The 72089-nt window shown below is 40.0% G+C and overlaps 1 protein-coding gene across 5 annotated transcripts; it reads right to left on the bottom strand.

Annotated features, from left to right (window-relative positions):
- Nucleotides 1-38094: 38094 nt before the first annotated feature.
- On the bottom strand, nucleotides 38095-71842 carry Ildr1 (immunoglobulin like domain containing receptor 1). Of its 5 annotated transcripts, none has more exons than XM_047564398.1 (8): nucleotides 71592-71842; nucleotides 57108-57278; nucleotides 55682-55831; nucleotides 51469-51588; nucleotides 51040-51186; nucleotides 44597-44728; nucleotides 43578-44383; nucleotides 38095-38887 (listed from the first exon to the last, which is right to left on the bottom strand). In XM_047564398.1, the coding sequence occupies exons 1-8, from the start codon at nucleotides 71644-71646 to the stop codon at nucleotides 38846-38848; spliced, it is 1623 nt and encodes a 540-aa protein (XP_047420354.1). In that variant the 5' UTR covers nucleotides 71647-71842; the 3' UTR covers nucleotides 38095-38845. The 5 variants fall into 5 exon arrangements, with proteins under 5 accessions (XP_047420354.1, XP_047420355.1, XP_047420356.1 ...); XM_047564399.1 differs by having other exon boundaries at nucleotides 43619-44383; XM_047564400.1 differs by lacking the exon at nucleotides 44597-44728.
- Nucleotides 71843-72089: the final 247 nt, after the last annotated feature.

Here is a 72089-nt window from a genome sequence, read left to right as displayed (position 1 = left end):
TGCAATCGCTTTTTGAGTCTTTCTTATCCATATGCAGAAACCATTAACTCACAATTCTCTGACCTCTTTTTTAATTTCAGTGACCTCCATTTTACCTAGGGTATCACCAGACCATGCTTTTTCTGAAACCAAAATATGTCTTGAAAGATGCTGCCTTCCAAATCTCTAATTTTGAGCTGGTTACAGTGGCACATGCCTATAATCCCAGCCACTTCAGGAGGCTGAGGCAGGAGGATCGCAAGTTCAAAGCCAGCCTCATCAACTTAGTGAAGCTCAGTCTCAAAATAAAAAATAAAAAAGGGCTGTAGATGTGGTTCAGTGATTAAGCACCCCTGGATTCAAACTCTGGTACAAACAAAAAAAAAATCTCTATTTTTGAAAACTTTAATTTCAATCTGTACTTTTACAACTTTCCTCCACTTATTTATTTATTTATTTATTTTTTGTTTAAAGGAAAAGACGTTTTATTTAACTCATAATTCTGGTGGTTAGAAAGTCCAAACAGCATGGAGCCCCTCCAGTAAGAATCCCCTAGCTACATCACAACATGACACAGAAGCAGAAAGGGAACCTGCCATGTGCATAAAGGGTCATTGCAGGGTATGTTCTCACTTTGTGACAACCTGTTCTTATGGGAACTAATCCACTCACAGGAGACCTGATCTGCTGCCTCAAGACAGTACTAATCTATTCGTGAGAGTGGAGCCCCCATGACCTAATTTCCTTCCACTAAGCTGCACATCTTAAAGGTTCTATCACCTCCACATAACCAACCTTCCAGCACATGAACCCTTGGGGGACAAACCACAGTACAATTTAGGAATTTTTTCTTTCTCACACTTCTTGAAATGTAAAATAGAAACGCTTCTCTGGCACGGTGAACTTAATTTTAAAAAGGTCACATGAGTTCAGATTTGGTCATTAAAAATGCTTGATTGCAATTTGCTCTTGTAGTATTTATAATAAAAGTTTTGTGAAACAAACCAACAGTGTGATTAATGGCAACTCCAAAATTCATATAAGTAATGATAGCTGGGCCACAGTCTCTTTGGAGGAAAAGTTAACATGTTTAGAAACTGTTTGTGCACAGGAAGCATCCTATACTTGCAATTAAAGTATATATTTTTTAAATTAATAAGACAACATTTATGGAATGCAGATATTTCCTCTAATTTAGACTTGTTCTCCCTCATAGTCTAACTCATATTGCTATTTTACTGCATTTACTTTTATATTTTTATTATGTACTTAAATATCATCTACTCAACTTCATATTTTTTTATTGAAAACAAATGGGATACATGTTGTTTATGTGTTTGTACATGGAGTAAAGGCATACCATTTGTGTAATCATAAATTTATATAGGGTAATGTTGTTTGATTCATTCTGTTATTTTTTCCCTTCCCCCCCACCCCTCCTACCCATCTTTTCCCTCTATACAGTCCTTCTTTCCTCTATTCTTGCCACCCTCCCACCCGCCATTATGTGTCATCATTCGCTTATCAGCGAGATCATTCGTCTGTTGTTTTTTTGAGATTGGCTTATCTCACTTAGCATTCCTCCACTTTTCATTCAACTCTTTCATTTTCATTATAGCCTTCCATTGAACCATCCTGCATCTCTCAAATTACATTCTAATCTGTTTGCATTTGCCTTGAAACTACCCTGTGACTCATGCTCAATTATTTTAGTTGTGTGTTAGCATTTGTAGAATTTTTGGCCTTCTTGACCTTCTATACATTACTTCTATTTCTGCTTCTGGGCTACTTGGAACTGCAGAAGAAAATCACAACATTATGATCATATGGCTCAAAATTCAACACCATTTTCAAACATTTGCAAAATTCAACTCGTTTTACAAATTGGGGACACAAGCATTATCTGACTCTACCCTTTGCTGGCTGCACATATTCAATCCATCAACAAGCCATTTAGATTCTATTTACTAAGCAGGTTTCAATCTTTCCACTTCTCTCCTGTGCCATTGTCACTAAAACAATAAAAGTCAACATCATGTCTTTAGATTATTACAGTCGCCTTTTATGCTTAATCCATGTTTTATACATCTGGCAGTATGATCTATTTTAAAATGCAAATTGTGTTGCTTTTCTGCTTTAAAACCGTCACTGCTCCCTCTTTGCTTTAAGGATAAACATCCAACTCCTTAACAAGGTCAACATGCCCTATCTGACCTTGCTCCTAACAACTTATCTAATTAGGGCCATAGGCCCTTGTCAACTTACACACCTACACCTACCCGTGATTATACGCAGATCTGTCGAGATCTCAGCCAAGATTGCGTTGCTTCTATGGCTGGATTAGAGAAGATTTGGCACTTTTTTCAATATTGAGTCTTCCAAATCTTGAATGCCAGTTTTTATTTTCTTCCTTCTATTCCTTTTGGGTTTAATACACTTTTTTTCTTCCTGATTTCTTGAGATGAATATTTAGATCACTGATTTTTCAGCCTTCATCCTTTTAAAACATAGGTATTTAAGCTATAAAATATAAAGTTCTTATGAATTTTCCTGTAATCATAACTTATACTGCAACATATTAGACTTTTTTTTTTCTTATCTCTATCCCACAGGTCCACATTTCCATCACATTTTTTTTTCTTCAAAATCCTGTCTAGACATCACAACTTTCTTGAGGCCTTTCCTGATCCACCCTTAACCTTCTGAATTTGACTTATTTTGCTTAACATGATGATCTCTCATTCCATCCATTTTCCTGAAGATGCCATAATTTCATCCTCTTTATGACTGAATAAAACTCCATTGTTTATATATACTACATTTTCTTTATCTATTAATCAATTGATGGACACCAAGGTTGGTTCCATAGTTTGGCTATTGTGAATTGTGCTGTTTTAAACATGGGTAAACATGTATCCCTATAGTAAGATGACTTTAATTCTTCAGGATAAATACCGAGGAGTGGTATTTTTATTTCTCAATTAGTGATTACCCTTGGGACTATTACATGCATCTGGATTTACAGTATATATACATAATAATCAACACTTGGCTATTAGAACATTATCATTTCATTTACCTTATGTGTCATTGTTTTCATGCATTTTAATTCCATGTATATTTTATACCACACAAGATAATACATTATTGTTGCATACCCTCAATATTCATTTGACTTATCCATGTAATTTCTCTTTAATTCTTTCTTGCATTTCCAGGCTTTTGTCTGCAATCAATTTCCTTCTGCTTGAATAACTTTCTTTAGCAGTTCCTCTGTAAATCTTGTGCAGTATTGCTTGGGGTGTATCCTCAGTTTCTGTTAGTCTGACAAAAATTTTTTGCTGTGTGTATTTTGTAAGTCAATGGTGCCATATTAGCAATTATTTTCTTTAACTACTTATATTCTGGTTTCCATCACTCTATTCAAAAGTCAGCACCAGTTCAGTTAAAAACTGAAGGCTATATTACCCACCACTGAATGCTATAAAAAAGTATGTTTCCTTTTTTATATTGTTAATGTAAAGTACTCAGCTTGCTTGAGTTTCACAAATCAGAGGTTGATGTCTTTCATCAGCTTTAGGAAAATCGTAGTCATTATTTCTTCAAAAACTATCCCTTTCCTATCTTTGCTGCTGTTCTTCTACTCCAAATGCATGTGTGTTTATAGCATTCGTTATGTTCATTTGATTTTTTTTTTTCATTCTTTTCCCTCTATGTGTCAGCACTGTAGCAAGGTAGTCTTGAGGACTTGCTGTTGCTGGAAGGAATTGACTTAATAACATCTGTCTGGGAAAATTCTATTAGAACTGTCATCAGAAGCAATTAAGTCAAGATCAGCATTGAGTCTGTGATATAGGACTACAATATAGGCTGAAGCCATAAGAGAACAGCAAAAATTTTAGAGTGACCTGAGGAACAAGAAAGTTATAGGAAGCACTGATAAACTCCATCAAAGCTTTGGATAGTTTACAGCAAGCTTTTTTAAAAAAAATTTTTTTATTTTGATTCATTGTATACAAATGGGGTATAATTGTTGTTTCTTTGGTTGTGCAGGAAGTAGAATCACACCATTTGTGTAATCGTAAATGTACATAGGGTAATGATGTTTGTCTCATTCTGTTACTTTTTCTTCCCCCCAACCCCTCCCCATATAGCAACTTTTTATATATTTTATGAAGAATTAGAAGAGAGGAGTTTGAAGGCTTTGAACACAAAGAAATTATAAGGAGAGGGTAGAGTGGCACATGCCTACAATTCCCGCAACTCCAGAGACTGAGGCAGAAGGATCACATGTTCAGGGCCATTTTGGGCAACTTAGTGAGAATCTGTCTCAAAATAAAAAATAAAAAGAGGTGGGGGATGTAACATAATGGTAAAGCAGTCCTAACAAAAAAACAAAAACTAAAAGAAGAGGAGGAGGAGGGAGAAGAGGGGGAAGAGGAAGAAAAAAGCAAGAAGTAGAAAAGAAACAAAAATGCTCATTTACCTTGATTTGATCACTACACATTGTATAAAATGTGTACTGAACCATCACATTGTATCCATAAATATGTATAATTATCACATGTCTGTTAAAAAGATTTTACACTTTATTTATTTATTTTTACTGTGTTGGGGATCGAACTCCAGGCCTTGGACAAACTAGGCAAGTGCTCTACCACTGAGTTATGTCCCCAGTTCACAAAAAGGAGCATCACGTGTGCTCTGGTACACATTAGATTTCTTCTGTTCTGGTTGGTAATCGGTCATTACCTAATGACTCAAATGTTCTGTCACTACACTGGCATCCTAGTGCCCTCTCTTGCTAGGCACCCCCTGAACTTCTCCACAAAATAACAACTTAATTGGCCAAGGGAGCGCCTCTGGAATCTTGCTCCAGCACCAAGGCTGGTGTTTGTTAAGCTCCATCACTGCCCAGACTTCCTAATGTTGAATATTTAGCATTCTACCCTTGTCCAACTCTTACAGCAACTTCCCTGGGAAGGTAGACTCCAGTGATCTAAAATGCCTTGACCTTGCAGCCAGTTCACAGTTCCCTTGATTTGAGAGACAACCTCCTCTTTAAATAAGTAGAGGTCTTTCATCTAAGGTTTGATCGGTTGGCATCAATTTCCTGATTTTTAAGGGCACTACAATATCCTATTAGAATTTTAAAAATCAACAAATTTATGTGTTCTGTAAGGCACAAATCACTCTGCCTGTGTGCGTGTGTGTAATGTAACAATATGTAGAAGAGACACTTAAAAAACCACACAAGAGGTGTATTCAAAAGCACTACAGATAGCCAAAGCAGAATGCTAAAAAATGCTCAAATAACCCACAGGAAGACAGAAAAGAAAATCAGGGAGGCACACAGAAAAGAAAAAATAAAATAGCAGATAGAGTCCCTAACATGAGAGAACAATATTAAAAACCAATGAACTAAATACATCATATCAATAAGCTAAAGAAGGAAAATTACACGATCATTTCAATTGATACAGAAAAAATCTTGACAAAATTCAACACCCATTCATGATTTAGAATGTCATTTATACTCTATCAAAGAAAAGAAATATTTAAGTGCATATTCAATAAACACAGAACTTGAATCTGAAAACTACAAAACTGATGAGAAAAATCAAAGAGGATCTAAATAAATGTAGATACACACATGAATTGGAAGACTTAGCATAGCAAATATATCATTTGTCCCCCAAATTGATATGTGGGTTTATTAAAAATTTTTTTTTCAAAATATCAGCAGATTTGTAGGCAGATAAGATTATTCTAAAATTATATGTAAAGACAAAGGAAATATAATAGAGAAAATAACTTTGAAAAAGCTCAAGTGGGAGAAATCAATCCATCTGATTTAAGACTTACTATGTCATCATGATAATCAATACTGTGTGGTTTTAACAGAAGGATGGAGACATAGATCAATGGAAGAGAAAAGATGACTCAGGAATAGATCCATATAAATACACCAAGCTGATTTTTTTTTGGTAACAGACTATTATTTTCAGAGCAGTTTTAGTTTTGTAGAAAAAAGCACAAAATGCAGAGATCACATAAGTCCCTTATCCCCTCTCTGAACCACAGATTCTCCTATAATTAACATCTTGCATTAGGTTGTGCACTTGATACAATTAATGAAGCAATATTGATACTTTATAACTAGGATCCATAGTTTACAGCAAGGTTCACTCTCTGGGTTGCACAGTTGTATGGGTTTTGACAAATGTGCAATTCCATGTATCCACTATTGCACAATTATAACAAAGAGTTGCCCTGAAAATGCCCCATGCTTCTAATTTGTGGCAACCACTGATATTTGATAGAGCTTTGCTTTTCCTAGAATGCCACACAGTTGAAATTATACACTAGGTAGCTTTTCTGGACTGACATTTTCACTTAGCAATATGCATTTATGGTTCCTCCATGACTTTTCATAGCTTGACATTCCATTTCTTTCATCACTGAAAAATATTCCATCACATTGAGGTACCAGTTTGGTTAGTCATCCACCTATTGAAGAATACCTTAGTTGTTTCCAAATTTTGGCAGTTATTAATAAAAATGTTGTAAAGGTCCTTATGCAGGTTTTTGTTAGATGCAAATATTCAATTCATTTTGGTAAATACTACCTAGGAACGGAATTTCTGGATCACATAGTAAACCTATTTCTAGTTTCTTAAGAAAGTGCCACAGTGTTTTTCAAAATGCATGCAGTTTTGCAGTACATAAGGATTCCAGTTGCTCCACATTCTGACCAGCAGTTGGAGTTCTCAGTGTTTTTGATTTTAAGGCCTTCTCTTGGGTGTGTGGTAGTATCTCATTTTTTTAATTTGTAATTCCTTAGTGACATAGGATATTAAGTATGTTTTCAGAGGCTTGTCTATCTTGTATCTTATTTTTCAACTGTATATCTTTAGTGGATTTGCTATCTACACATGTCAGGGACGGGCTCTGAGGGTCCCAGAGCCGCACCCTGGCCTGATCTCTAAGATAGCGCCTGGCAGTTTGCCAGAATAAGCCATACTCATAAATAAGTTTCAGGAAGTAACTCTGATTGGCTTCTGTATATGAGGCGATCTTTGTAACTGCCTAGTGACTGACCCTTGATAGGCTAATATCTCAGACTGACTCTGATTGGCTTATGCTTGCTATATAACCCAGACACTTCCTCTAATAAAGGTCTTTGGTTCCCGTGAAAAAGAAGCATACGCGTTGTCATTGTCCCCACGGGCGGTGGGCGATGATATACACAAACCTTGTGTCCATTTTTAAATAAGGTTATCTGTTTTCTTCTTAATTGTGTTTCAAAAGTTCTTTATGTATTTTGGATACATATCATTTCTCAGATATGTGTTTTGCAAATATTTCCTTCCAGTCTTCAGCTTCTCTTCTCTTTCTCTTAAGAGTAACTTTTAAAATTAAACTGAATTTGGTCCAAAGATGACTTTGCACTTTGAGTCCTCACATAAAGAACCACAACTTAATTTAGAATGTAAACTAACTGAAAACCTGACTTAGGAATATACTCTTGCAAGAGATAGCTGAATCTCAGCTGATGATGGCAGCCAAACTTCAATCCCAAGTGACCAACTGATCCAACCACATTCGAATAGGCAGATACCCCCAGCTGGAACCAACCCAGCTGTTTCTGTACCTCACTCCCTTTTTTCTGACCATCAATGCTGCCTGTCCACATTGTGGGGCAGAGCTTTCTGTCCTTCTTTGGGTTCTGAGGGCCGAATGATTCGTGACTCTCTTTGCTCAGGTAAAATCAAACTCAACTGGTCTAAAAGTTTTCTTGAGGGGATCCAAGATGGCAGACTAGAGGGAGGTTGCATTCCTTGTCGCTCCGTAACGCCAGTTTCAAGCAGAGGATATCTATTTCTCGGTGAGGCAGTTTTTGCTGCTTATCGATCCCCTGGTGTTTACCCCATTTGTCTGCTGTGATCACCTGAAGTCTGCCAGCATATCGACGCCTTTTTTGAGAGCAGATTGCTCACTGTCAGGCGTCTATCATCCACCATTTGCCTGCCTCTCGCCTGTCCATTGCCTGCCTTACTCCTATCCATCACCCAACACTCGAGGTTCACCTCCCGATCGTCCAACAACAGTCAGCAAACTGATCGCCAACCGCCAGTGGAGCACCAGCTGCGTGCTACTGCCTGGAAGTTCACTGTTACAGTACCTGCAGGTTTGATTACACGTGGCTGCCGCCATTTTGAGACAACAGCCAGGCCCCGTAGGACCCCTGGCCGGACTGACTGAGCCCCGTCTCCAGGATCCCTCAGCCCGACCGATCACTCCCTGCCTCTGGGGCCCTCACATCGACTGACTGCTCCCTGCCGCCAGGACCCCCAGACCAACTGACTGCACCCTATCACCGGGACCCCAGACCGACTGATTACACCCGGCCTCCAGGATCCCACAACCACACCAAACACACCGGAACTCCAGGACCCCTGCCGGACCAACTTCACCCAGTCTCCAGGACCTCCAGCTGACCATGTCCACCCCTGAGCTGCAGCTCCTCATTTGCCAACACATTTCGAAGCCAGAGCGGTCATCTTGGATAATCCTGGAAGCCTTAGCTCTGATCTTTGGGTGGAGCAAATCCCATCCTGCGACTCCTGCTGGAGGTTTGAAGCTCATTGTCAGGTACCTCTCATGCATCAGGCTACTGAACACTGGAGGTCTCTTTAGTATATTACTGTTATACAGTAGATTTTCTTTTTTCTCCTTTTTAAAAAAATTTAAGTTTTTATTTCTTTACTTTTCTTGCTTTATTTTCCTTTTGTTTACCTGTTCCCTCAGAGTCTCTTTCTCCCTTTTTTGCATGCTAACATCCAATTTCTTTTGATTACACTCTCACCCTTTCTATTTTCTAGAACTTCTGTATATTCTTTTCTTATTCCATTAACAGCCACATTCTACATCCCTCTGCATCCTCTTTGTCCTCCATTAGAAACTGCAGACCTTATTGCAAACCTGTTTGTTATACCGAAGACAATATTTGAACACATTTTGTTTATTATGACAATTTTGTTATTGTCCTCATAGGGGCTATTTGGTCTAGGATTGCATAGTGTCTGATTTGGGCACTGCTAATATTGATCTCCCCTTAAAGAAAGGGTTTTGGAAACCTATAGGGCCACTATAAGCCTGTAGGGGGAAATCTGCAATACCCCAGATCTGCATTGCTAGAGGGGAAGATACATAAACAACATGAAAAAACGAGGGAAGAAAATGATCCAAACAAATCTAGATTCTATATTCATAGAATCCAACGATAGTATGTTAGAAGAAATGTCAGAAAAGGACTTCAGATTATACATGATTAAGATGATTCGTGAAGCAAAGGATGAGATAAGAGAGCAAATGCAGGCAATGAAAGATAATACCAATAAGCTGAAAGAGCACCTGCAGGAAGCAAAAGATCATTTCAACAAAGAGATAGAGATTCTAAAAAAAAACCCAAACAGAAATCCTTGAAATGAAGGAGACAATAAACAAAATAAAAAACTCAATGGAACGCATCACCAACAGACTAGACCACTTGGAAGACAGAACCTTAGACAATGAAGACAAAATATTTAATCTTGAAAATAAAGTCGCCCAAACAGAGAAGATGGTAAGAAATCATGAACAGAATCTCCAAGAACTATGGGACATCATGAAAAAACCAAATTTAAGAATTATTGGGATTGAGGAAGGCACAGAGATACAAACCAAAGGAATGAACAACCTGTTCAATGAAATAATATCAGAAAATTTCCCAAACCTGAAGAATGAAATGGAAAAATCAAATACAAGAGGATTACAGAACACCAAATGCCCAGAATCACAACAGATCCACACCAAGGCACATTATAATGAAAATGCCTAACATTCAAAATAAAGATAGGATTTTGAAGACCGCAAGAGAAAAGCATCAGATTACATATAGGGGGAGACCAATACGGATAGCAGCCGACTTCTCAACCCAGACTCTAAAAGCTGGAAGGGCCTAGAACAACATATGTCAAGCTCCGAAAGAACATGGTTGCCAACCAAGAATCCTACACCCAGCAAAACTAACCTTCAGATTTGAAGATGAAATAAAATCCTTCCATGATAAACAAAAGTTAAAAGAATTTACAAATAGAAAGCCTGCACTACAGAATGTTCTCAATAAAATATTCCATGAGGAGGAAATGAAAAACAACAATGTAGGTCAGCAAAGGGAGGAACTACCTTAGAGAAAAATCACTCAAAGGAGAAACCAAGCCAACTTAAAAACCAAAAATAAGCCAAATGACTGGGAATACAAATCATTTCTCAATAATAACCCTGAACGTTAATGGCCTAAACTCATCAATCAAAAGACATAGACTGGCAGAATGGATTAAAAAGAAAGACCCAACAATATGCTGCCTGCAAGAGACTCATCTCATAGAAAAAGACATCCACAGACTAAAGGTGAAAGGATGGGAAAAAACCTACCACACACATGGACTCAGTAAAAAAACGGGGGTTTCCATCCTTATATCAGATAAAGTGGACTTCAAGCCAAAGTTAGTCAGAAGGGATAAAGAAGGACATTTCATACTGCTTAAGGGAACCATAAATCAGGAAGACATAACGATAGTAAATATTTATGCCCCAAACAATGGTGCATCCCTGTACATCAAACAAATTCTTCTTAATTTCAGGAATCAAATAGACCACAACACAATAATTCTGGGTGACTTTGACACACTGCTGTCACCACTAGATAGATCTTCCAAACAAAATCCAACCAAAGAAACCATAGAACTCAATAACACAATCAATAACCTAGACTTAATAGACATATATAGAATATTGCATCCATCAACGAGTGGATTCACTTTCTCCTCAGCAGCACATGGAAGCTTCTTGAAAACAGACCATGTGTTATGCCACAAAGCAGTCCTTAGGAAATGCAAAAAAATAGAGATACTGCCTTGTGTTCTATCAGATCATAATGGACTGAGAGTAGAAATTCATGACAAAATAAAAAAGGGAAATTACTCCAACACTTGGAGACTAAATAATATGCTATTGAATGAAACAAGGATAACAAAAAACATCAGGGAGGAGATTAAAAAATTCTTAGAGGTCAATGAGAACAATGGTACAACATATCAAAATCTCTGAGACACTATGAAAGCGGTACTAAGAGGAAAATTCATTGCATGGAGCACGTTCAAGAAAAGAATGAAAAGTCAACAACTAAATGACCTAACATTACAACTCAAAGCCCTAGAAAAAGAAGAACAGAGTAACAGCAAAAGTAGTAGAAGACAGGAAATAATTAAAATCAGAGCTGAAATCAATGAAATTGAAACAAAAGAAACAATTAAAAAAATTGACAAAACAAAGAGTTGGTTCTTTGAGAAAGTCAACAAAATAGACAAACCCTTAGCCACACTAACAAAGAGAAGGAGAGAGAAGACTCAAATTACTAAAATACATGATGCAAAAGGAAATATCATGACAGACACCACTGAGATACATAACATAATGAGGAGCTACTTTGAAAATCTGTATTCCAACAAAATAGAAACTACCGAAGACATTGACAAATTTCTAGAGACATATGCTCCTCCCAAACTGAACCAGGAGGACATACACGATTTAAACAGATCAATATCAAGCAATGAAATAGAAGAAGCCATTAAAAATCTACCATCCAAGAAAAGCCCAGGACCAGAGGGATGCTCAGTCGAGTTCTACAAGACCTTCAAAGAAGAACTCATTCCAATACTTCTCAAAGTATTCCAGGAAATAGAAAAGGAGGGTACCCTACTGAACTCATTCTATGAAGCTAATATCGCCCTCATACCCAAACCAGGAAAAGACACATCAAGGAAAGAAAATTTTAGACCAATATCCTTGATGAATATAGATGCAAAGATCCTTCACAAAATATTGGCAAACCATATGCAAAAACATATTAAGAAAATTGTGCACCACGATCAAGTGGGGTTCATTCCTGGAATGCAAAGATGGTTCAACATTTGTAAATCAATAAACGTAATCCATCATGTCAATAGACTTAAGGATAAGAATCATATGGTTATTTCAATTGACGCAGAAAAAGCGTTTGACAAAATACAACACCCCTTCATGCTCAAAACACTAGAAAAAGTAGGGATAGTAGGAACATACCTGAACATTATAAAGGTTATTTATGCTAAGCCCATGGCCAACATCATTCTTAATGGAGAAAAACTGAAACCATTCCCTTTAAAAACGGGAACAAAACAGGGATGTCCTCTTTCACCACTTCTATTCAACATTGTCCTCGAAACTCTAGACAGAGCAATTAGGCAGACTAAAGAAATTAAAGGGATTCGAATAGGAAAAGAGGAACTTAAGCTGTCACTATTTGGGGATGACATGATTCTATATTTAGAGGATCCAAAACCTCCTCCAGAAAACTTCTAGACCTCATCAATGAATTCAGCAAAATAGCAGGCTATAAAATCAACATGCATAAATCTAAAGCATTTTTATATGCAAGCAACGAAACAGCTGAAAGGGAAATGAGGAAAACAACTCCATTTGCAATAGCCTCAAAAAAAAAAAAAATAAAATACTTGGGCACCAATCTAACCAAAGAGATAAAAGATCTCTACAATGAAAACTACAAAACATTGAAGAAAGAAATTAAGGAAGACCTTAGAAGAAGGAAAGATCTCCCATGTTCTTGGATAGGCAGAATTAATATTGTCAAAATGACCAAAGTGCTATACAGATTCAATGCAATTCCATTTAAAATCCCAATGATGTATCTTACAGAAATAGAGCAAGCAATCATGAAATTCATCTGGAAGAATAAGAAACCCAGAATAGCTAAAGCAATCCTTAGCAGGAAGAATGAAACAGGGGGTATCGCAATACCAGAACTTCAACTATACTACAAAGCAATAGTAACAATAACAGCATGGTATTGGCACCAAAATAGACAGTTAGATCAATGGTACAGAATAGAGGACATGGACACAAACCCAAATAAATACAATTTTCTCATACTAGACAAAGGTGCCAAAAATATGCAATGGAGAAAAGATAGCCTCTTCAACAAGTGGTGCTGGGAAAACGGGAAATCCATATGCAACAGAGTGAAACTGAACCCCTATCTCTCACCCTGCACAAAACTCAACTCACAATGGATCAAGGACCTAGAAATCAGACCAGAGATCCTGCATCTTATAGAAGAAAAATTAGGTCCAAATCTTCACCTTATTGGCTTAGGATCAGACTTCCTTAACAGGATTCCCATAGCACAAGAAATAAAAGCAAGAATCAATAACTGGGATAGATTCAAACTAAATAGCTTTCTCTCAGCAAAGGAAACTATCAGCAATGCGAAGAGAGAGCCTTCAGAGTGGGAGAATATCTTCGCCACTTATACTTCAGATAGAGAACTAATTTCCAGAATCTATAAAGAACACAAAAAACTCTACACCAAGAATACAAATAACCCAATCAACAAATGGGCTAAGGATAAGAATAGACACTTCACAGAAGAAGATCTACAATCAACAAACATATGAAAAAATGTTCACCATCTTTAGTAATAAGAGAAATGCAAATCAAAACTACACCAAGATTCCATCTCACCCCAATTAGAATGGCGATTATCAAGAACACAAGCAACAATAGGTGTTGGAGAGGATGTGGGGAAAAAGGTACACTCATACATTGCTGGTGGGGCTGCAAATTAGTGCAGCCACTCTGGAAAGCAGTGTGGAGATTCCTTAGAAAACTTGGAATGGACCTACCATTTGACCCAGCTATCCCACTCCTTGGCCTATACCCAAAGGACTTAAAATCAGCATACTACAGAGATACAGCCACATCAATGTTCATAGCTGCTCAATTCACAATAGCCAGACTATGGAACCAACCTAGATGTCCTTCAATTGATGAATGGATAAAGAAACTGTGGTATATATATATATATATATATATACAATGGAATATTACTCAGTTATAAAGAATAATAAAATTATGGCATTTGCAGGCAAATGGATGAAATTGGAGAATATCATGCTAAGTGAGATAAGCCAATCTCAAAAATCCAAAAGGCGAATGATCTCACTGATAAGCGGATGATGACACGTAATGGGTGGTGGGAGAGGGGCAAGAATGGAGGAAGGAGGGCCTGTATAGAGGGAAAAGAGGGGTGGGAGGGGTGGGGGGGAGGAAAAAATAACGGAATGAATCAAACATCATTACTCTATGTAAATGTGTGAATATGCAAATGGTATGTTGTTACTCCATGTACAAACAGAAACAACATGTATCCCATTTGTTTACAATAAAAATAAATTTAAAAAAATAAAAGTTTTCATTTGAGTTTGCTTTTAAACAAACAAGTTTAATAACATGAATAGCCTCAGTGAGCATGGGAGGTACCCAGAAAACAAGTCCATCTCTACCAGGTGGCTTATGTAGCATCTTCAACAAAGAACACAAGTTTTTAGAGAAGCGATAAGACAAAGGAAAAGGGATGGCAGGTAGTAGGAAGGCAAAAAAACAGCAGATGAAGGCTCCTAAGTAAAGCTTGTTACCTAGATAACGCTGGTGCTGAAGCTAAGGAGGCTGACACTGGCTTCAGTGATCAACTTCTGCCCTTGGTGGATGGAGAGGGGAGGACGGGATACCTTGGTAAGTTTATTTCGGGCCCTTTGGCAAATGGGGGAGAACAGAAAGTTCTCCTTATATCTGCTTCCTTCTCAATTTCTTGCAACATGAAATAATCCTCATACCAATGTGGCATAAGCTGGGTTGGTATATTCTGGTCTCTCATGGTCCCCTTTTTGAATTTTTATTTTTAGAAAGTTTCATGTATTAACAGCTGAGCTGGTAGATTGCCCTGTGTCTTGATGAACCTGAGGATAGGCCACTTGAATTGAACAGTCGGGGTCATTTCAGGAGCCAGTGTTGCAGGTGGGGTCCCATCTGAGTTATGCCTTTATAAGGTTTTAGCAAACAGGTGTTAAACAACAGGCATTTCTATGGAAACATGCCACTACCAACAAAAAAGGGTAAGTGGTTGAAGCAAATTATAAACCAGTTTCTGCAATCAAGAATGTGAAGAAAGAGCCTTCAGAATGGGAGAAAATCTTTGCCCCCTACCCCTCAGAGAGAGCATTAATCTCCAGGATATGTAAAGAACTCAAAAAACTTCAGAGTGCACGCACGTGCACACACACACACACACACCCCAATCAACAAATAGGCAAAGGAAATGAACAGTCACTTCACAGAAGAATATATGAAACAAATATATGAAAAAATGTTCAACTTCTCTAGCAATCAGAGAAATGCATATTAAAACTACACTGAGATTCCATCTCACTCTAGTCAGAATGGCAGTTATGGAGAATACAAGTAATGATGAATGTTTTGCAAGGATATGGGGAAAATGTTACCCTCATACATTGCTGGTGAGACTGAAAATTGATGAAATCACTCTGGAAAACAGTATGGAGATTCCTCAGAAAACTTGGAATGTAGCTACCATTTGACCTAGTTATACCACTCCTCATATATACCCAAAGGTCTTAAAATCAGCATACTACAGTGACGCAGCCACATTAATTAGCAGCTCAATTTACAATAGCTACATTATGGAACCAACTTAGGTGCCTTTCAACAGATGAATGGATAAAGAAAATGTGGTGTATATACACAATGAAATACTACTCAGTCATAAAGAAGAATGAAATTATGGCACTTGCTGGTAAATGGATGGAACTGGAGACTATCATGCTAAGTGAATAAGCTAATCCCCCCAAACCAAAGGCTGAATATTCTCTCTGATATGCAGATGTTCACACACGGTGAAAGAAGAATAGAAGTTCATTGAATTAGACAATGAAGGGAAGGGAAGAGGAATGGAAAGAGGAAAGATAGTAGAATGAATCGGACATCACTTTCCTATGTTCATATATGAATACACGACCAGTGAAACTCCACATTATGTACAACCACATGGATGGGATCCTAATTAGAATAAATTTTACTTCATGTATATATAATATGTCAAAATACACTCTATACACTCTACTGTCATGTATATGACAGAACAATAACAACAAAAATAAAAACCCCAACAAACAAACAAACAAACAAACAAAACCAGTTTCTGAGTTCAGAGGGCAGCCAGTTGAGATTTCTAGATTTGATCTTGAAGCATCTTTATATAATGGAACTAGAATGGCAGTTTCCATCTAATAAATTTTCCTGGTTTGTAGTTTGATTATCTCTGGAAATATCAAAGGCGTTTCAGTGAACTTTCTGAGTGGCTTCCACATCAGCAGGCACGGAACTTTTCCACCCATAAGTTTTTGTGATGATTTCTCTGAAGTTTTTATCAAGTTATCTAGCCTCAGTTTTCAGAACTTCAAGGAATGGATAATTTTAGTTTTTGATGGCTTCAAGTCAGAAGAGTGGGAGAAAATTGAAATGTTAGTTTGGAAGGTTGTAGTCAGATATTGAAGGAAACTAGGAGAATTCAAGATCCAGTTCACTGTAAGAAAACCTAAAAAAAAAGAAGAAAGAAAGGACAGGTAATGAGTGCACTATAGTTTTTTATTGAAACATTATTTTCTCCCTACGGTCACTCCCATTTCTACCAAAGATAATCACAGTAAAATTAATTTGTTTGCAAAGACTAGTCTCATGACGGCCTAGTTATTTATGTACATACAGTAAGAATAGCAATTGGCCATTTAGGATTATTTTAAGTCTGCTTCACTGGAACGTTTAATAAGGAATATCAAATTAGACTTTTAAAATCTCTCTAGGAGAAGAAGTTTTTAATTTAAAAATTTTTTAAAAATTTATTCTAATTAGTTATAGATGACAGTAGGATGCATTTATGCGTTTTGATAAATTATACATAAATGAAGTAAAATTTCTAATTTTTCTGATTGTACATATTGTAGGATCACTTTGGTCATGTGGTCATATATGTACATGAGGTAATAATGTCTGTTGGAAGTCCTTAATTTTTAAGAACGTTTAGCTTATCAGTTACTTTTTCATGGATTATGCCTTTTGTATTATATCTAAAGAGTTCTTCTAAACTCAAGGTCATCTAGATTCTATCCTGTTTTCTTCCAGGAGTCTCATAGTTTCACATTTTACTTTTAGGTTCATCACTGATCTGGGGTTCATTTCTGTCAAGGGTGTAAAACTGATGTGTGGATTAATTTTTTTGCATGTGATTTCCAGTTGTTGCAGTACCACATACTGAGAAGACACTCTTTACTCCATTGTACTACCTTTGTTCCTTTGTCAAAGAACAGTTAACTATATTTGTATGGTTTTATTTCTGGGATCTCTGTTCTATTCTGTTGGGTTTATTTGTGTATTCTTTTCTGATACTGCAGTTGATTACTGTAGTTTATGGTGATTTTTGCAATTAGGTAGTATCTGTCTTCCAACTTGGTTCTTCTTCAGTATTGTATTGGTTCCCATACCAGTTTTTTAAAGTGGTGCAAAAATAATTTATGGAAGAAGGATTTCCTTTTCCATAAAAAGTGCTGAAGCAATTTTTTTGGCACAAAAAAACCCTAAACAACAAACACACCCCCACACCAAAACAAAAATCCAACTAAACAACAACACCAATAACTTTTATTTAAACCTCATGCCTCATACAAAAACCAACTCAAAATGCATAAACTTGATGGAGAACATAAAACTACAAAACATGTATGAGAAAACAGGAGAAACTTTGAGATCTAGATTTAGGCAGAGTTCTAGAATTAGCACTGAACATGATCCACAAAAGGGAAATTAATTAAGTTAAATATCATAAAAACTTCTTTGTGAAAGCCCTTGGGAAGAAGGTAAAAAGACAAATTATGAACTGTTATGAAATTTTTGCAAATTTCATTTATAATTTTAAAAAACCCTGTTTTTATAGTATATTAAAAAACTCTCAAAACTCAACACTAATAAAAATAAACTCATTCCAACTGGTGCCATGGTGGCACTAGTCACTGGAATTAGTCCCAGTGATTGTGGAAGCTAAGGCAGGAGGATTATAATTTCCAGGTCAGCTTCAGCAATTTAACAAGACCCTGTCCAAAGGGAAAAAAAAGTACATTTCATGAACTACATTTCATCAATCTCCAGCACGAAAATAAGCAAACAAGTAAGTAAATAAATGCATAAATATATAAAATAAACAAATTGTTCCATTAGGAAACAGGCAAACATGAAGAGACATTTTAAAAGGTAGGCCATATGGATAACAAGTAAGCACATGAAAAGAGGATTGACATCATTTAGCTACAGTGAAATGCATAAGATATCAACTACATCTGAATTAGAATAGCTAAAATAATAAATGGCAACACTAGATACTAATAAGAATGAAGAGAAACTGTATCACACACTTCTATGGTTTGGATTTGAGATGATCCTCAAAAGCTTATGTGTGAAACAATGAAAGAACATTCAGAGGTGAAATGATTGAATTACGAGAGCCTTAATCTAATCAGTGAATTACCCGCCCCCGTGATGGGATTAGCTGAGTGGAAACTGAAGGTGGGTAGGGTGTGGCTGGAGGAGGTGGGCATTGGGTTGTGCCTTTGGGGTATATACTCTGAATCTGGCAAGCGGAGTCCCTCTCTCTCTCTCTGTGCTTTCTGATCACTATGTAAGCTCTTTCCTCCACCATACTCTTCCACCATGATGTCCTGCCTCATCTTGAGCCCCAAAGAATGGAGGCTGTTAATGGATTGAGACCTCTGAAACTGTGAGCCCCTAAATAAGCTTTTCCTCCTCTACAGTTGTTCTTGACAGGTCTTTTAGTCACAGCAGCAAAAAAGCTGACTAAAATACTCATGTATTGCTGGTGGAAATGTAAAATGATATTGACACACCTTAAAACAGTTTAACAGTTTCTTCTAGAACTAAATGTCAAACCATAAGATCAAGCAGTTGTGTTCCTGGGCATTCATTAGAACAAGAAAAACCTGTATATGAAAGTTTCATCATGTTTGTAGTAACCAAACACTGCGAATGACTCTGATGTCCTTCAGGAAGTAAGTGGTTAAATGACCTATGTTTCATTCATATTAGGCAATGAAATATAATTAGCTATTGAGATACACAGCCTGAATGCATCTCAAGAGAATTATTCTGTGTGATAAACACCAATCCCCAAAGGATACATAACATGTGATTCCATTTACACAACATTTTCAAACAACAAAAATAGAAATGGAGAACAAATTAGTGGTTGTTAGGGATTAAGGAATGGGTGGGCAGAAGGAGGTGGACATTATAAAAAGGCATTATGAGAGATCCTGTGGTGGTGGAAATGGTTTGCCTCTTGATTATACCAATATCAAGATCCTACTTCTAATATTGTTTATGTTATAGATTTGTAAGATGTCGAAATTGGGATAAAGGGTACAAAGGATTTCTCTGTATTATCTCTTACAACTACGCATGAATATATACTATCTTAAAATTTAAAGTTAATTTAAAAAGAAACGAATAGCAAAAAAAATACCTTACTACCATCAACTTCACTGCCAAGTCTTTTGCTTTTTAAAAATGGTTTTATAATGTATATTTGTATATAAAACAATGTGTTATTTCATCTGGAATGTTTTCGTGTCTAATTTAAATGGGATCATACTGAATGTATTCCTCTGTGATTTACTTTTTTTTCCCCCCTCTTAAAACTCAAGTATATAAACAATTCAACTTAAAAATGGTCAAAATAGCTAAACAGACACCAGAGAAGATAATGTGGATGAAGCACATGAAGAAATTTGTTATGAGGGAAATGCAAATTACACTCACAGTTAGCTACCACTACACATCTATTACAATGTGAAGAAAAAACAAAACAAGAAAACAAAAAATTAACAAAAAGCAATCCCAAATGCTGGGAGGATGAGAACACCCAGCATTCTCATTGGTTCCTTATAGAAATATAAAGTGGTAAAGACACTTTTGAAGCCAGTCCGATAGTTTAACTTTGTAAGTAAGTTTACTACATATGGTAACTGGAGATGGACCATCTGACCCAGTGACAATAGCAATGCAAGTGGATCAGGGAGTGTGACTATCCAGGCAAGGCTTTAATTGGGACTTCTGCTCTGAAGGGCGCCACAGCTCTGACAAGCATGTCAAACTGTCTCAAAAGAGGACAAAAGTGCACAAACTTTCATGGCATCTGTAGGGTAGGCTGAGACCTAGTATCAATGTTGTCATAGTCGTTGAGGTGGGGTTTTAGTTGTGCCTGAGCTCTTCTTCATCACGCTTCTTGGTGTGAATGTCTCATTATGGTCTGCACCATGGGGTGTATTTTTTACTGTGCTAATAAAGTAAGGGAACTGCAGGTTACATCTGTGACTATGGTCTACATGCACTTGCCTTTGTCCACCTGGAATGTGCCCCTTATCATCTAATCATTATTTTACAGGGCAGGCTATTGTGCTGTCTCATTGGGTTTGATTTTAGTGACCTCATCTTGTATGGCTCTAACTTCTTGATATTTCTGTTGACTACATAGTCTCAGAAGGCTGAGTTGACTTCCCATCTTCCTGTTTCCTGGTGTGTTGTCTTACTTTCATGACCTTGAAGATGAGTCCTTATTTTAAGCCCAGGGACACTTTACTACTGAGCTACATCCCTAGCCCTTTTTAATTTTATTTTTTAAATTTTGAGACAGGGTCTTGCTAAGTTGTTTAGGGCCTTGCTAAATTTCTGAGACTGGCCTTGAATTCTTGATCCTCCTGTTTCAGCCTCCCAAGCCACTGAGATTACAGGTAGGCACCAATGCACCTGGCTCGGTTCACTTTTTTAACTCCTAATTTTCTGGTGTGTCTCTTAACCCCATAAGACTACTAGCTAGCAGGCTGTCTCACATACCTGTAATACAGCTTTACTACATGACCCAGAAATCTCACTGCTAGGTATTTTTATCCAAGTGAATTGAAAACTTATGTTCACACCAAAATCTGTTTGCAAATGTTTATAGCAAATTTTCTCTTACTTGCCAAAACTAGAAGGAGCCATGATGTTCTTCAACAGTTAAATTGATCAACTGTGGAACATTCGTACAGTTGAACAAATAAAAAGGAATGAGCTATTGAATTTTATAAAAACATAGATGAATCATAAATGCATTTCACTCAGAGAACTACACCATACCTGCAAAGCTGCATATTGTGTGGTACCACTAATATGACATTCTGGAAAAGGCAAAAAAATATAGGATGGAAAACAGGTCAGTGGTTGCCAGGATTTGGAGAGAAGGGAGCTGTTTACTACAGTGGAGAAGGAAACTTTTAGTGATGGAGTGTTGTGTGTAATAGTAGATCATTGAATATGCCGATTGTTCCCGAATGAGAATAATTTTGCAGTGTCTGGAGACTTTTTGGTGATCACAACTAGGGGTGTTACTGGAATCTTATAAATAGAGGCCTGGGATGCTTCTGTTCATCCTGCAATGACAGGACAATCCCTTCCCCTGCAGCAAAGAGCTATCTGATCCAATAGTGCAACAGTTGTGAAGCCATGATCTATGCATTTGTCAAAACCTCATAGAACTGTATATCATAAAGGGAGAAAAATGACATAAAAACATTAAAAAAATCAACCAAAATGTCAAAAAGTACATGAATTAGATATGAATATAGATAAAATATAGACTAATTTGGGGAAAAAGTGAACATCTTTATGATAATGAGTATCTCCATCAATAAACACAGCATATTTCTGACTGGGCTTGATGGCCCGCATGCCTGTAATCCCGCGGCTCAGGAGACTGAAACAGGAGACTTGAGAGTTCAAAGTTAGCCTCAGTCAAAGTGAGGTACTAAGCAACTCAGAGAGACCCTGTCTCTAAATAATATACAGAATAGGGTGGGGGTGTTGCTTAGTGGCTGAGTGCCCCTGAGTTCAATTCCCTGTACTCCCATCCCCAGAGGGGGAAAAAAAACCATGACATATTTCTGTATGCATTTAGATCTTTTTAATATCTCACAATAAAGTTTCATAATATTTTCCATAAAGACCTTTCACACATTTTCTTAAAGTTCATTCCTGGTTTTCAAAAATGTTTTTGAACTATTTTAAATGATATATCTGTACTAGGGTTTATTTCGAAATGGTTTAAACAGTCACACTTCTATTCCAGAGGCATTAATTGACACAAATATGACAGATCCCAGAGTATACCTTCAAAAGTAAATAGAGACTTCAGCTTCTGGCCAGGATGAAGGAATGGTGACTGAATTTACATTCCTGCATGAAACTAAGAAATCAACAAACAAAAACAGACAAAATGCATGAAACCAATTTTAAAGACACTGAATGCCAGACAATTGTCCCTAAGATGGGAAAGAAATGAAATGAGCCATTATGAATGCCTAAACGTACTCCTTAAGAGAGATATTAGTCATGAAGAAGGAAGGAAAGCTTAATTATCCTAGTAGACTCCCTGAGATAAAAAGTCCAGGAAAATCAAGGTGACAAGAATTCATAGGACAAACTACCAAAGTGAAGAGAGCTGCACACTAAGAGCATCCTAGAGACCAGTACCCCCCAACCCCAAATATTCAGAAGAATACTACATACATGCATGTGAGGAAACCACCCAAAACTGTGCAAAGAATTATTTGAAAGGAAATGAGGGAAAGGTATCTGTCACACAGGACAGAGAATAGTGTATTGTCCTACAAACCAGACTGGAAAATTAACAGTTCATGGGATATCGGGTAGAGTACTGAGAATATTTGTAGTGGGGATTAATTAGCCCTAGAGTGAACGCTGCCCTAGATCTGCCTGACAAATCATATGGGTAAGATGCAAAGGATCACACTGTTTCAAGTAACTTCACTGCATCCCAGGACAAAGCCAAAGAAGGTCAATAGGAATACAAATGGAAGACTTTTTTTTTGGCTGGTTCCCAGTTGCAGGTTCCCCTGGCACCCTATCTGGGATATGTGGGAGATAAAAGGAAAGCCAAATTTACTACCACTTAGTTCCTCAAATCTCAAGGTATCTAGGGTCCATCTTCTTTTGTCCATCTTCAGGTCTTCTTATGTCCTGCATTTTTTTAGCTACCAGGAGAGTTAGGAAGGAATGGGACATTCGACCATGACCAGATCCAGAATTTCTAACATATTTGAAAAGGTACATTGTAAATAAAAACCTAGTTTTTGAATGGTTTTTCTTGGTCATTCTCCTACTGCAATAGACTTTTTAAAATAATAAATTTACTTTCTGTGATATAATGATATATATTTTTTGTTTTTGTTCATGTTTCTTGGCTTATAACTCCCTTTCATAAGGCAGGCCATTGAAACTAGAATTTTTCTTCTCCAAGGTGGGCCTACCTTGTCTGGTAGTAGAAGACAAGACTACCATTTCAGAAAGTTCTGTCCCATGCCTTGGAGGAAGAAATGCTGCATAGAGAGAAAAGGAGGAATCTGAACAGAGAAGCCTGGCTGGGTTTCTCCACTCAGTCTACAAGCATCTGATACTCAACAAAGTTTCCATAAAACCCAAAAGTACAGAGTTCCTCCATATTGATAGTGTTACAGCAGAACTGGATTATAGGATAGTCAGCTGGTGTTTGCTGCAGCAGAATTTATTGCTTGCTTGCTGGGGGAGGGGGTGATGGTGGGGAATCTCTATACCTTTTGAGGACCCAGAAGTCTTCTGTGCAGAATAAAAAGTTTTTCCAGTATAATTATGAAAAACTCAAACACACATGATTTTTATTTTGTGTTGTTGATCTTTTCTGCCTCCCTGACAGACTAGAGTGGTAACCTCCTCAAAGGTGAGATTAATACTTGGTATGGCAGCAAGGGAGAGTTAATGAGATCTTTTGTGGTTCCTGAGAAATTATGAGGCCCGTACAGTGGGGCATAGGCTGTGTTACCATGTGCAGCCTGAAGTGTGGCATAGGCTGGGCCATAACCAACAAACCCAGCCAACCCAATCTACCTCTAACAGATTTCTACATTGCTCTGGTGTCTTCTGGGACTCTGTGCCCTCTAAAGAGGTGGATTTAGCTCCTACTTGAAGTAAACCTCTTATTACTGTGGTTATGGAGGCAGCTTTGTCTCCTTACTAGAAACAGCATGGAGGCTAGAGTAGCAACTTCAGTTTGAGTCTCTATTCTGCTGTGTACTATTATAGGTCCTTTTGAAAACCTTCTTAATTCCTCTGAGCCTTGAGTCAAATGGTGATAATAACCTTTCTATTAATAGAGTTTCTGAGAGAATAAAATAGCATATGCCAAGCATTGAAGATACAGCAGATACTCCACAAATATTATAATCTACGGTGTTAAGTTTAATAGGTGAAGAAGAAAGTTCAGATCTTCAGTAAGCCAAGATCACATTGTTATTAACCTACCCCAGGCTAACTTTATCTACAATCACCAGTGTTTAGTTATGGAAACTCAAAAGGAGCCAGAATTCTAATAAGGAGCCACAGCAGACTCTGAGCTCAGGGTGTTAAATTCTCTGAAGACAAAGACCATATCTTATATTTCTTTTTCACAGATCCTCCCTACCTAAGCACTTCTCTTAGAGAAACTCTCCAGTCACAACCCCAAAAGAGGTGAATTTCTAGGTATTAAGTGACCCTGCCTTTCTTTTAGATTCAGCCAACAGTTGACAATGATCCAAATAGGACTTGTCACTTTCTCAATAATTTAGAATTAGGACACAGGTACAGAGAGTAAATCAGTTGTTGGGGAGGATAGGTGTTGGCACCATGGTAAATTTCAGAAAGGCAAAAATTATGTAGGAGTGAAATTAGAACCAGGCAAAACCATGGCCAGCAGAGAGCACAGATGAACAAATACAGAAAGAAAAAGGAAAAGAGGATCCATGAGGAAACACAGCTTGAAAGAAAGAAAAAGAACCACAGAGACAAAAACAAGTGAGGGGACTGACTTGGGTAGAGGAGATGACCAGACAGGATATCAATTAGGAAAGTATAGGACCCAGGAACTGGAATGATTACTCCAAAAGAATTCAGATGGCTCCAATATCTATTAACGGTAAACCCTAATGGGTTTCTATTACCAGCAGAAGCAGTCCCTTTAACCCCTGCCTGATAGACTTTGCCTTGCTTAAAGACCTAAAGGCCCCACTTGGGTGAATAATTTTCCGGTGAGTGCCAATTCTCCTGCCCTACTCCACTCTCCATCATTGCTTCCACATCTACAGCTAGAAGCCAATCCTACAAAACCCATGGAGCCAAAGTCAAACTTGGGAGCAAGAGGCCTACCTGGTGCAGGAGTTATAGGATCACACTAATTTCTATCATCCAAGTATAGAATTACAAGGGTACCACGCCAGGGATGGATGTAAACAAAGATAAGCTTAAATTATTATATAGGCATGTTTTTCAGAGATTCTGCATCCAATAGGCTAATACATACAGCTGTTTTCTTTTTTGTTTATCCAAACATGGATGGTCATTAAGCCTAAGCAACAAACAACCAAAGTACACATTGAAAAATGAGTCCAGCAAATTTTGATAGAGAGCTCTCAATTCTATCCTGAATTTCAAGACAAGATATTTTCAAGCATTCAGGCAGACAAAGTAAATATTTAATTGGTTATCAAATTTCAGTGTGCATGAGAAGCACTGGGTGAGTTTGTCAAAACAAAGTACTGAACTCTGTACTCTGAATTTCTAATTCAATAAAGGGTCTGAGAAATTGCATTATAACAAATTCCCAGATTATATTGATAAAGCTTATCCAGGTACCAGACTCTAAGAAATATTGATCTATTGAGAAAATGAAATAGAAATAAAAACTAGCCCCACAGACTGTCCTTAATTTTTTTCACAGCAACATTTAATATCAAAGAAAGTATAATTAAGCAATTGCTATAATATTCTAAAGAAAAAATTATTCCAAGATGTGGTTGATGTTTTAAGGCTACTGACAACTTCCATAAGCAAGAACAAGTCCAAGGAACTTTGTCTTTAGGAGCTTTTTTTTTTTTTTTTTTTTTTTTTTTTTTTTTTTTTTGCGGTGCTGGGGATTGAACCCAGGGCCTTGTGCATGCAAGACAAGCACTCTACCAACTGAGCTATATCCCCAGCCCTTTATGAGCATTTTTTGCAAAAGTTTTTTGATGATAAAAATCCAGATGAGAAAAGATGAATAAAAATAAAAAACTGGAAATGGAGAAGCTGAGTTAATATAAAACCAATCCAAATAATTATGAGAATTATGATTGCTAAACAGATAACAAACATTATAAACTTTGATAAAATAATACTTCCATATGTAAATGGATTCATAGTTCTCATTTGTAAGAAATAAAATATGTAAACCAATTTAAGCTTCCAAGAAGAGTATCAACATAAAAGGAAACTGAACAAAATCAAAATCAGCTACTAAAAGTACTTTTTAAAAATTCAGATGCTGTCTTACAAATCATGTTTTTTGTCTGATAACAGGATCAAGGAAGCACAGTGTATTTGACTTGACTGTTTAAATAAAGATTGTATTTACAAACTAATTCAGGCATAATAAACTTTCCAGTAATACAAAACTTGACTATGTTCTGTCTTTATCCATTATTTCTCTACTTGTTTTCCTTTCATTCAAGGTAAAGAAATTAAGATTCCCATGCTGTTAAACTATCTAATGACTTATCTGAAATGTAAACAAGAATTGCACAATATTTGAGCTAATTTCAAAAGTCCAAAGGTTTGGCTAGTTCATATTTTGATGTACTTGAACTTGTAATGAAGTCTGTGAAACCTGTTCTTCATGAAATTCCTCCCAAGAAAAGTGTAGCTTTGTTTCTACAGATTTGTAAAAGACCAAAATAGCTTTTGATTTTTAAGATGACCTGAAGAATTCTTTCTTTCTTTTCTGCAGATGTTATAAAATAACCTTGAATAAAAATGATATTTTTAAGGTTTTCTAAAATAAACTAGGAGTTTTGTTTAATTTAACAATAAAACTAAGTTGGAGTTGAGGGGTTGTAATATTAAAGGAAGTATGAGTGTTAGCATTTATGATTTTATACCAGGAAGTCCATTTGAAACCCGAGGTATTAAAAGCACAGTGTTTGTGATTGCTCAAACTTTTCCTTTGTCTTTATTTCATAATCTGGGAGGGCTCCTTTAAGAAGTAATATATCTCAAAATGAAAGATTTGAAGTTTAACAATTCCTCCAGTTTCACTTCAAATTTCCTTTTTGTTTGTTAAAGTCAAGCCAGGTTTTTTAAAATCTAAAAATAACATTCATATAAGTACATTTTAAAAGGATAGCTATTGTTCTCATTCTATATGTGCAGAGGAAAAAATACTTTTGGAATAATGTTCATCTAACTATACTTAAAGTCATTATTGAGGTATAGTATACAGGATATTCATCCATTGTGAGCGTATGATTAATAACTTCTTTGTAAATTTATAAACTTGTTCATCATTGCCACAATCCAACTGTAGAACATTCACATCATCCTAGTAAGCATACTTGCATCCAGTCACAATTTCTTGCTCAACCCCATCCCAGGCAATCCCTAATCTACTTTCTGTCTCTTTAGGTTTGCCTTTTCTGGATATTTCATTTACATCAAATCATGTAATATGTCTTCATTGCATCTGGCTTCTTTTCTTTTGGCATAATGTTTTTGAGACTCATCCATTTTGTAGCATGTGTTGGTAAAGTGTTCCTTTCTATTGTAGATAGAATTCTATGTATAGATAACCACATTATGGCTGACTGGTGCCCCTCCCCATTCATATGTTGAATCCCTAACCACCAGTACGATAGAATGTGACTATATTAGGAGTTAAGGCCTTTAAAGAGGTAATTAAGTTAAAATTAGGCTCTTTATGGGGTGTCCTAATCCAATCCCATTGGTGTCCTTATATAAAGAGATTAGAACATACAGAAAAGGCAGCCATCTGCAAGTCAAGGAGAGAAGCCTCAGAAAAACCTAAACCTGGTGACACCTTATCTTGAACTTGCAATCTCCAGAATTGTGAGAAATAAATTACTGTAGTTTAAGACGCCCAGTCTATGGCATTTTGTTGTGGAAGACATAGTTAACTAACACACCATTCTAGTGGCAGTGAAGTGGCATTTAATTCTGGTTTTAATTTGCATTTTCCCTATAGCTAATGATGCGGATAATTTTTTCAAGTGCTAATTAGCAACTTTTATATCTTCTTTGGCAAAATTTCGATTCAAATCTTGCCTATCTTTAAAAATTTGATTTCCTGCCCAGAAAGAAATTAAGAAAACATTCACAATAGGTTAAAAAAAACACTTAGGAAAAAATATAACCAGGGAAGAGAAAGACCTCTACAAGAAAAATTAAAGAACACTTAAAAAGAAAATTAAAGAAAATGGTAGCAGATGAAAAGATCTACCATGTTCATGGATAGGCAGAATTAATATCATTAAAATGACCATATAACCAAAAGCCATCTACAAATTCAATGCAATAGACATCAAAATACCAATGACATACTTCACAGTGCTAGAAAAAGAAAATTCTAAAATAAGACCCAAAATAGTCAAAGAAATTCTGAGCAAAAAGAACAATGCTGAAGGCACCACAATACTCAATTTCAAATTATACTACAGATCCATTGTAAAAAAAACAGCATGGTACTGGCATGAAAACAGATGTATAGACAAATGGAAGAGACTAGAAGACACAGAGACAAATCCACACAGATATAGTCATCTGATTCTTGACAAGGGTGACAAAAACATACATTGGTAAAAGACAGCAGCTTTAACAAGTGGTGCTGGGACAATTGGATATCCATATGTAGAAGAGTGAAATAGATCCCTATTTCTCAAAACCAGATAAGTATTAAAAAAACTTTCCTGAATTTAGATGCAAATTCTTAAACCTTGCTAACCTGGAATAAATCCCACTTGTTCAAGACATATAACTATTCTTATGTACTAAAGGTTTTACTAATATTCTGCTTAAGAATTTGTTACTGATTGCTGAGCTAGCCAACCTACCTGACCCCCAAGCCAAGGTCAGACACCATCACTGAGCCTGCCTGCCCCGCTACTGCTGAGGGACACTGCACTTGACTCTATGCTGACTCAGTGCACCCTCCCTGGGGCTCCTCACTTCTTTGGAGGCTGGTGCAGGCATTTTGAATTATTCCTGAGGGCATGGCCATCATCATTGGAAGGGTAGCTCCCTTCCTGAGGCACCTACAGGAGGCTGGAGGCCCTTTGACAAGACTCAGGATTCAAGAAGAGGAGGCATTGAGAGACTCGACCAACTCAGAGCAGCCGGGTGAGTTGCACTGGGCCAGGCTCCCTGGATGGATCAGTAGTCCTGGAATGCAGGGAACTTCGTGGAGTAGAGTTGCCCAGTGAGACTCCCCTGCTGGAGCCATGAACCCAGTCAACCAGGAGCATTGTGGAGGAGAACCGCCCAGCAAGAGGTTTTGGCGCAGAGTTAGGGTCCCAGGCCTGGGCAGTAGGTCCAGTCCCCAGGGAACATTGTAGAGGAGGACTGCTCAGAGAGAGAGTCCCTCGCAGGGCCAGGCCCCCTAGCTCAGGTGGTAGTTCTGGACTGAACGGAACTTCTCGGAGGAGAGTTGCCCAGCGAGACGTCCCCACTGGTGAGTCTTCCTCACCAGGCAAGGCTTTCCCACCAGAGTGGTAGAACCAGAGACACAGGCCCAGACCAGCCATGCCCCAGCCCATAGTCTAGTCCCCTTTTGAGTGACCATCGGTCAACAAGTGGAGGCGCCTCTTCCCACCAGCAGGAAATATACCCCACCTGATGGACATCACCCCTAAAAAGGCAGCTTCCTTGTGGAGCACCATTATCAAGTACCTCCAAGACTTCAGGCTACTGAAGGCTAGCAGGCGAGTTATTGGAAATCAACAGGGACACTATAAGTTAATAGAGTTTCACTATTAGAGGGGTAGATACCTGACCAATATGAGAAAACAAGGGAAGAAAATGTCCCAAACAAACCTAGATGCTACATCAATAAAATCCAATGACAGCATGGCAGAAGAAATGTCCGAAAGGGAGTTCAGAATGTACATAATTAAAATGATCAGAGAAGCAAACGATGAGATGAAAGAGCAAATGCAGGCTTTGAATGATCGCACCACTCAACAGTTAAAAAGAGCAAATGCGGGAAACAAAAGTTCATTTCAAAAAAGAGTTAGAGATACTGAAAAAAAAAACAGACAGAAATCCTTAAAATAAAGGAAATAATAAACCAAATTAAAAACTCCATAGAAAGCACAACCAATAGGATAGAGCACCTGGAAGACAGAACCTCAGACATTGAAGAGAAAATATTTAACCTTGAAAACAAAGTTGACCAAAGAGAGAAGATGGTAAGAAATCATGAACAGAATCTACAAGAATTATGAGATATCATGAAAAGTCCAAATTTGAAAATTATTGGGATTGAGGAAGGTTTAGAGAAACAAACCAAAGGAATGAACCATCCATTCAATGAAATAATATCAGAAAATTTCCCAAATCTGATGAAAGAAATGGAAAATCAAGTACAAGAAGCTTATAGGACTCCAAATATACAAAATTACAATAGACCCACACCAAGGCACATTATAATGAAAATACCTAACATACAAAATAAAGACAGAATTTTAAAGGCTGTGAGAGAAAAAAATCAAATTACATTCAGGGAGAAACCAATACAGATATCAGTAGATTTTGCAACCAAGACTCTGAACACTAGAAGGCCTAGAACAATATTTTTCAAGCTCTGAAAGAAAATGGATGCCAACCAAGAATCTTATACCCAGCAAAACTTATCTTCAGATTTGACAACGAAATAAAATCCTTCTATGATAAACAAAAGCTAAAAGAATTTACAAAAAGAAACCTGGCACTACAGAACATTCTCAGCAAAATATTCCATGAGGAAGAGATGAAATACAAGGATGTAAATCAGCAAAGGGAGGAACTATCCTAAAGGAATAGCCAAATTAAGGAGAAACCAAGTCGTGTCAAAAAACAAAAATGAGTCAAATGACTGGGAATACAAATCACATCTCAATAATAACCCTGAATGTTAATGGCCTGAACTCATCAATCAAAAGACATAGACTGGCAGATTGGATTAAAAAGAAAGATCCAACAATATGCTGCCTGCAAGAGACTCATCTCATAGAAAGAGATACACACAGACTAAAGGTGAAAGGATGGGAAAAAACAAACCATGCACATAGATTCAGCAAAAAGCTGGAGTATCCATCCTCATAGCAGATGATTGGGACTTCAAGTCAAAGGTAGTCAGAAGGGATAAAGAAGGACATTTCATACTGCTTAAGGGAAGCATAAATCAGCAAGACATAATAATCATAAATATCTATGCCCCAAACAGTGGCTCATCCATATACATCAAATAAATCCTTCTCAATTCTAGAAATCAAATAGACAACAACACAATAATACTAGGTGATTTTAACACACCTCTCTCACCACTGGACAGATCCTCCAAACAAAAATTGAACAAAGAAACCATAGATCTCAATAACATAATCAATAATTTAGACTTAACAGACATATATAGAATATACCATCCAACAAAGGGTGAATACACTTTCTTCTCAGCAACACATGGATCCTTCTCTAAAATAGAGCATATTTTATGCCACAAAACTAATGTTAGCAAGTACAAGAAGATAGAGACACTACCTTGTATTTCTATCAGATCATAATGGATTGAAATTAGAAAGAAATGACAGAATAAAAAACAGAAACTATTCCAACACCTGGAGATTAAATAATACGCTATTGTATGATGAATGGATAACAGAAGGTATCAGGAGGGAAATTTAAAAATTCTTAGAGGTAAATGAGAACAAAGATACATCATATCAAAATCTCTGGGACATGATGAAAGCAGTACTTAGAGGAAAATTTTATTTCATGGAGTGCATTCAATAAAAGAAGAAAAAATTAACAAATAAATGAACTAATACTACGGCTCAAAGCTCTAGAAGAAGAAGAGCAGAGCAGCACCAAAAGTAGCAGAAGACAGGAAATAATTAAAATCAGAGCTGAAATCAATGAAATTGAAACAAAAGAAACGATCCAAAAACTGACAAAATAAATAGTTGTTTCTTTGAAAAAATAAACAAAATTGATAAACCCTTAGCCACACTAACAAAGAGAAGGAGAGAGAAAACTCAAATTACTAAAATTCAGAATAAACAAGGAAATATCACAACAGAGAGGAGTGAAATACAAAACATAATTAGAAGTTATTTTGAAAATCCAACAAGATAGAAAATAGAAAATCTTGAAGACATCAACAGGTTTCTAGAGACACATGAATTAACCTAAACTGAACCTGGAGGACATACACAATTTAGATCAATTTCAAGTAATGAAATAGAAGAAGTCATCAAAAGCCTACAAAGAAAGAAAAGTCCGGGACCAGATGGGTTCTCAGTCAAGTTCTACAAAACCTTTAAAGAAGATCTCATTCCAATACTTCTCAAAGTATTCCATGAAATAGAAGAGGAGGGAACCCTCCCAAACTCATTCTATGAAGCTAACATCACCCTCATACCTAAACCAGACAGAGACACATTGAAGAAAAAAAATTTCAGACCAATATCCTTAGTGAACATTGATACAAAAATTCTCAACAAAACCTTAGCAAATCATATACAAAAATATATTAAAAATATAGTGCACCACGATCAAATGGGTTTCATCCTAGGGATGGAAGATTGGTTCAACATCCAGAAATCAATAAATGTAATTCACCATATCAACAGACTTAAAGTCAAGAATCACATGATTATTTTGATAGATGCAGAAAAAGCATTTGATAAAATACAGTATCCCTTCATGCTCAAAACACTAGAAAAAACAGGGATAGTGGGAACATTCCTTAACATTGTAAAGGCCATCTATGCTAAGCCCATGGCCAATATCATTCTAAATGGTGAAAAACTGAAAGCATTCCCCCTAAAAACTGGAACAAGGCAGGGATGCCCTCTTTCACCAGTTCTATTCAACATTGTCCTCAGAACTCTAGCCAGAGCAATTAGACAGACTTAGGAAATTAAAGGGATACGAATAGGAAAAGAAGAACTCAAACTATCCCTATTTTCTGATGACATGATTATATACTTAGAAGAACTGGGCAATTCCACCAGAAAACTTTTAGATCTCATAAGTGAATTCAGTAAAGTAGCGGGATATAAGATCAATGCACATAAATCTAATTCATTTTTATACATAAGTGATGAATCTTTAGAAAGGGAAGCTAGGAAAACTACCCCATTCACAATCACCTTTAAAAAAATAAAATACTTGGGAATCAATCTAACCAAAGAGGTGAAAGACCTCTACAATGAGAACTACAGAGCACTAAAGAAAGAAATTAAAGAAAACCTTAGAAGATGGAAAGATCTCCCATGTTCTTGGATAGGCAGAATTAATATTGTCAAAATGGCCATACTACCAAAAGTGCTATACAGATTCAATGCAATTCCAATTAAAATCCCAAGGACGTACCTTACACAAAAAGAGCAAGCAATCATGAAATTCATCTGGATGAATAAGAAACTCAGAATAGCTAAAGCAACCCTTAGCAGGAAGAGTGAAGCAGGGGGTATCGCAATACCAGAACTTCAACTATACTACAAAGCAATAGTAACAAAAACAGCATGGTATTGGCACCAAAATAGACAGTTAGATCAATGGTACAGAATAGAGGACATGGACACAAACCCAAACAAATACAATTTTCTCATACTAGACAAAGGTGCCAAAAATATGCAATGGAGAAAAGATAGCCTCTTCAACAAATGGTGCTGGGAAAACGGGAAATCCATATGCAATAGAATAAAACTAAACCCCTATCTCTCACCCTGCACAAAACTCAACTCAAAATGGATCAAGGACCTTGGAATCAGACCAGAGACCCTGCATCTTATAGAAGAAAAAAGTAGGTCCAAATCTTCAACTTGTTGACTTAGGAACAGACTTCCTTAACAGGACTCCCATAGCACAAGAAATAAAAGCAAGAATCAATAACTGGGATAGATTCAAACTAAAAAGCTTTCTCTCAGCAAAGGAAACTATCAGCAATGTGAAGAGAGAACCTACAGAATGGGAGAAAATCTTTGCCACTCATACTTCAGAGCACTAATTTCCAGACTGTATAATGAATTCAAAAAACTCTACACCAAGAATACAAATAATCCAATTAACAAATGGGCCAAGGAAATGAACAGACACTTCACAGAAGGTCTACAAGCAATCAACAGATATATGAAAAAATGTTCAACAACTCTAGTAATAAGAGAAATGCAAATCAAAACTACCCTAAGATTCCATCTCACCCCATTTAGAATGGTGATTATCAAGAATACAAGCAACAATAGGTGTTGGAGAGGATGTGGGGAAAAAGGTACACTCATACATTGCTGGTGGGGCTGTAAGTTAGTGCAGCCACTCTGGAAAGCAGTGTGGAGATTCCTTAGAAAACTTGGAATGGAACCACCATTTGACCCAGCTATCCCACTCCTTGGCCTATACCCAAAGGACTTAAAATCAGCATACTACAGAGATACAGCCACATCAATGTTCATAGCTGCTCAATTCACAATAGCCAGATTGTGGAACCAACCTAGATGCCCTTCAATTGATGAATGGATAAAGAAACTGTGATATATATATATATATATATATATATATATATATATATATATATACACACACACACACAATGAAATATTACTCAACCATAAAGAATAATAAAAATTATGGCATTTGCAGGCAAATGGATGAAATTGGAGAATATCATGCTAAGTGAGGTAAGCCAATCTCAAAAAAAAAAAAAAAAACAAAGGACGAATGATCTCGCTAATAAGCAAATGATGACACATAATTGGGGGTGGGATCGGGGCACTAATGGAGGAAGGAGGGACTGTATAGAGGGAAAAGAGGGGTGGTAGGGGAGAATGGGAAGGAAAAAAATAACAGAATGAATCAAAAACTGTTACCCTATGTAAATGTATGATTACACAAATGGTATGCCTCTACTTCATGTACAGAGAAACGAGGTATCCCATTTGTTTACAATAAAAACAAATTAAAAAGAATAAATAAAATAATTTGTTACTAAGTTTATTATAGATCTTTGTAGTTTTTTTTCACGTAATGTCTTTCTTTGGTTTTATTCTGAATGAGATGAGAAATTTTACCTCTTCTTCCATTTCTTGGAAGAGATTGTGTAAAGTAGGTGTTAATTTCCCTTTAGAAGTTTAGTAAGCTAGATGAGGTGTCACATGCCTGTAATCCAAGTGCTCTATCACTGAGCTACAACCCCAACCCTGTTAGTACCCAGGCTGACCTGGAACTTCTGATCTTCCTACCTCGGCCTCACTATTCACCAGGATTACAGGCATGCACTACCATACCTGGACATCATGTTTTGTTTTAGAGTGTATTTTGTTTGTTTGTTTCTTTATTTTTGTCTATTTGGTCAGTGTTCCCTGAGCAAATGAGAAAAATGTATTCTCTTCATGTTGGTTGGTATATTTTATATGTTAATTAGATCCTCTTGATTGATTGCATTGTTTAGTTCTCCCACGCTTTTGTGATTTTCTGCCTCATAACTCTATAACTTATTGAGGTGGGAGCGGGGTGGTGTTGAAGTTCTGAACGGTATTTGCAGGTTCTTCTATTTCTCACTTCAGCTTTATCAGTTTTTGCCTCATGTATTTGAAGTTCTGTGGCTTAACTTGTAGTTTGTTGTGCTTCCTGGGTGGATTGATCCTTTTATTGTTATTTAATATCCCATTTTGTTTCTGGTAATTTTCTTTGCTTTGAAATCTTCTTTATTGAACACTATTATTGCTACTACTGTTCTCTTTCTTTTTCTGATTAATGTGTATGTGGTTTATCTTTTTCTACTTTTTATTTTCAATTTATCTGTGTTTGAATTTGGAGTTTCTTATATGTAGTAGGGGTTTCTAATATGTAGATTATTTTAATTCACTCTCCCTATCTTCATCTTTTGATTGGTATATTCAGAACATTTACATTCAAGGTAATTATTGTTATGTTATAGCACTTTAGTCTGTTATTCTATTATTTATATTCGCTCTGTTTTCACTGGTTCTCATTCATCTTTTTGCATTTCTTGTCTTTTTGCAGTTTACTTGGAAATGTTTTTTCAGATTCCATTTTTATGTATTCATAGTACTTTTGGGTTTGTTTCTTCACATAAAAAGACATGTGGTGCCCTGGTTTTCCTGGATGTTACATGTTAATTTTAACACTGTACAAGTATCAACATTTGCCCCTTTAAATGAAATATGGAAACCTCACTTCTATTTAAATCCCCTTGACTTTTCTATCTTTAAATCATTGTTTTGAGCATCAGATGACATTAAAATTTTTGTTTCAATTATCAAATATGATTTGTAAAACTTCTAAAAAAGGATTGTATGGACTGATATTTCTAGTCTTTCCATTGTTTCTTCTTCCAAGTTTCTTCCTTTTATCATTTCCTTACTGTTTGAAGAACTCCTTTTAGACAGCATTTTAAGGATAGGTCTATTAGTCACAAAATCTTTTGGTTTTCACTCATCTGTGAATGTTTTTATCTTTCCTTCATCCCTGAATGGTAGTTTTATCAGATATAGAATTGTAGGTTGGCAGAACTTTTCATTCAGCACTTAAGAAATATTTGATCATTTCCTTATTTGTAGTTCAGATGAACAATCCACTCGTGTTCCCCTGCACATAGTACACTATTTCTTTTTGGTTGTTTTCATGATTTTTTAATTTTAGTTTTCAAAAGTTTAATTATCACATGTGTTGGCATGGATTTCTTTGGGTTTGTCCTGTTTGGAATTGACTTGACTCCTTGGATCCCTAGGTTGGAGTCTTCCATCAAATTTGGGAAGTTTTCAGCTATTATTTCTTCAAATATTCAATCATCCCCACTCTCTTTCTCTTCACTTTCTGGGAATCCAGTGATACGAATGTTGTGTATTTTGTTATTGTCCTCAGAACTCTGAGGCTCTGTTCATTTTTCCAGTCTATTTTCTCTCTTGCTCAGCCTTCCAGCTCATGGATTCTATCCTCTATCCTAGGTGATGAACCCACCTAGCAAGTTTTAAATTTGTTATTGTATTCTTCAGTTCTATACTTTCCATTTGTTATTAAAATTTTTTTCTGAGATTTAAAAATTTTTTTCATTTGTTTCAAAAATATTTGTAGTTGATCTTCATAGTAATTTTATGTTTCTTTTAAAATTCTCATCAGATAATTCCAACATCTTATTGAGCGGAGTGGCAGCATCAATTTATTTTTCAATGAAGTTGATTTCTTGGTTCTTAACGTATATTCTGAACATTTTGTGTGTTATGTTAGGAGACTCTGGGTCCTATTTAAATATTTCATTTTACAGGGAGTCACTGTTTTTCTTTGCATACAGGTCTTTGCCTACTGTCCAATGAAAGTTCAACTTCCAAAGCCCTTGTAATGTTTTTTTGGTTTGGTTGGTTCATTTGGTTCAGTGGAGAATGGGCTCCACTGGTCTGTTGGTGTTCTGTGAGGGAGCAGAAGGAATATCCCCTGGCAGGTCTCTCAGATATCTGTTGATGAGGTAGAAATGTGGGGGAGTCCTGCTGGTCCCCCAGCTACCTGGGTTTCTCTGGGTCAAGGAGGAGAGTCTTGGTTCTACAAAATGGCTTCTAGGACCAGGTTGCTAGCTGCAGGGCTGCTAGCTGTGACAGGTTTCTTCTCCTGGCTCTGCCGGTCAGCTCTAGTCTCTCTGGGGCAGGGGAGGAGAGTCTTGGGCCTCAGGAAACAGTGCAATGTCCCTCATTGAGTCATCAGCTTTACCTGAGTCTCTCTTGTTGGTTCCTTAGGCTCACTTTAGAATCTCTCCTCAAAAGAGGAGTCTCTGGTCCAGGAAGGAAGGAGAGAGCTTCCCCTAGTTGTTTATTTTTGGCAGAACTCCCAACTGGTCCCCTTGTGTGAGGTTATCAATGACTTCATTAGATTGAGGGAAAGGATTGAGCTACTGTGATCGAAGACACCAGAGGATAGTATTTATATGGGCAGAAACCTCAGCCCAATAAATTTATTTATTTTGCTTGTTTATTTATACTGTGTTGTTACCAAGAAACATTTAAAGTGATTTTAATGGATACATAGTATATAAGAAAATATAAATTAGATATAGAGAGGGAAAGAACAAGACAGGAATAAGGTTTGTGCAAAACTGCTTCCTGTGATTTTTCTAAATGCATAATAAACAGCCTGAGAAAGGGCTCGCAGCTGCAGAATTTCTGTACTATTTTGGACCAAAAACTCAGGAGTGCTCAGGACTGGAGATGGGGGCAGCAGACTCTAAACAGAAGGTTCCCTAAGATATACAATACAGAGAGACAATAGAGGTTCCCATGGGAACTTTCCCCCAATATGCCATTGATTTTCTGTTCCTAAAGCACTTTCCATCTCCACTTAAAGATTCCTGAGTTCTCAGTTTGAGAACAGCCTTAGTCCTCAGCACTTTAACCTCATGAAGACTCAGGCTACTGTGTTCCTGAGGGTTCACATCCCAATTAGGGTCCATTGCATGTCAGAGATTGTATAATTATACAGAGAGCATAAACCAAGGCTAAAACTAGTCATCAATTCCTCAAACTCTTGTTTTAAAAATTCCTCTATTTGATTCTCAGAATCTAAGCCAAAGCTGTTGGATGCAAACTTGCAGTGTCCCCCACTGCCCCAAGTCAGCTGGGAACTTTGGTGATACTGATGACACACAGGAACCAAGAAGTAGCCACAGAAGTGGTGCTGCGCCTGGGGACTAAATGATCACACTCCTTCCGCTATGGGAGCTGTCTTTCTCCTGAGGAAGAGAAGAACACAAAACAATCCAGTTAGCTGTAATCTGCTGTCTGTGCATACAATATACAAGGTGTGTGGGTACAGACCCTAGTGAGTGGCGGTTACTGGTACCACAGATCTGCACCTGAAAAATCCTCTTGACTGTTCATAGCCAGTCTCTTTCCCCAGGCTTAGCTTCCTCTATTTTCCTCCTTCACAGTCTCCTGTGGGAAGCAATCCTTATTTGGCAGAATCAGACTAGGCTGAGCCATGGGACACAGAGGTCTGGTTTCTAGGAACTTCAGGGAAGCATGTGGTGCTGCGTGGGAGTGGTTCCCTGTCTCCTTCTGGAACTTTCCCCCTTAAGAGAATGGCTCCCCTAACTCCACTCTATCCTGTCCATCACAGAAGAAGCTCTTCCCGGTCCTTGCCTGCTTTACCTGTATGTTATAAGTAAAGGAGAGTTGGGTGAGTTGTTGTGAGAGGCCAGAGCTGGTATGGCCAGACCCATCATGCCCCCTCTCATTTAAAAAGAGTATTGGCTCTTGTGTGTTTATTGAGTAGAGAAGATTTTTGGGTAATAGATAGAAAAATTGCCAACATTCTCCTCCAGTAGTTAACCCTTTCCTCCTCCACGTGGGATGTGGCAGAGGGATCCCCACAGTCTCCCTCAAACAACTTTAATTTCTGAAAAGTTCTTAGTCTTATTCACTCTGCTTCTTGCTTGCTCTGTTTTTCAAACATTTTCAAGTCTCCTGTAGACTTAAAAAAAAACAGAGGTGCCCTGTTCCATTCATCACTTTATCTCTCTACCACTCATTCTAGCAACAGTGCTCCTCTTTCTATTTATATCTCCTGAATCATTCCTTTCCACCCTTTTAAAAAATGTTTAGCTTCATACCTCAGTATTTCTCTGGAGTTATTTTTCAAAAATCACTACCTCTTCTTCACCAAACTCAGTGGCTTTTCTTCAAAAGTTATTCCACTTGGTCTTTGAGCTTTTTCTACTTTTTGGATGAGAGGAGAAACTATGGTTTAGGTTTCTCAAATTTTTCTAATGTATTGTAGGGGATTTCTCGAATATCTTTCTCTATATTGTAGAGATCATTTCATTTCATTTTGAACATATACAGTTATAGTCCACAGGCATGTAAGTCCTCATCTTATTTGAAATAGGAAGATAAGGGATTTGCCCTTTAATACACTGTTCCAAAGGTATCATCTGTGTATGACATTCATGTTGCTATAAAAAGTCTGTTTCCAATTTATTAGGAAAGTGAGTTTTAGGGTACATGATTTTAAATCAAAATACTCTGAGATGAATATTCTCTGACACAGGAAAAGAATGAAATAGATCAAAAGGAACTTGTCCAGGACTTGCTAAAGGAAGACCTAGAAGGCTGAGGGAGTAGATATTTTATTTAAAGCGGATTTAAACTACAAAAATCCTAATGTAATTTTTTATTAAATCAAAAGTCAAGACAAAAAGAAAAAAACTGGGATTGTTTACAGAAAATCTGAGGTTAGTCCAGAGGAAAAAACACAGTAGTTTTTTCTTGGTATTAGAACAGATAAGTGTGGGCCAAGTTTGGAACAACCCAGAAATTCCTTGGGAAACCCCTTCTATTAGAGTAAGATTGAAAAGAAAGATCATCAATTTGAAGGAGACCAGGAACACAGGGACCATTCAGTATGTAATCAGTAGAGTGAAAAGCTCCAAGTTTCTGTTTTTTATATTTCAGAGACTGTAGTTTTGGTGGAAGTGACATCTTATCTCGAGTGGGGTGCGAGACCCATCTTCTGGGCATTGTGCAGAGAATAGTTCTCTATTTTAGGTCCAATGAGATCGCGAGCCCAGTAGCCATTGTTTCTGTTTGTTAAACATTACTCTTGCAAGAGAAGGTTCCATGTAAGCCAAAAATATTTAGTTTAATTCCTATTTCTATGAAGACTTAAAAAATGTTTAATAAATGCTTTGTTGACGTTATGGTAATGCTTCAACAGCTAAAGTTCAACTTAAGAAAACAATGATATATGCTATTAATTCTATAAATAAACAAATTTCAAGTGGCACATGATCAAAGATCACCATCTAGTGGCCTAACAACACTATAATGTGTGAATTTAGCTGCAAGCGGCAAGGCTAGGATGGTAACCTGTGTAGAGAGCACTCAGGCCCACCAAAGAAAGCAGGAGAGAGAAAGACTTTGACCTGAAGATTCTTGGCCCTACTAAAGACATTCAAAATTCAAGCTATTGTGTTATTTAACACAAACACTGGACCCTTGAAAATAACCAATCTGCCAATTCAGCTTTGGCCCTGGGTCTTTGGGGACTGTCAGCTTATGAGTGGAAGGTTGAATGTGATCAAGTGGTAACTCTTTGGGAAAAAAAACTCAAAGAGACCCCAAATCGCCAAACTTTTAAAATGACCTTGAAAAAAATCTTTGGCTCTTAGGAATGACTTTATGATTGAAAATTTGGTTCACTTGTGGTAGAATTGTTGTTTACATCTTGATGATAGAGAAGCTATGATATTTTCATAAAATTAGGAGTAAATAACATCACTAGAAAATATTTTTCTTCCTCATCTTTCCCAATCTTTTTCTATTTGACCAAAATCTTCTTCTCATTTACTTCTGTTGAGATAGTCAAAGGGAACTATTGAAGGCTTTTAGGGAAGTCTCCAGAATAGAGGGATATTTTAAGAAGAATGTAGTCTTCTGTGGGTTTTGAAGGCTACATGTTTCATTTGGAAGTGTGTGTTCTACTGTTAAAAAGAATCCATCATACACGGTGTGTGCAAAGGAGCAGGTCCCTTGGGGGAGGGGTCTGTCCTATAATATATTGTTATAAGTGATCTTTAAAGTTTCCTTTTTCTAAGGAGGCACTATGAGTTACTGAAGAAGGCACAGGCTTGAGAGTTAGAGGGATATTTAAATTTGGGTTTCACTATCTATTGGTTCTGTGGCTTTGGGCATGTTACTCAACTTCTTTGAGCCCACATGGTTGTGAGGATTAAATGAAATAGGACTTGAAAAGGATTTATCCCAGTATTTGGAACAGAATTAATATCCCCCTACCCTTCTCCCACTTAGAAGTTACATAATTTAACTTAAAGAAAGATTTAACTTAGAAGAAAACAGAGTTCAGATCTTGGGCCAAAGTTTTTAAAAATTACATTTTTTTTTCTGTTAAAATGAAGAGACATATTTAGTTGCTATATGAAGAAAGTAACTGTAATTGCAGTTATCCCAGATTTGACTAAATCTGCTCTTTCTTTCAAGATTTAATTTTCTTAATGCTAACATGGAAGAACAGTTTCGCCATCCACAAATAGCGATAACTGCAAGCACTACTCTCTTTTGCTTCTCTTGAGCGAGTCAGGGAATGTATGAGGGAAAGTTCCAGAGCAGAGGTGAGTATCAGAAAATCATAGTCTCACATGGACTCAGATTGCTTGCTGTGTAGATTCATGAGTTGCTGCATAAGATGTCCCCAGTTGTGCACCCCAGCTATTTACACTCTTGCTAATCTTTGTCTCTCATAGGATACTTGAGGAGAATATGCCACAATTGCTATTGATTACTTCAGAAATGTCTACTGGTCTTCATTCCTTCCTCACAAATTGCTCTCTCATCAAGATTTGCTCTAGAATGGGGCCTACTCCTTTGCATACACTACGTATGATGGATTTTTTAATTTTTAAAGTCATAGCAGAGCACATACTCCAAATGAAAGGCATATCCTTCATAGCCCATGAGAGACCACACTCTTCTTAAAATATCCCTCTACTCTCTGGGAACTTCCCTTAGAGCTGTGTACAGTTTCCTTTGACTACCTCAACAGAAGAGAAAAAGATCTTGGTTGAATTAAAAAAAAAAAAAAAAAAAAAGATTTTCGTGGTAGCCTATAAATTGTTTCTGAAAAGTTCATTAATTTTTTGAATGATGTCAACAATTAGCAACATTAAAGGGAGTCTGTCAATTGGCTGTATTAATCATATAATGATCTTTTAAAAAAGAAGAAAGATCTATATCTGGCGACCCAAAAGGCCTGTGTCCTCCTGTGTTCCCTTTGTAGGGTGATCACTATGTCTGGTACCTTGTCTGTTCACAGCATCCTAAAGTTTTACCCACTTTTCGGATGCCAGGGTTTGTTTATCAGTTTAAAGGCCCCTTTCACGGGGAGTCTGAGAGGCCTCATCCTCACATATACCAGAGCTTTGCATGCTGAATTGACAAACGTCCTCAGGCCCCCTGCCTGTTCTAATTTGGGATATGAAAATAACCATTGCTAAGCAAAGCCAGGCAGCTGTGACAGGAGGCAAAGCCTTAAAAAAAAAAAAAGAAAGAAAGAAAGAAAGAAAGAAAGAAAGAAAGAAAGAAAGAAAGAAATTGAAGGTAAAGCTTTAGGGTGAAGGCCCAGGCCTGCACCCCCACTCAGGTTGCAAATCATTTCAGCCTCATTTCCTCACTTGTGAAACAGGAGGACCCTACTGTACCTGCCTCACAGGTACTGTGAGAGCAGGAGTGAGGGGCTGAGAAGCCCTTGTAAGCTGGGAGCCTCTCCCCTGGAGCCCGCATTCACCCAGCCCGTGGGGAGCTCGGGGCACACCAGGAGAGGAGGAGGCACCGCGCCGGCTGCAGCCAAGCCTGGCTGGAGGGGTCCTCTGCCCACGCCCAACCCTCAGCAGGATGCCCCAGGCTCACCGAGCGCCTCTCCACACTCCCTTTTTTCCTGCCATTCTTGCCTGGAGTGACATCCAGCGAGCGGTAGCTGGGCGGCTTCTCCTCCTGCCAGTTCGGGGAGTGCGATCGGCGGGTCCCCCAGTTGCGGGGCGGTCTCTCCTTCTCTTCCTCGGAGCTCCAGGAGCTGAGGCCTGAGGGCGGTGGCGGGGAGCTACTGCTGGCCCTGCGCCTCCCGCGCCTAGGGACACTCTCGGGTCTCGACCTGCTCCGTCTCTCCCGGTGGCTCCTGGGAGGCGGGTGGCTGGGTTGCCAGCGTGCCTCACTGGACGAGGGGCCATCGCTCAGGCTGTCCCTGTCTGACCAGGACGTGGGTGACCCGTTCCGCCTGGAATGGTGGCGCCTTCCATTCCCTGGGTGTTCCAGCTGTCTTCTCCCCAGTGCCCAGGGTTTTGGACCCCAGTCCTGGAGCTCCTGGTGGAAATCAGGGTAGTGGTGCTGCCTTCTCCCCTCCCTAAGATCCCAGGGTCTGGAGGAAATTGGGGTGAGCCACTGCTGGTGTGAGGAGTCGCTGGTCCTCCTCAAGGAGGGTGGGTCTCTGATCAGTGGGGGCAGATGGATGATCCTGCGTTCCACAACCTCGGAGCCCAGGGAGGACAGCATGCTGCAGGGATGGCCTGACCTGGCTTTGAGGTCAGGGGGCAGAGGCTGGGCTGGGTTGAGGTTCCGCAGCTCTTTCTCCAAATATTCCAGGACACCATTGGTGATAGGAGGGTGAGTGGTGGTCTGGGTCATTGGCATCTGTGGGAGGCTGGACCGTAAGGACAAATCTGAATGGAAACAAGGACAGAACATGCAGAACTGCTGGCTCAAAACAAACACCTCAAAATCAGGACATCAAAAGTCACATTGTTTACCTCGATTCCACTCCTTCCCATCCTCAATCATACACACCCCCCCATGATGGTCACAGAGGCCCAGATGCACCCATGTCCTACCCATGCCCTCTGCCCTCCCCCTCCCAAGACTCTGGCAAGGTTTACCTCGCTGCAGCAGCGGGTTCATTGCATAAGATGAAACCTGGGAGCTCCTGTCTGCCCCCCAGTACAGGGGTTTTTCCAACATCTGAGGACCTAGGACCTGAGCCTGCTTCATGTAGCGGTGGCGGGCCAGGGCTGCAGGGGAAGAAGGAGAAATGCGACCCTCAGCCGGGGAAGGCCCCCACACCTACCACTTCGCTCCTGTCCACCTAATAGTCTTGCCACGAGGCCAGCTTCTCTCCTCCAAGTCCATTCTCACCCATGCTCCATGGGAATAAGAGTTAAGGGAATATTGAATCACCCATGATTCTGGCAAGGAGCTGGGAATAAATTTCCTGTAGACAAGACTATAACTTCTTCAAGGAAAACATACTCTTAAAACTCGACTTCCTAGCCTCAAAAATACTTCATCATCCTGCCCACTCCCAGATCACTTGAAGTGCATAGGTAGATACACAGATACTAGCAGACAACAAAATTGCAGATCACAGGCAGCAAAACCAGAAGCCACAGGCCAGAAATAAAAGACACAGATGCAAAGGTCTTAGAGAAAGCTGTAAGTCAGGGGTTGGGAACTCCTTGGGTCTGCCAGCTAGACAAGCTTGGGGCTGTCCGTTGAGTGGAAGCAAAGGGAAGAGCATGATGCCCAAAGGTGTTTCTAGCTGAAACACTAGCCCTGGGTGGGAGAGCTCTGTGGGAGAAAGGCCCGAAGATGCAAAAACTGAAGGAGGTTCCAGCAGTTCCTTTCTACTCTTCTCCTCACTTTTTAATTACTGGGGTTTCCCCTAGGTAGGGGGAATCTCTAAGTGATAGGATGGGCTCAGGAAGTGGGAAGGGAAATACCACTCCTCTTCAGGGCAAAGAAAAGAGTGTAAAAAAAGCCGCACAAGGGGTCCATAGAAAAGTCATTCCAGTCCCCCCAGTGCAGCTGGTCTGAAGCACACAACCTATAAGGAGTACAAGTTAAAAATAAAAGTACATATTTGTTTTTGTTCACAAATTTCTATTTTGAGGTAATGTGGCTGAGCACTGCATGACTCCTGAAGTCTCTGCCTATTCATGCATGAACATGAACTTGCTTGTTATACTTGGGCTATGAGCCATGACAGACCCCCAGCCTGGTACTCTCAACACCCTCTCCATTACCAGGCCCTGTGACACCCTGAAAACAGCAGGGCTCTGCCTGAGCCTTCCTTCCTCACAGAACAGCAGGAGGGAGCAGAAGGCAGGCACTCTAGACCAGTCACACAGGGTAGAAGGTCTGCTGAGGCCAGTGGCAAAGGGGCCCTCTGGAGGGCTACCTGGAGGCTCCAGTGCAAAGTGAACTTTCAACATAACAGGAAGTAGTGGCAATAGAGTCCCCAGAAGTGTCTGCAGCTCCAGTCCTGATGGTGAGTCATGGCCCAGCCTGGAGGAAACTGAATGCAAACTTGAAGCAGTTCACCCAGCTTTTTATCAACTGACAACCCTCCAGCCTCGCAGAGGACAAGTTCACAAGCTCAGCACTTTGCCTCTTGCTAACAGGTGCCTCCCCTGGCTCCCTCTACTGGCCACCATAGACAGGCACCACGCTTTGCTCAACACACCTGGCCATTTTACATAAACTAACTAATCCTCTGAGAAATCTCTTCATGTGGGAATCATATGAGGAAGTTGGGCTGGAGAGGAGCCCTTCCCAGTCCAAGGTCCCACAGTGACCAGCAGAGCCAGGGTGTGAACCTGTGCCTCTCTAATGCCCAAGCCTATTGCTGTACCATAGTATCCCTAGGCTCTTTTATTTTCTGTGATGAAGCCAATAAACCTTCCCCAGGAGAACCTCCTCAGTTTATATCTAACTCAGTTCCACAACTTTCAAAATGTGGCTCAACTAGTCTCTGCCCCCGAGGCCTGGGAACATCTGATTCCATTGGGAACAACTCTGTCTACCTCCACTGCTTTAACTGAATCCTGGCTTCTTTCAGATGGTACTATTCCTCCATTTGGCTACTTCCTTAGGTCCCACTCCTGGAGACTTTCCTTCAGTTGGTCTAACAGAAGGCAAGAAAGCATGTGTTCTCAACAAGCTCTCGATTCTAATGCTGGGAGTCACTTAGAGATGACTGCAGAGGATCCTCAACAACACTTGGAGAGACATGACCTTCAGGGATAGGTTTCCTTACACATAGGCTTTGAGGGTCTCATGGACTTCAATTTGCATCTCAGCATGTATTAACTGTGGGACTTTGAGTGAGTTTCCAGTCTCTGAGCCCATTCTCTTAATCTGAGCTGGAGGTGATAACTTTTCACAAGGTTGTTGAGGTTAAATGAGGCAATACACATCAAATGCATAACAGATGACAGACAGTCAATAGACAGGGCTCTCATTGTTATAATAAATTGTTATAATAAACTGCCTCTTTTGCCATAGAACTCACAGGAGACTAAAACACCAAAGGCATATTAATCTTTATTTCTGAGGAAAAGACAGGTTGTACTCTTTTTCTTTCTTTCTTTTTTAAAAATCTTGGTTCTCAGTACTGGAGATTAAACCCAGGACATTCTACCATTGAGCTACAACCTGAGCCCTTTTTTATTTTGAGACATGCTCTCATCTCCAAGTTGCCCAGGCTGGCCTTGAACTTGCAATCCTTCTGCCTCAGTTTCCCAAGTAGCTGGAATTATGGCATGCACCACCACACCTGGCTCAGGTCACATTCCTTAAGACATGCCCTTTGTGACAAAGTGACACTCAACACCTCACCCTCCTACAGAGACCAGCACCTTCCTTCCCCTCCAGCAGGTGTCCTCTGTGTGCATCACCATGTAAACAGGTGTCCTCTGTGCATCACCATGTAAACTGGTGCCCCTAACTTCATCTACCTGGTAAACTGCTTACCATTCCTTACCATCCCCTTTCCACTCTTACAAAACCTGTTCTCTGTCCTGCTTTCACTCAGGGTCACTCGGTCTTTTTGTTTTTGTTTTTTTTTCCAAACTACTAGTCTTCCCTAACTTGATTGGCCAGCTGTTTCAGTGACATCCTCAAGAGCTCCCTGGAATCCTAGAACCCTTGAACTCTTGTCATTTTAACCTTAGGGAACCACTAGCCTTGCTTCCTGGTCCCAATCAGGTCACTGACCTCAGATCACGCTCTTCCCAATTGGGCTTTCCTGGGTTGATCTGTCGACCACACATGCGTTCTCTCCTCTCCAGAAGCACTTTAAACATTCCCCACTTCTCAGGGCTTCCCCTCCCCATGACCTTTCAACTGATGACATCATCACTGTTGAGGACAAGGAACTAGCCCTGCACTAGGGTGTGCCTAGAGGTTCTCTGAGGAGCGGGGCCAGTAACCAATCTAGGGACTGAAAAGATGTTTCTCCAGTTCTCATGGAAAAAAAATGACTCAATTTCAAGAACTTTCATCTGTGAGTCCTACTGAGGGTTGTTTAATCATAAGTTATTAAAATTTGGTGTCACTGTCATTGTTCTCCTCTCTACTCCTCTGTTATCTCTCCCAGGAAGGTGGTTGCATGTTGGGAAGTGGGGCTGTGGTTAGAGAAGTTCCAGAACCCCGGGCATCCTTCCTGAAGTTCCCTTCTGCATCTAGTGCTTTAACTTGCTGAAATCAAGAGTGGCTGACGTGAGCTTGACCAGCTTCCTCCCTTACACCTGAATGAATCATCCTCCACATTAAGTGACTTCCTCTGCCTCTTTCAGAGGTCAGGATGCCTCACTCCCTTCCCTTTCCTGGCGAGATTTTTCCCTGTAGGCTGTAGCCACATCCCCCAGCCCCACCCCTGCTATCCTGGCGCCATTACCCTCCATTGCCCTTGTCTCGGTTTTTTACTTACAAACACACTTAAAGTTACCTTAGTCTAAATCCCCTTCCCCTAAGCAGAGAGCCTTCATGAACAATTCCTTCCCCTCCACACAATTCCTCTTGTCATCAAACTTCTCGGACAGTGTGCCCTAGTGACGCACTTTGAAAGTGACCTCATCTGCTCAAGCCCAGGATCTTTATTTGTGGCCTGCATTCTTCCTTTTACCAGTCCTTTTCAATGAACTCCAGTCACTCAGGAAAAACAATTCTCCTCCTGAACCTCTTTCAGTTCACTGGTTGGATGCATTTATCATCTATGCTAGCTTTGTCCCCAGTTCTGCCTGTTTTTAATGCCCCACAGGCCTAGGGATACTAGGAAAGCATCCTGCATGAACTTTTCTCCTCCCATCTCACATATTACTATCCAGCAACTGTGACTTCTCCATGGGTTCTTTCCCTGAGGCCCCTGACAGCTCCTCTTTAAGGAGTTCATGTTGTCTCAGCCCATCCCAAGGTGATCTACCCACAGAGGCCCGGGCAGCCCCTGTTGTGGGACACACAGATGCTCACAGTTAGACGCAGATGCATTGAGCACTCTACTGCTTCTGCTACATGCTAGCTGTGATAATTTTCTGACTTTCAGTCCCTTAAACAGCGATGACATCTGACTTCTAGGGTTGTTGTGAGGAAATATATACAAAGAACATATGCTTTGTAGACTCCCAGTAAAAGTTAGTTCTCTTTTCCTATAAGACAGCAACCTTGGAGCACAGGCCTGAAATGAGACTCAGACCAATGACCTTCTTGACCTTGACGTTAGGTTTTGTTTCTATCTTAATGGGCGATTCCTTATTTGCCTTTAAAACCTTTACTTTCAAATGAACCAAAATGATAAGAATGATTGTCTCTGAGTACTCAGATTAGTCTACATTTTCTTGAATTTCTCAAATATTCCACAATGTGGTACTTTATTTACATGATCAGGAAAAGGAAATATTATTTTAAAATGATTCTTTTCATTTAAAGCAGTTGATTCTACTCCATTCATTCAAGAAGAAAAAAAATCATCATAGAATAACTTTTTATTCTTTCACCTTTACCATGTATTCTGCAGCCAAATTTTTGAAGGCATGTTATAGTCCTGTTTTAAAGGATCAAATTTTAGATCTAAGAAAGAACAAGGTAAGAGCAAGATCTTCTGCTCCCTCTTCCCTGCCCCTAACACATGGAGGGGAAAATGTGGTTCCCAGACTAGCAGCTTTGTATCACCTGGGAACTTTTGAGAAATACAAATTCTTGAGCCCTACTCCAGATCCACTGGGTCAGAAACTCTGGAGGTGGGGCCAGCAATTCACTCTGAAGGAACCTCCACTTGATTCTAATGTGAGCTTGTTTGAGAACCACTGATCTTAAAACCTTTCTCCTCTTTTTTCAATCATCTTGAAGGAGTAGCATGAAACTGTAATAGAATGAGAAATATATATATTTGAACTCTGCCTCTGGTTTCTGGTACAGCACTAAAATCCTTGGAGCCTCCAGAGTAATGAGTGTCTTCTGTATGCCAATGAGATGACCGGTGGCGGATAGCTTCAGGCAAACGCATGATTAGAGGGTTGGACTTTCGCTCCACCCGACTCCCAACCTCCTGGGAGAGGAGAAGAGCTGAAGGTTGAGTTGACCACCAATGGCCAGTGATATAACCAATCAAGTCTATGTAATGAAGACTCCATAAAACCCCAAAGGACTGGGTGCAGGGAGCTTCTGGGTAAACTGAATATGTTTAAAACATGCTTGGTGCAACTGAAACAGCTTGGAAGCTCCGTCTCCCCTTCCATAAACCTTGCCTTATGTGTCTCTTTCTTTGCTGTTCATTTGAATCTTTTAAATATGTTTTGTAATAAATGGGTGAATGTAAATGAAGTGTCTCCCTGAGTTCTGTAAGCCATTCTAGCAAATTAATAGAACCTGAGGAGGAGGGTGGGTGGGGGAACTCCCCATTTATAGTCGGCTGGTCAGAAAAATAGATGACAGCCTAGCCTACTACTTACAATTGCCATCAGACATGGGGAGGAATTGTAAGAGTGAGCTCTTAACCTGTGGGATCTTTTCTATCTCCAGGTAGACAACTGTCAGAAGTGAGTTAAATTATGGGACACACAGTTGGTGTCTGCTGGAAAACCACATGGTATGGGGAGAGGGAACCACCCTCCACATCTGGTATCAGAAGCATTGTGCTGAGTGGTGTTTTTGTTTTTTCCTTTCTAGGTAGCCTTCTCTCACACCACTGGTTCTAGATACCTCATGCCCAAGCAAGGTCAGTGCTGGAAGCAAAGCCTATAGTGCAGGTGAATCAGGAACACTGAAGAAATGCCACCAGTAGGCAGAGATATGTGAAAGGGGCTTTAGGAAAACCAAGAGGTGGACAGGCAGATATTCTCTTATCAGCCACCTTCCATGAGGCTCTACAGCTTCCCCAGGCATCATCTGCAAGGCTGAGGCTAATCTCCTCTGAGCCTGTGATGGGAGAATGCATAGAGGAGAACATGGAAGATCCTAGGACTCTGACCTGGGCATGGGAAGCCCATCTGCCTGAGGCGCTGAGTTCTAGTGCACCCCACCCTACGGCTGGTCTGTCCCCTCTCACCTTCCTCAGGGCAGCAGCAGCGGGTAGGACAGCAGGGGCAACGGATGTAGCAGCAGCAATACTGAGGACAGCACTGGCACCAGCACACTCCAATCAGCAGCAAGAGGACCAGCGCTCCCAGAAGGATGAAGATCACCGTCAGCCAGTCTGCAGGGAGAAGATGAGCAGCAGGGTAATGGGCGTTCAGGAGAATGCCTCCCTCCGGCTCTAACGTTTTAGGGATCTGAGCGAACACAGCTCTTGACCTACACAGGAAGTTTAACCAATATATTGGCAAAATAAGTTTAGCTTTGATAAGGAAACTTTCAGAGGTTCACGATCCAACAACAATAACAGGTTTATTTGTTTCTGGTTTTTGTTCTTTGTTTTTCCCTAGGTAAAACTGTCACGGTGGTGGGTTGGTCAAGCAGAAAGCTCCCCAGCACTTACGCAGGACGATAAGCTTCACCTCCTTATCGGGGTCTCCTGATGTGTCCCCTGGGGCCTCAATGGTGCAATAATAAACTCCATGGTCCCACCACATCACTTCATTAATCACGAGATCAGCTCCTACGTGGGAAAGAAGGAGAAAGTGCCAGTGGTCAAAGAATAGGCACTGATTTCTGACCCACAGTAGCTTCAAGACCCCAGTATTATGCTTCCACATCCTCAGGAGCCCTGGTAGATGGATATCAGTTCCTTCCTCCTACCCACCGAGCCTATGAGGCATTTCACAAGGATTCTGCATACATGGCCTCACTTAATTCTCACTGAGACCCTGGAAGTAGGTTAGGTAGAAATTCCCCATGGACTCCCAGCATATATGCTCTCCTTCATAGAAATGAATTTTTGGCCATGTAAAAATGTGGCCATTTTTGCTATGGTTTGAATATCTGGCCCTTCAGAACTCATGCTGCAACTCAATTGCCTTGTAAAACAGTATTAAGAGGTGAGGCCTTTAAAAAGTGACTGAACCACGAGGGCTCTACCCTCATGGGTGGGATTGTATCGTTGCAAAAGGGCGAGTCTGGGACCCTCTCATGCTCTCACTTTCTGCTGTGTGATGATACAGCAATAAGAGCATCACCAGAATTCTCAGCCTTCAGAGCTATAAGCCAATACATTTCGACTTGTTATAGATTACTCAGTCTCAGGTATTTGGATACTGCAGTATAAAACAGGCTAAGACCAGGTCTATTAAAAAATGAGGTCAGTGTTTTCCATTTTTTCTTACAGATGAACATGGACAAGTGATTCAGTTCTGACCAATAAAATGCAATCAGAAGAGTCACATAATGGCTCCCAGGAATTTTCTTAAAAACAGCTTGAAGACACTTCCCCCCTTTTCCTGTTTACATTTTCCTCTACTCTGTTACCTGGTGCTATGGTTTGGAGGGTGTCCCCCAAGTTTCATGTGTGGGATGGTTGGTCCTCTGTGCAGTGAAGCTAAGAGGCAGTGGAACCTACAAGAGGTGGGCTTAGTGCAAGGTAATCAGGCCATTGGGGGTGCTGCCCTGGGAAGAGATTAACGTAGTTCTTGTAGGACGCCAGTTACTTCACAAGAGAGTGACCTGTCATAAAAAGGCAAGTCTGGCTCCCTCTGCTTTCTGATTTCCTGTCTCGCCATATGATCTCTGCCTCTAACACACACTCCTACCATGAGGTCCTCCTCCATACAGTGACCCAGCCAAATGGGCCCTCATCAATAGCCAAACTGATAGAACCATCTGATCCTGGACTTTCAGCCTCCAAAATGAGGAGTTAAACTATTTCCTTTACAAATTACCCAGTTTTAGTATTTTGTTATAGCAATAGATAAATGGACTAATATATCTGAAGAGCAAATGTTATAGCTCCATCTTGGGCTTGGAGAAAGAAAATGACCTTCTTGGTGAGCTGGAAGGAACCTGTGTCCCTGAGGGCCTAATGGAACAGGGCCACATTAGGCCTGGGCTGAATACTTCTGATTTTACACATCAGAGAGAAACAAACTTCTTTATTTCTAAAGTGACTAATATTTTGGGCTTTTGCTGATTTTCAATCTAATCCTATCTGATGTGTAGGTATTTAGTTGCATTTTAGATGAGAAAATGAGACATGATGAGGTCAAGGAACTGGCCAAATAATGTGCAGAAGGTGCTTAGCAGAGGTGGGTTCAAACCCATATCTCTCTGCCTCGAAGCTGGTGCTCCTAAACACAGCTCTGCGATCCTCCCCAGGCCAGGCAGAACACTCCATCCACCACCTGGAGCCCTCATTAGGGATGAGCAAGGATCTTGAAGATGATCCTAGAGATGACCTCTGGATCTTGAAGGGACTGGTTATGAGAGGAACCTGAAGCAGTATGAATGACATGCCAACATTTTAAGAGTATGTTACCCAAGAAAAGAATTTAAGTTCTCATGAGCACTGAATACTCTGCCTCCCCAATAAATATTAACAATAAAAATTAACATACTTGTTGAAGTTTAGCAAATTTGACAAATATTCACTAAAGACCTTTCATGGGCCCAGCACCATGTCAAGCACTGTGGGCGATCTGAAAAGGAACAAGGACTTCTCTGTCCTGGAAGGGGTTAAACGCCAGTGCAGATGTAGCAGGGCAGCCCCCACATCCCTGAGTGATGGCAGTACCTGCTGTTACCCTCCGTAACTGCCAAAGGACACCTGCCAATTCTTCAAGAACTTAGTATTATAGATTTGCTTTTGCCTAGTTGGTGGTCTTATCTGCAATTCTTTATTATCTGTTTGTCAAGAAATATTTATTGAGGAAATGAAACGAAAACACGAGGTCATGCAACATTGGAGCAAATTTTGACTTCTGTTTCCTTCTCTTTTACGTCAGTCCCTGTGATTTTTTTCCTACCCACAATTTTCCAAACCCACTGCCTTTCCCATAAACAAGCTCACCCTAGACTTGGAAAAACAGTGAAAGTGCTTTAAGAGAAAGTCCCCCTCAAGCTTGATAAGTTTTGTAAATCTGTTCCACTTTTTACTGGAGTCATAAAGAGATTGTTTAAGGGATATCAGCATAAGGGCATTCAGATAGATTAATATTTTAGATGATCCAAGAACTGATTTGACAAGGACATCTCAAATGATATAAACACAGCTATGAAAGCATCAGTAAGCAAATGCTCCAGGAAGTCTCAATGTGCCTAGAGGCAGAAATAAAACCCAGGGGAAATATTGCTTTCCTATAGGAGTGAGAAAGAGGCAGCATGAGGAAGTGGAGGCAGCAGAAGGTACTGCTCTGACCTAGAGAAAAACAAAAGGGTAAGGATGATCTGATCATCCACAGGGACCTATGTCCTTTGGAAACTATAAAGGGGGTTGCTAATTAAAGAGGATTTAAACTTGGGGTTGGATCAGAACTAATTCTTCTGGCTCTGGAGGAAGTAAAGTCACCTTAAATCTCTGAGGATGCACTTGGAGACTGAAGAAATACAGAGGTTCCCTTAAGCCAAGAATTGAAGGGCTGGTTTGAGCAAATCAGAGGTTGAATGTAAAAGGGTAAGATTTCAGAATTATAGAGAAAGTTGGAGGCAATGATTAAACTGGCCTTCAAATGATCTATCTACCTTTCAATGGTCATAGAATATTCACTAATTCCTCACAAAACAGCCATGGGTACCATGAGTGGCCTGTAGGGTGTTTTTCCCTCTTTTTTAACCAGCCAAAAAAAAAAATTAATACAGCACATAATGCTACTGAAATTGGCTCTGAATACCATTCTGGGAACTCACTGCAGCAATTGTGGATTGTAGGATAGGAGCACGAGGAGCTAACGCGCCCATTTATACAAAAACATACCCACAGATAACTGATGTTCACTGTACACTCACTGTATATTAAGTGATTCTTATACAAAATCTCACTTAGTCCTCAGAACTCTCTGAGATAGGTACTATAGCAAGTCCCATTTTATAGAAATTGAGGCTAAAACTTTTAAAGGGGCTTGCTCAAGTTCACATGCCCTCCAAGTGCAGGATGGGTAGCTGCACCTGCATCTGGCTACGCTCCCTGCCCCAGGCACAAAGAATAAACCTGCTGTAGACCCAGCTCCCACACATTGCATTTGATATTCACTTCCATGTGGGAGACAGATGCCATTTTGCCCATCTCTCAGATGAAGGAAAAGTCAGGGAAAATAACCGACCAGTCGCTGGCCACTGAACTAACAAGCAGAAGTAGTGAGATTCTCACCAGGGCTTTGTATTCTGAGTCCAGTGCTCTTTCCTCGCTCAATGGAGGGCAGTGGTTTTAAAGTGGCCACTTTCTCACATTTTCTTTGGATGAGCAACAAGAATGACCTCAGGGGAACTCAAGGACCTGGGGTTTGTGTAGACCCTGAAAATAATTTGTGGGAAGGATCAAAGGAACTGGATCCACCCTTTATCCCTGAATCTCAGGAAAGCAAGGAAACGCCCTTCCATCCAAACCTTTAGCCAGAGTTATGGAACATCTAGTCCACAGACTAAGTTCCAGGGAAGTAACTCAAGTCCATGCAGCACATTCTAAGAATCTGGCATTTTCCTCAATGATAGTGAACAAATAGATCAGTGGCAGAAGTCACTGGGAAATCCCACACTGACTCAGCCTGCCAGGCCTTAGTCTGCTCCTCTCTCCACCCCCAGTTTCTTTGCACCTCCCCCACACTCACGGTTCTGGATGGTGATCTTGCGCTGTCGATAATCCACCCCCAGCACTGGCTCATTCTGTCCCCGCCGCTGGGCCACAATTCGAACTTCCCTCTGGTTGTCATTGCAGTCATTGGAGGGGTCCTGGCCCAGGGACAAAGCTGCTTGGTATGCTGAGGAGAAAGGACACAATCAAGTCACACAGAATGTCCTGCAGATTCTGTAGATCTGGAATGGGATCTGAGCTTCTGATTCCCAGTATGTTCCCAGATGATGTTAATCAACCACAGGTGACAGCAGGAACCCCACTTTCAGCAAGGCACCTCCAGCTCCCTTAAAGGTCACCATTTCCAAATCCTGGCTATATCCCTCCTTTCCCAGCCCAACTTCTCTTGTCTCAGAGTTTCCCCAATCTCTGTTCCCCGTGGGGTTCATCCACCTGCCTTTCCATTAGAAGCTTTGAGAGTTATTCAGTATGCTAGTAGTCAGTGCCTGCTATGCTAGTCCCCTTCCTCCCGGCTTAACCCAGGCATTTAAAGAGTAACCCCCAGGAAACAGCCTCAATTTAGAGGGTGGTCTTTGGGGGTGGGGGAGCTTGGTAAATGGCTCAGTCAGATTTTGTGGTTCTACTCAAATACCTCAGAGCTAAAAATGGCAAAGCTGATGCCTCCTGCTCCTTCTGCCTCATCTCAGAAAGTTCATTTCCTTCCTCCAAACAGGGCATCTATTTCTATTCTCAAAATGTCCAAAAGATTAATTGTCTCAGGATGATGTGGGGCTCTAGGTTTCTTTGTTCCTGGAGAGAGGGTAGAAATGAGTAACTAGGAAGGAGCTCTGGTTCCAGGCAGCAGAGCTGATATGAGTGGGGCAGCTGTTACTGAGCGTAAGGAGGAGCTGTGCATTACTGACATGCGCAACTGCAAAGGGGCAGCCGGGGAAGTGAGCTCTTCACCACTGCAAGTGTTTAGATGGCTGAGGAATGACCATTCACCAGGAAGGCTGGCTGAGGAGGGGTGAGTGGCAGTGGGCAGGAGGCTTCACAAATAACCTTTAAGACCTTGCATCCTGAGTGGTGTAGGAATTTTCTCAACTTCATTCTAAGGCCATGGGGTGATGGGAGGCAGGTTGGCATCATCCACTTAGCAGGCTGGCTTGAACCAAGAGTGGACCAGGAGGCAGGACTTGCTCTGCCTTTTGCTTAATGTCTAAGCTGTCTTAAACCTTTTCAGAACAAAGAAAAACAAAAATTTTAAATAAACTTACATGCAACCTAGAACAAGTAACTTTGTCAGTCTAGGCACAATTTATCTATACAACAAAGGGACTGCATCTTTGTGGCTTCTTATCACTATGAGGATTTGTGATACTAAATAATTTCTAGATCCCAATGGTAGTACATCACAGAGATGGTGGGGTCCTGGAAAGAATAAGAAGGGGGAGGACACTCACAGGCGGAGAAGTAGTCAAAGATGGGGTCCTTGCAGAAGGACTTGAAGCGCCATGTCACCACCACATCCTGGAGCTGGGCAGAGGTGGTGTAGTCACATTTGAGGACGACAGAGGCAAACAGAGTGACATAGCGCTCTGTGTGTTGGACCGTCACCAGCAAGGACAGGCACCCTGAAGGCAAGAGCGGCGGACAATGCTGATGGTGACCTACTTCTGTTCATGCAATAATAAAAGCAATGCAAATGAACAAACTCACTGCCTGCCCTCCTGCCTGGGAGCTTACAGGCAGAACCCAAGTTCTTAGTGGGCAGAACATAGGCTAGAGAATGCCCTCAGCACCCTTGGGAGGGATAGGAAAAAAAGAAATATAACTCCCAAGAACCACATCAGGCAGCACCTTTCCCACTTCTTGGTGGTGGTCTGCTCCCTGGAGGTTCTGGGACAACCAGCAGGGTCTGTCTCTAACTCACTCTTCAAACACAAATATTTCATACCATGCCTGTCACTTACGTGGCACTCCACAAATGTTTGTTGAAAACATGATGGAATAAATGACCAAGGACACAATAATCAGTGGAAATTTGACAGTACAGTCACTCAACATAAGCACAGAGCAAATCAAACAAAAATGATCAGATGGTGACAAACCACATCAAGAAATTGTGTTTCTTTTTAAAAATTCCTTCTAACAACCCTCTAAACCTATAGGCATTTTTAAAATTTATTTTTTGTAATTACAGATGGACAGCATGACTTTATCTTATTTCCCCCTGCTTTTTTTAATGTGGTGCTAAGGATCGAACCCAGTGCCTCGTACTCTGCCACTAAGCTACAGACCCAGCCCCCTACAGCCATTCTTAAAGTTCCAGGTGTACCTTGAGGAGGAGTCAGGTGACACCAAAGCACCAGGAGGAACTTTGGCACAGTCAGGGGTTCATCAGTAACCATGTCTTGGCATGTTCCTCAGTTAGCATGGTTTCTAGGCTGAGTTAGAAGGGGATCTCTTGTTGGGGAGGGTTATTGTAGAGTAGCAGCACTTAAACTTGAGTGTGCAGCACCAGCAGGACTGGTGGCATCCCAGATAGCTGGGCCCCGTGCCAGGAGTTTCTGACTCCATAGAAATTGGGTGAGGCCCAAGGACTTACATTTCTAATGTGATGCCACTACTCTGGGGACCATACTTGAGAACCACTGGCGTAGAACAGATTTTTAAAAAATCAACTCCACAGGCTTTGGATTCAGTTACGACTTAGTTCAAATAAATTTTTTCATTTACTTGGACATGGGACAAGCTATTTACTATCTCTGAGCATCTATTTCCTCAGTTCCAAGTGGAGATAATGATAGTACTATAGGTTGAGCATCCCTAATCTGAAAATCCCAAATCTGAAATGCTCCAAAATCCAAAACTTTTGAGTGCTAATATGACACTCAAAAAGTTTCTGACTAGATATCAGACTTCAGATTTTCAGATTAGGGATGCTGAACAGGTAAAGTCTATGCAAATATTTCAAAATTTGAAAACTCAAAAATTGGAAACACTTCTGGTTCCAAGAATCTCTAGTAAGAGATTATCATTAACCTGCATTAACCTCATCAGGTCCTTGCAAGAATATAATGAACTAGTTCACTTTTGATGCCTGGAACAATGTACACATATATACTACTGTGTTAGTATCTGAGTCTCTTCTCTCTTTTCCCTTAGGAGAGTCAAGGAGAAAGCGATTCAAGTGTTTTCTCCAATAGAGTTTTCCGGGGGGGTGGGCACCTTCATTTTGGTGGAGTGTCCCCACTTACAAAGCAGCTCAGTGGGCCTAAGATTCTGGGTCCTGCCTCATCTCTGGCCTCAGTCTTCATAGTCTGAAGCACCTTCACCTGCTTTTCCACTGAAGGGACAGTGGAATGCTGCTCAGTGAGGGATATGGAAAATAGATCCCAGGGAACAACTGTTCCCCTACCTGTCCTCCTGCCATGTGTGTGGGGAGATGTCTGGTAAATTGGAGTTTTTATCATTGCAGTGGGATAAAATAGAAGCCCAGGCCTCCGCTGGAGGAAAGGCAGGAAGGGAAAATGGGGAGAGCACAGAAGGGACTCACACCCGGCCCCCATCGATAGCAGAACTGGCTGTCTCCAGTAGGAAGCCCCCATGATCTCTATCCACACCCTCTGAAGGACATGGAAAATAACAATCCCCAAGGAGAAAGGGAGAGTAATGGGCTCTGCACTTGTTGCAATTTTCCTTATCTACAACCATTCCCCTGGCTGCCCCAGGTCTCCCTCTAGCTGTAACCAACACATTTCCTGCCAGGACTCAGCTAAGACCCTTATTGTAGCCAGTTGCCATCTTCCCTCTTGAAAATATACCCCTCCACTGCTTAATAAAGCATCACTGGTCCATTGAGGCCATTCTCCATTTTCTTTTTCTTTTTGTATTCTCTTTCATATGCTGTCACTCAGGACAGGCTCTAGTCCCCAGGAATTAACTGACAGGTCCCCAGGACTGGGTTGTGATAAAGATGACCCTTTACCACCCTGCTCCCATGACAGATGTGAGGGAGAGCAGCTCTGCAGCAGGGCAGGGGAGATCTGTAGGCAGGAAGACTGCACAGAATGGAAAGAGTTCAGCTGCACCCTAAGGCTCAGGTAGGATTAGGGTTACATAGGAGAAATAGGCAGAGGGCAGGGAAACTCACTATTTGAGGAAAAAAGAAAAGGAGTGAGCAAAGACCTTCATCAGGAAGGGGCAGTTAGTTAAGGAGCCTGGAGGAAGCCACTGGAACTGGTGCCTCTCGCTGCAAGAGACAGCGGGGTAAACAAGGCGGGCTGGTGACAATGGGTGGGAGGCTGGAGTATAGTATGGAGTCTAAACCGCAATCCACTGCCTATTTCCAGTTCACAGGTGATTTCTGCAGACTTTTCTGAAGAAGAGTAATAGCAGTAAAGTGGAAGATAGATGACTTCCTTATTCAGCTGCAAATGGAAAAGAACATAATTTTCAGAATAAACCTTCAGGAGTTTGGGGAAAACAGCTGCTACTTCTACCAGCTGTAGGATTCTCAGAACTCAGGCCAATCAGAATGGAAGGGCCCTGTTAGTAACCTTAAGCCTATTGTGGATGATTTCACAATCTGATTGTTTTATTCTTGCTCTTCCCTCACCAACCCTTTTGTTGTTTGTTTGTTTGTTTTTTTCTTCCAGAACTGACCTGAAGTAGTCCTTGGAGCTTTCAGCCATCAGGATTAAACTGAACGGCAGAAGCACTGCAGATAAGATTCTGATAGTGAGTGGTGGAGTACCACTGTCAACAAGGGCCTATTTTATTCAGTGAAACATTCTGATTGAAGAAAAAGAAAACCTTAGGTTCATGTAGCACCTTCAAATATATAGAATTTTATGCACTAAATGTGATCCTGGGGGCTGGGGTTATGGCTCAGGGGTAGAGCACTTGCCTAGCATGTGTGAGGCACTGGGTTCGATTCTCAGCACCACATATTTACAAATAAAGTAAAGACCCATTGACAATTTAAAAAATACTTTTAAAAAAATGTGATCCTGGGAGGAGACAAGCTGAGCTCACTTCATATACAACACATCGGAGGTCTGGAAAAGTTAAGTGACATGTCTGTGTCTATTCTTTTTCCGAATCAACATTCTGTCCCCAGGCAGTGCGCTTGCCACTCTGCCTGGCTATTCCTAACATAAAGGAAGATAATTAGTATTCAAAGTTTGCAAATTGGAGGTTGGGGTCAGGTTATTAATTGCCACTCTAGCATGGCAATTAATAACCTACACGTTCTTTATTTGGTGGAAGTGTAATTTGATAAAGTTTATTCAAAGACACTAGTCAATATTACTTGTACAGAGATGGAGCGTATGGGAGAGGAGAGGGTAGGCTTGCTGAGGGTCAGAAAAAGGAATTTGGTTGCAGCCAGAAGCTTTGAAGATTAGTGAATATGATCCTTTTGAGGGAGGAAAATGGGGACAAAGGGCGATCACCTTGATTAGCAAATATACACTAGCTCCCCTTATGTGAATGCCCTTACAATGGGCAAAGCACATCCGGGGAACCCAACTGACCTCTACCCGTCAGTGCTGGCCCTGCTGCCCGCTGCTCTTTATTCTCCCTATAATTTCATCCCGTGTGAATTTTGCGGTTTAACATATATGAGGTCCCCAGGTGCTCTGAGCATATTGAGCTCTCTCACTCTCCCTCCAGGGGTCTTCCAGCCTCTTATCATCTTGCACAGATTTCACACCTTCACTCTCTGCCTGCCACACCCACGCCCACACACAGGGAGGAAGTACTAACAACCTAGCAAACTTCTTCCTTCTCAGTTGCTGTCCCTGACCCTCAGCATCTGTTGTGCAGCATAAGATGTATGTTCTTTGTCTCTAAACCTCTCAAAACCCTCTGGAATGGGATGAGCTCTGCTCACCTATGTGCATAAAAGTTCAGAGTGTATAAGCCAAGCCCCCATGTGCACACATACCTAACCTAATGAGTGTCACATCGGGATTTGAACTTAGGTCCTGATGACACTAAAACACAATTTTCCCCAAGTAGGTAAGCGTAATGTTCCAAGGTGGAGGTCAGGCACGAGACTGCTAAAAAAAAATTGATTTTCCAGATTGGGAAGGAGAAAAAGTAAGTAGCAACAAGCCCATGACAGAGGCCAAAATTCCCCATCTCTCTTTTTCTTTAGTCTCTAGCTTCTCTGCACAACTAATCACACTGGGCATCCACAGTCAGCACTAAGCAGGTACGGTTTTGAAGAAGAGATCAGAAAACAATAGGATCTGAGCTGAAAATATCAGCAACTTCAAAAAGAGAAATACCCTGATTATAAACATCTTGATTGCAGCCTTGCTCTTTCAAACTTAGCACCCAAAGTTTCCAAATTCTTAAATTTCCTTCATTTTATGACCTTTCCTCCCAGATCCATCACCACTATCTGTCTTATCATTTTCTCTTGAACATGTTAGATTTGGGGCCTGACTCCCTGTGTTCAGATTCTGCCTTCACTCCCCACCCTAAAGATTTGGTAAGTTATTTCCAAAGTGCACCTTCTCATTATATGCAAAATTGGTAAGATGTCAATACATGCCTCATAGAGGATAATAAATATTCCCCACTTAGTGGAGAGCTTGGCAAAATAGTAGACATTTAGTACATACCAGACTTCATTTGTATCATCTGTACTTGTCTAATTTAGGAGATGGTGATTAACTGAGGCCAGCATGTAAAAAAATCATTTTAAAAGAATTAAAATTACAAATGTAAACTATCATTATAGTCTTTTCTTTGCAAAATGAATTAATAGATTAAAAACTTTGTAGCTTGTACATCAGTGAACCCATTCAGTTTGTCTCAGCTGTGAAAGAGGAAGGGAGAGAGACCTGTCATTGAAGAGTAGAAAGGAAACTTTAGAATAGATGTTAGAGTCATGGGAAAGTGGGATGGGAAAGGGGCTTCTCTGTTTCCCACCATGAGGTATTTTCCAAGACCATGCTGCTGTGCCAAGGAGGGGACTACCATCCTAGTAAAGTAAAAGGAAAATATACCAATAAAAGCAGAGGATTTGGCAACTAAATACCTATATTCTCAAACACATGTTTATCTTTGTACATTTTAAAATTCAGTCTCTCTTGTATCAGATTGGGCTAGATGTTACAGTTTATAGAAGATATCGTCTACATAGTATAGGAATATAGGTGCTAAATACATATTTTTAAATTAAAAAGTGCTTTAAGGGGACTAGCTGGTATTTCCCCCTCTGTTTCATACAAAGGAGTCTAGGTAGGTAGGAGTGCTAGAGTTGTGTCTGGAAAGTCTTCCAAAGGGCCATGTGCTGAAGGTCTCCAACCCAGCCCATGGCACTCTTGGGAGGTAATGGAGCCTTTAAGAGGTGGAGCCTAATGGGAAGTTTTCAGCCATTGGGACCATGCCCTCAAAGATAATTGTGGCATGCTGGTCTCTTCATTTGCTTTCCAGCTTCCATGAGATGAGCTGCTCTACTCTACATGTGCTTCTGCCATGATGCATTGCCTCAGCACAGGCCCAACAGCAATTCGGCCATGAACCATGGACTGAAACCTCCAAAACTGTGAACCAAAATCATCCTTTCCTTGCTCTAAGTTGATTATCTCAGATATTTTGTTATAGTTTTGCAAAGCTCACTAACACAGAGTAGAAGGCAGGGACACAGAGCATAGTCGTTCCTGGTAATGGTTGCAGCCTGATGCTGACTCTGATGGGGATGGATTCTAAGTGTTTCTCAAATACACAGGCTCCTCAGCTCTATTCAGCAGGCTAACAAAAAGTACACAGGTTCAATCCTATCAGAGTTTACGTCTGAGCAAGCTATCTCCCCAAGTATATTTACCATCAGTACGTATTACATTTCCTTAGATAACAGTGCAAATATTAGAAGAGTCAAGGAGAAAGAGACTGGCAATGAATAATGGTCAAGAAAGAAGAGAATGTTGAGGGAGGAGAAATGGGATGAGGACAGTGAGACAGTTGGGAGGAATTATATCCAGGTACCATGTGTTTAACAAGGTCTGGTGTGCGCCACTCAACAGTGCTAGGCTGGGGTCAGGGAGCTAAGCATGTGGCCATGTTGAGGAGGACAGTGATGTACACTGAGCACTTACTTTTTTGGCAGACATGATATTGAGTTCTTTGTTATACATTATCTCATTTAATCTTTGCAAAAGAAAAACCTCAACAAAACAGGAGATACCTGTGCTTTTCTCCCCTTAATATCATGGGTGAAGAAAATTCTCAGATTAACTTGCTTAAGGTCACAAAGCCTACACTGTTTCTAATATGCCATCTGTCTTTTAGATAAGTTTTCTAAATGAGATTTGACTCTGAGGAAGTTTCACAAATATAAGGGATGTTCACAAATGTATTTCCATTATTTTGTACAGAAACACTGTTCCAGCTAGGTGCAGTGGTGCACACCTGGAATTCCACTGACTCAGAAGGCCGAGATAGAAGGATCATAAGTTCAAGGCTAGCCTCAACAACTTAGCAACACCCTGTCTTAAAATAAAAATTAAAAAGAACTGAGGATATTGCTCAGTGGTAAAATGCTCTGGAATTTAATCCCTAATACCACCACCACCAAAAAAAAAAAAAAAAAAAAAAAAAAAAAAAAAAAAAAAAAAGGAAGCAAAAGAAAAGAAACACTTAACACTTTTTTCCTCTCCATTTATTAATACAAAATAAACAATAGGGAAGGGTAAAATAGAAAGTTCCTCCTTGCTGGCCATGAACTTTACTCTCTAGAGGTACTATTATTGATAATTTGGTGTAGATTTCTCTTTATTTTTTCCTGTACTGTTTTTCTAAAACTATTAATCATATTATGCACATTGATTTGCAACTTTTTCTTCAAACTAATGGCATATTCATATTAGTACATACAGATCTAATTTTTATTAGTGACTACATGAAAATTTACTCCATGGATGAAGTATAATTTATTTACAAATTTTCCTAATAGTGAGAATTTAGGTTGCTTTTGATTTTTCACTATCATAAACAATGTTGACATGAATTGCTGAAATAATTTTTGTTTGTTTGTTTGTTTCTAATACTGAGGATTGAGTATAGGGGCACTTAACCACTGAACCACATCCCTAGCCCTTTTTAAAAAATTTTACCTAGAGACAGGGTCTTGCTAAGTTGCTCAGGGCCTTGCTAAGTTGCTGAGGTTGCCTTTGAACTTCTAATCCTCTTGCCTCAGCTTCCCTAGCTGCTGGGATTACAGGTATGTGCCACTGTGCCTGGCTAAAATAAATATTTTTATATAGGTATCTCTTCACATGCATACTTTTGTTTCAGTAGGTTATGTATCCCAGAGTGAGCTTGCTGGGTAAAAGGGAATAAGTCTTCTAAATTTTAATAGATACTTTAGAAAAAAAAATCTACATTCCCATGAACAATGACAGATCCATGCTTCACCACAATCTTTTCAAAAGGGGAAAATTTCAATCTTCAAAAAATTTTGATAAACTACTAGGTAAAAAAAAATTGCCACTCAGGTGGTTTAAACTTGACATTCCTTTGGTCACTAGGGGTGAAGAACAAGATCTGGTTGTAGTGCAGACACTTGGGGGTTCCCAAAGTCATTCACCCAGATTAGTGACTCATGTCCCCACACACTCATCTCAGAGCACATGCAAATTTGGGCCACAGGAGAATGCACATATTCATCAATTTTTGAGTACCTACTCTGAGCCAGGCACCATTCTAGATGATAGGGATACAGTAGCAAATAAGAGAGACAAGGTTCCTGTACTCTTGGAAATTATATTCAGTGAGCAAGTCAATAATAACTATAAACACAGACAAAATACTTTCTGTTATAGATAAGTCTTACAGCTTGGCTCAGAAATTACTAGAGTTTTGAATATTAAATCCTATCTCTTTACAATAAGGGACTACACAGATACATGAATCCAATGCTCCTAATGACTCTTCTTCATTGTTTCATATTCTGAATCAAGCACTAAATCATCATCCTTTCATACAAACCTGGGCCTCTCCCATGGTTATCATCTTAGTGAATGGGCAAGATCAAAAACCAGGAATCATCCTTGATCTCTCTCCCTGACCCTTCATATGTAATGTCATCAAGTTGGGTTCATTTATCTTCTAAATATTTCTGGAATCTCTTTCTTTCCATCTTCACAACCATCCTAGTACAAGCTGCCATCATCTCTAGCCTGCATACTGCCTTATCTTTCCTATCTCATGCACACCCTCCAATTCCCTCTATATGGATTCCATACTGCTGTTCCATCCCCTCTTACCTCCAATAGCTGTCCATTGCTCTTCGAACACCAAACCTCTTGCCATGGCCCATGAAACCAAGCATACCTGGTCCTACCCACCCTCTGGCTTTATCTCCACCACATTCCCAGTGGCCACCTCCACACAATCACACAGACATTCTTCCTGTCTCTCATGCTTATTGAACTACATCCAGTGATCTTGCACATGCTCTTCCTTTGGCTTGGAATCATCATTACTCAGCTAACAATTCAAGCATTGTGTCTTCAGGGAGGGCCTCCTGATTGAACAAAATCCATCCATCATGCATTTTCGTAGTACCCTGTATGCCTCTCTTTCACAGTCTGGTCACAGTTGCATTTCTACATTTCTTCATATCCCTTCTAGACAGTGAGCATCATGGCAGTGAGGGCGACGACTGTTTGTGTTTGCCAGCAAAATGTCTTGCACATAGCAATGTATGCAAGATAGGTTTAGAACAAATTTTAAGTGCTCTAAAAGTTCATAGAACAAATGGTCAAAGTTAGTCATTTGTAGAATGACCAGACTGAAAGCAAGGAAGAACAGTGTGTGTTGGGGGGACATGGAAACACTAAACCATGTCCAGATCAGTGGGGACAAGGCTACCCAAGTTAGTGATCCCAGAAATAAGTGAGCCTCGAATTCCAAACAAAAAGCTTGTAAGTGATGGGGAGGTTCTTGAATGAAAGATTAAAGTGAAAGTGGGAAAAATTAATCCAGGTCGGTTAATCTATCATCTGGGTAGAGGATGGTTGGAAGTTGACAGAGAGGTAGTAGGCCTAGAGGCAAGGACGGTTGAAGTTCTCAAAGTAGGCTACTGAGAGTACTGCCACCTAGAACAGTAGAGCAGCAGCAGATCCTGCAACTAAGCAAAAGAATTTGGGGATTAACTGAAGGTGGGACATAAAGAAAAGTATCACACTGCTGCCTCTAACCCTACGTCCCCCCAAACATTTACAAACTGGAAGGTCTGGAAATAAGAACTCGGGAAAGAAAAGACTTAAGAATCTTCCCAGTTCTTAAAACATGCAATTTTACTTTCTCCCTAGAACTTCAAATAATGAAGCAAATTATTAAGCTAAAATAAACCGAGGTAGACTATCCACTAATTACCCAGCATTTCATTCCACTGCATTGTTGCCGGGGTGAGGGGTTTAATAATCGGCATTTAGTTAGATGAACCTGTTCCTATTTCTGTATAAAAGAATTCAATCAAACAAAACAAACCTACTCCACTGTGTGAGACAGGACAAAGAGCAACGGACTAAGAGTGAGGGTGCCAGAGTTCTGGTCCCAGCTCTCACACATTCCACTGCCCCAGTCTGAGACAGAATTTCCCTGGATCTAGATTTCCTTATCTGTACAACCGGCTGGGAGGGGAAGACAGAGGATGGGGGTTCTACCTGTCTTCAACAGAACACAAGGATTCTGGGTAGGTACTTCAGGAGCCTCCAAGGGGGCAAGGAGAAGCTGAGTGGGCAGCCTCCCATCTATCACCTGTATCCTCCTCACAGAAACTCTACTGTCTACCACATCAGATTAAGTCTACAGTATGATCCACCCCTCCTCCCTACCATCCAGGGGAAATTACTGGTCTGGATGGTCTCTTTCCAAGGCATCTACAGATACCTTAGGGGTCAGTTTTCTTATTTTCTATAACATTATAATAAAAATTGATAACTGGTGGTTCTGTAAGGTAACACCTCTCTATGATGTTAAAAAATTTTCACGAAAGCACAAATGACACATATCCCATTAGAATTTGGAGGTGGGGGTGGGAATCAACTTTCATTCCAAGAATAAACTTTGAAGTTGGGCGAAAATAATCAGAGATATCAGGCAATAATGCAAAGAGCTACATATCTTAATATTTTGCACTAAGGAGCAAGTATCCAGGCATCATTTGTTTGATAAAAATATATTTCTAAAGAAAAAAACTTCAAAGAACTAAAAAACAAAAACAAACCCACCTCTGAAAACTGATCTTTAGATAGTTCAGAGCATCAGGACTGTGGTAACTTCACAAGACTCCCTGACCTCAGAACTTCCATCCAGGCCCCAAGCCACACCAGCCAGTGAGTACCTAAATCAGACCCATTATACTACCGGCCTACACTCTGCAGTTGTGGGAACCTGAATGCTAATGAGAGGATTGGTATGACTCTTCTTTGAAAACAGAAGATCAGGTGATGGACCACAAGGAACACACTCTAGTACAGGATTTTCCAAAATACATACTTACTGGAAATTAACTTACTGGATTTTTCTATTTAATAGTTTTAATAATTTAATGTTTTAATAGTTTTCCTATTTCATAGTTTAATGTTGGATTAATTTATATGAATTTAAATATTGATAAGAGAACATCTGACATTATGATTTTATCTGAGACAGTAACAGGATTTTTGTGACCCTTTTGTTTCCTTTTTATAAACCTTACGTATGTGCATATATGTTCAGTGTAAACTATACTTAGTACTGGGAATTGTGAAAACAATGTGAAAAATAAGAAAGGAAGCTTGATCTTCAGTTTGATCTCAAGAGACATTTGGGGAGGTTTGCTTTAAAAGTAAAGAAAAAGGTGAGAGCAGAAGGGATGGACTCATCCCTGGTATTTCTTGAGTGATGACCATGCCTTAGATGCTGTGCTGGATCTTAACCCACTAATAAGAGTTGGCCTTTTTGGGTTTTCAGGGCGCTACTTAGTAGTAGTGAGAAGATGTTTATCTGTTTTCCAGATAAAGGGAGTTTAATAATTTACCTAAGTCACAGCGAACATGAGGCAGATTCTGAATTCCATCCTGATCACCACTGCTATACTTTGAATCTGCATTGTTCCCCAAAGGCCTATGTGTTAAAGGGTTGGTCCCCACTTGGTGCTATTGGGAGGTGATGGAACTTTTAAGACGTGGGGCCTAGTGGGAGGTCTTAGGTTATGAGGCATGCCTTGAAGGGGTTATTAGAATGGACCTTGGCCCCTTCCTGTTTCTCACTTTGCTCCTGGTTCCCATTCCCATGCACTCCCACCATGGTGTGCTGCCTCATCACAGGCCCAAAAGCAGTGGGGCCAACCATGGACTGAAACCTACAAAACTGTGAACCCAAATAATTCCTTTTTTTGTTTTGTTTTGTTTTTTTCTTGGTATCAGGGATTAAACCCAAGTGGTCTTTAACTACTGAGAAACATCCCCAGCTCTATTTAATATTTTATCTAGAGACAGGATCTTGCTAAGTTGCTTTAGGACCTCACTAAGTTGCTGAGTCTGGCTTTGAACTCGCAACCTTCTTGCCTCAGTCTCCCGAGCCACTGGGATTACAGGCAGGCATGCACCACTGTGCCCAACCTTTCCTATTTTTAAGTTGATTATCTCAAATATTTTGTTATAGTGATGAAAAGCTGAATAACAGAGTCATTTCTCTGTTCACAGTTTCTTAGCCACCGAGGAAGGAGGAGTTAATTTCTTTAACATTAGATTTAAACAATCCTACTTGGGCCTAAATTGAGTCTACTATTATCACCAGCTGATATTTATTAAGCCCACCTTGCTTTGTGTAGGCACTGAACAAAGTGCTTTAAAATTTCATTTTAATTACAGGTCACATAAACCTTACCTGTACTATTGTCATCACTGTTTACTGGAGGCTTTGAACAATTCAGTAAATTGCCCAGAGTCACACAAACATTATTGATGGAAACCCACGTTAAATAGCTGAATGCAGTTTTATTTACATTTCTATATATATTCAGGGAAAATGTCTGCTAAAATAGCTATTTCCCTTCAAAGTGTTGGAGTTAAATAGTTGAAATCTCAAACTCTCATGTATGAAATGAAAGTGGAACATGTTCGTGTAGGACTTTCTCGCTTTCAGCACTCTCTTTTTCTAAAACACATCATGCAGGCCGGCTTCCATTTAAGGCATGTCAGGCAAACACCATGGACTGTATAATTGTACTACTTCAGTGTCTCAGCTACTAACACCATGTGGCTGGTTCATGGAGATTCTAAGTCCCTGCCCATTGAGCAAGCTGCTTACTCTAAGAATGTACTCTTTGGTTATAATCACTGTATTTGAAGAATGTTCAGTGTTCAATATTCTTCATTAAAGTTAGATAGCTTTTTAAAACATTATGCTGATGATTTAAGGACTGGGGTTTGTACCCTGCAGGGATTTTCATCTGTAAGGCTTCTTTTCTCATTCTATTAGCCCAGGTAACTGCCATTTCTGAAGTCCTGTGGGAATGGGGTTCCCAGTAGAAGATGGGAGCAGACCTTTATTTCCCTGAAAAGACAGTCTGAACAGCTTCTGAAGACCCCAGATACATGGAGTTTGAAACGAACATGAGAAGCACAGAGAAAAGACTGAAGCTGTGGGTTTTTATGAATTTGCATTCACAGTCTAAGCTGGTGACTGCTCTAGTGGAATTTTGGGTACTTAAATTTAGATGAGGTTTAGCCCATTTTCTTGTGCACTGTGGGTGTCCAACACCTAGCCTTGTGAGTATCAGAAAATTTATAAGACCTGTATCCTCCAGAAAATCTTGTAAGCCAGAGGGTGTTGGCATTACTAACTTTCTGGTTTTCCTACCTTCTCACAAACCTCCCTTGCTTTTATTCTAAGCATTAAGCTTAAGTTATTGTAGAATTCTGTCTGAGTGAGATTTGGTTACACCTGAGCAGAGCTCCTGTCCTATCAATCTTATAAAAAGGAAATTCTGCCTACATGGCCATAATACATCTTTCCCCTCAAAAAACATATAATATTCAAGTTGGTATGTGAGCAAATTCTGAGCTTACCTTCCACTGACAACTTAAAGGTAAGTAGGCAGCTGTTGCTAGAGGGAAAAAAAGGTAAAGTGATTTAAAACAGGGTGGAACTTCCAAGGGAACTTATAATTCTTGTTTGCAAAGTCACACCTACACCTTAGTTTGCAAAAGGCCAGAAAAGCCTGCACATTCTGTCACCCCACTACACTTTCCTACCTGGTGCACATTTTTGTCCTATTTCCAGAACCATACCCAGACACACAAAATCATGCTTTCCAAAGTAGAGAGGGAATTAGTGTGGAGGTTGAAGCTGAGAAAGTAGGTAGCTGGACACCTGAAGGCAAGTTAACAAGCAGAGTAAAGTTAAGGGAGTGAGTGGTTAGAAAGTAGGAAAGTGGCACTGAACACGGATAGGAAAAAAGCCCCTGTTGGGGTCCTATCAAATAGACTCAGGATTATGCCAAACTTTCCTTCGTGGTCTGATGATACACTATAAACCCCCAGAAATTGAAAAAAAAAAAAAAAATGCACTTCTGGGTCAATATGGTTGCCAGTATTTCTGTAACCTGAAAGCAAGTATCAAATGAACGGTAAAAGTTATTAGGAATTTTAGGAATGGTGCCTTTTGCCTCTATCACTTCTGCTTTAAAGATCAAGAATGGACCCGGAGGGAAAGTCCAAACGCTCTGAGTTTCTTTTTGGAAGGACCTGGGCTAATAAAAGAGAAAAACAACAGGTTGCTACAGGCAGAAACTCGATCCAGTCCCCGTGCCAAGCGCCCGCCAGAGTGCAGCTCAGGCCTCCACTGCCTTGCGGGTGGCCAGCTCGGCAAGGCCAAGCAATGGCTTCCTGTCTCCCTGGGCGCAGAGTGGGTCCCATTTTTCCACGGCTCACCTGCTGGGAGCCAGGTGAAGAGCAGCAGCCAAGGCGAGGGCAGCTCTGAGCCCATGCTGACCCCGCTCTGGCCCCTTGCAGCTCAGGGGTTTCGGGGCACCGTGTCTTTCTTCATCAGTCGCCGCCCCGGGACGCACATCTTCAAAGAGCTCCCTCGGGTTTCCCCTCTCCCGGCGCAGCACGGAGGGAGGGTCGGCTCGGGTCCCCCGGCAGGTGACACCTGCTCATCCGCACCTGCGGCGCTCTGGGAGGCTCCGCCCCCACCTGGTGAGGCCGCGGTTTCCTGCTCCGCCCCCGGCTGGCGAGAGGACCTCGGGCACCCGCCCTACCTGGTGCCCCCACCCACACACACCTCCGCGCCGCAGGCGGCCGGGTGACTCCTTCCCACGGAAGCTCGGTCTCCCGCCACTCGCCCCGCCCGCCCTTGGAGAATGTTGCCATTTTCCTTCAGATCTTCTTCGGCAATCTCACATCTTGCAAATTTCTCCCCTGTCTTTC

This window comes from Sciurus carolinensis, chromosome 9 (genome assembly GCF_902686445.1).
Source record: "Sciurus carolinensis chromosome 9, mSciCar1.2, whole genome shotgun sequence".
Lineage (NCBI taxonomy): Eukaryota > Metazoa > Chordata > Mammalia > Rodentia > Sciuridae > Sciurus > Sciurus carolinensis.
The sequence above is the reverse complement of the archived record's forward strand: the minus strand, read 5'-3'. Positions and strand labels throughout refer to the sequence as shown.

Excerpts from the sequence above, each read along its gene's own strand:
- Ildr1 (XM_047564398.1), bottom strand. The coding sequence starts at position 71,646 with ATGGGCTCAGAGCTGCCCTCGCCTTGGCTGCTGCTCTTCACCTGGCTC. Across the intron at positions 51,589-55,681 it reads CAAGATCACCATCCAGAACC|GAGCTGATCTCGTGATTAAT; the intron begins GTGAGTGTGGGG and ends TTTCCCACGTAG. Across the intron at positions 44,729-51,039 it reads CTGCTGCTGCCCTGAGGAAG|CCCTGGCCCGCCACCGCTAC; the intron begins GTGAGAGGGGAC and ends CTTCCCCTGCAG.